At 42.2% G+C, this 72089-nt stretch overlaps 1 long non-coding RNA gene across 2 annotated transcripts; it reads left to right on the forward strand.

Annotated features, from left to right (window-relative positions):
* LOC110394286 lies at window positions 20200-54503 on the forward strand. Of its 2 annotated transcripts, XR_002435522.1 has the most exons (7): window positions 20200-20335; window positions 21348-21437; window positions 45615-45804; window positions 49757-49874; window positions 50324-50504; window positions 50733-50772; window positions 52166-54503. It is a non-coding gene; the product is annotated as an uncharacterized LOC110394286 (long non-coding RNA). The 2 variants fall into 2 exon arrangements; XR_002435521.1 differs by having other exon boundaries at window positions 50733-54503.

Here is a 72089-nt window from a genome sequence, read left to right on the forward strand (position 1 = left end):
CCCCGCTGGGTATTAGAAACAACTTAGCACCCAGCTCAGCAACTTCAGTAGGCTGCAGTGATCTGGTGGAGGGGACGGCATTCCTCTTAGCCAGCCATGGGAAGTGCCATAAAAAGTAGGGAGAGTTTGAAATGAAAGTCTGTGATTGATGGTGCTCATGAGGGCCATATACCTAGAATTACTCCAGTGTTCATAAACTTAGGACATTCCACTCAGCAGCTCGGAGGAAAGGTGTCCCTTTGACACCTTGGCTGTCCTCCAGCTTAAACTCCAGAAAGACCTCACACAGGGCCACAAAGAAGGCAAATGAACACGAAATAACCTGAGTTTGAAGCCACGGCATGTCAAGACCCAAAGGAATGAGAGAATAGTTATTAGTCTGGGAGAACTACTTATTTCCATGAATGTTGTGTACAGTGTGCGTTTTTGAGTTTAATCTCACATTATGTACAGCATCATAGTCCAGGATTGAAGGCCTGAGGAATTTAAACCCTCTGATTAACCACAAGACTAATTGACCATAGCAACAGCAAAGAAGCTCTCCTCTATTTTCCCACATTGTGGATGCCCTGCTGCAAGGGGACCTGAACCACAGGCAAAAATATTGTTATTCTTAGTTTCTTCTACCATTGCCTATCAACGTGGATTCTCTGGCAGAGCCCTGTCAGAGTTACTACTAATTGGGCTAGTAATAAATAAAAAGTTACTACTTATCTACTGGGAGCAGAAGTTTGCTCTGTGTATTTTGTTCCACTAGGTTCTGGATTTAAATTAAGACAGCTATGCGATACTGACTGCTTTTCTCCTTGGGAATTTGCTCACTTATATGATGGCATGCACTGAATATACATAAAAATAACTCAGCTGTGGTGGACAAAGGTGGCTTTCCAGATGAAGGAGACTTGGCAGGTTAATGATAGTTCTGTGCACCTGTTCACACTTCTCTGCTCATCTTTTGCTTAGCATGAGCCTAACAAGCCAAGCAGTCTTTTCTTCTGATGCTGTACCTTGGGTAGGATACAGTATTAGGATTCTGCAAATGGATCAGAACAGTGGGAGAAAGGAAAAAAGAGAAGACATCATGTTGCATCCCAGCATCCTGAAGGAACTGGCTGATGTGGTTGCCAAGCCACTCTCCATCACATTCAAAAAACTGTGGTTGTCAGGTGAAGTCCCCAGTGACTGGAAAAAGGGAAACATCACTCCCATTTTTAAGAAAGGTAGAAATGAAAACACAGAGAACTACAGGCTGGTGAGCCTCACCTCTATGCCTGGGAAGATCATGGAGCAGATCTTCCTGGAAGTCATGTTAAGGCACATGCAAGATGAGAAGGTAACCTGTGACAGCCAGCACGGCTTCACCAAAGGCAGATTGTACCTGACCAATCTGATGGAGTCGTGGTATCTGTAGACAAAAGAAAAGCAACAGAAGTCATCTAACTGGATTCTGCAAGACCTTTGATATGGTGCCACATCACATCCTTATCTCTAAAATGGAAGGACAGGGATTTGAGAGGTGGACTATTCGGTGGATAAGGAATTGGTTGAATGGTTGCAAACAGAGTGTTGTGGTCAAAGTCTCTATGTCGAGGTGGAGGCAGATGATGAGTCATGTCCCCTAGGTGTCTGTCTTGAAGCCAGTGCTCTTTAACATGAAAATGATAGGGGGCTGGAGCACCTCTCCTATGAAGAAAGGCTGAGGGAGCCGGGCTTGTTCAACATGGAGAAGAGAAAGTTCTGGGGAGACTTCATTGCAGTCTTCTAGTACTTGAGGTGAGCTTATGAAAAAGAAGACCGACTTTTTATGTGGTCTGATAGTGATAGGACAAGGGGGAATGGTTTTAAACTAAAAGAAGGGAGATTTAGATTAGATATTAGGATGACTTTTTTCACTCAGAGGTTGGTGAGGTGCTAGCATTGCTGCCTAGAGAAGCTGTAGGTGCCCCATCCCTGGATGTGCTCAAGGCCAAGTTGAATGGGGCCCTGGGAAGCCTGATCTGGTGGGGGGCAACCAGCCCATAGCAGTGGGGTTGGAACTAGGTAATCTCTGAAGTCACTTCCCACCCAAGACAGTCTATGATTCTATGTTGTGCCTTCAGAAAAAAAGACATTTTTTTTCCTGAACTTTCCAGATAATGTTCATCCATTTTTGGGATATTAGGAAATCTTGAATTGATTCCCTTAAAACTGCTGCATAATAGGAATCATATAGGACCGTTCAGGAGTTGAGTGGTTATACTAAATGTGTTAGGAGAACAACAAGAGAAAACTGTAGGAGAGGCTGATTTTGTGCAGCACATCCTGGTGATGATGAGTAGGATTTGTCTCGGATGTTTTTAGGCATGGAAAGATTTTAAATCAAGATGGAAAGAAGGGTCAAAATAAAGTATCCGAGAATGTGAGTAGAAATGGCTCATCATGCACAGCTTCCGTCAAGAGTCTCTTCTGTTTCTACATTCTCTAGATCAGTTCCAGGCTCGGTTTATCTTTGCTGTTACTGCAGCTTCAAAAATGCAGCTGAGTACATCTGCACACTGAGCACAAAGCAACTGAACGAAGGTCAGCAATTTATGTCCCACTGTTGACATGCAGACCCTCCAATCTAAGAAAATCTGAGACAATCCACTTGGCCTATAGAAAATGTAATATAGAGCATCTTTCTCTTGTGATTCTATCTCTATGATTCTATGATTCTGTTTCTTCTGGGTGGATAGTTTGAGAGTAGTCTATTTTGGCTGTGATGGTCAAAGGCTTTAGTGTGCTAGTGGTGAGTGACGTGAGATGGATTTGTGGTCTCATTCTTTTTCTCAGTACGCACAGGGGCTGTGTCATCCTTAATAGCTGGCACTGATTGTCAGGATATTCAGCAGAGAAGGCCAACTCTGGTCTGGGTAAGGGGTTAATTAATGGTCTTTGCAAAGGAAGATGCAGTGGTTGGGAAGCGGGAAGAGGTAAGATGCTCTGACCCTGATTAAGTGTGGGTTTGTGGATGAAGACATCTCCATTTCTGAACCTCTAGGAAAACCAGAGCAAACCAAATAATAAAAAAGCAAAGAAAAGCCACAGGGAAAGCCACTGCTTAAAAAACAATAGAAATGTGTAGAATGCAGGATTTACCATCAGTTTGAAAATGCATCCCCAGATAAGGCAATTGCTAACCCAGAATCACTAGAAACTGAACTTCTGTTTGCCCATTATGCTCAGCCTTTGTGTTACATTCATTGATACCCATGGACACTCAGTACTTTTAGTCTTAGGTGAAGCTCACTGAAGTCAATGAACAGTTCTCCTGTGACTTCAAAAGCCACAGATGTAGACAGACATATGTACTTAGGATCCCTGTGCAAGAAACCTCCTGTGTAAGGCTCTGAGACTTGAGTGTCAGCACAGAGAGAATGGGAAAAGATCTGTACTGTCTTGTGCTGTCTTTTTCTTACCTACGTCAATGACTAGCTACCTTTCCTTTCACTCTCCCTCATACCTCCTTACCAGACATATGACATTTTTTTCACAACTTTGACCACTGACTGGAGCAAGAGAGAAAAACATCTGCCCTTGGAAAAAATGCTTCCAAATGCCCATCTCATCTAGGAGCTGAAGGCAGATCTGGTGTAAGTGCTATGGGCTGAAATAAATTCTCTACAAGGAGCTCTCTGCTCCATCCTATCGACCTGGAACAGCGAATGACCTCAGGCCGCTTTCAGGTTGTGGTTGGTTATTAAGGCAACTACAAGACTTAGATGACCTGTCTGCATTGCACTGCATTGTAAGAGCCTTAAGAGGAACAAGGGAGGCTCAAATGGGATATTAGGAAAAAATTCTTCTCAGAAGAGTGGCAATACAATGGCAGAGGCTGCTCAGGGAGGTGATGGAGTCACCGTCCCCGAGGTTTTCAAGAAAAGGGTCAATGTGGCACTGAGGGATGTGGTTTGGTGGGAATGGAGGGGATGGGTTGACTGGACAAGGTGACTGTAGTGGTCTTCTCCAACCTTAATGATTCTATGATTCTGTGATCTTGAAGGGCTTGGAGGGATTGACTGCCTTGTAAAGGCAGAGATTGACAGTATCTTTTCTCTGGCTCAGATTTTTTCCTGGGGGCTGTCCCAGTGATGAAATAAAAAGAGGCAGATGTTAGTAATATTCCCCCTCATTCATTTCATCATTTGATCTATAATAAAGATGGAGAATGTGTTGCAGAGATTTTTAGTTTCTCAACTGGCATCGTGCCTATCTGATAAATCAGTTGTCTTGCCTCGGTTTCCCCAACACGCACATAGTTTTATATGGTTCCAAAGGTCTTTATTAAAGGCCATCACCTTGCATGTTGTGGCAGAGAGTGCTCTGACACCTCTGCAGTACACCAGTTCTCCACTTCATGGGGACAAACACATCTAGCAACTTGGGTAAGAGCACTGAAATGCCAGAACTTGCATTGACTCCTTTCCCAGCATTTCAGAGTTCAGGAATTATTAGTCTGCTGCTTGCACGTTTATTACGAGCCTGCCGCACTGGGTGCCAAAAGCTTCCAGTTAGTGATTTCCAGTGGAAGGCAAGGAGACGGCTTGACTCGAAAGATCAAAACCAAATCTGGGACTTGGTCCAATATAGAATCATATCTATTTTGAGAATTTGATTTCTAGTTTTAATTAAGGAAATCTTTGGAGCATCGAACGGCCCTGTGGCTTTGTGGCAAGCACAGGAGGCTCTTGATTAACGGGTCGGAGACCTGACCCCCAGCTCTCTGGTGCGGTGGTGATGGGGATTCTTTTGGAGAGCAGTCATCTGCGTGTCCCGAGGGAGCTGGTCTTACAGGCTGGCTCTGAACACCAGTGGTTACTGGGGGAAAATGGGTTTCTGCAATGATGTTGGAGGAAGGAGGTTGTCAAGGCTGTTGAGACTTGCATGGGAACAGGACGGCGATTTATCTGAGCTTTAGGGGAAGGAATAGTTGATAGGGATCCTTTGTGTGGTTAAATGCCAGCTGGGCTTTGCCTCAAAGGGGGTGGTATTCCACTTGGGAGGGAACCCAACAGCATTAGTAATGTCGTATGACCGTATGCACAAATTATCTGCTGCTGGTATGAACAGCCCTGCGATCGCTGATGGCAGCGTGCTGCTGTATCTGGAAACGAACTTACCCACGCCTCCTGGCTCCCCCTCACCCCCTGTCCTTACACTGCGTAGGGCCAGAGGCCAGGGTCGTGCCACTGCCATGTGGGGACAGTCTAAGTGACAAGCAGCTTGCAGAGCAGCTGAGGATGTGAGGCGAGAGCAATAGCACTTGGAAGGGGTGCCGACGGAGGGAGGGGGGCAGAAGTGTTGCGGCAGCGATGCTGTCTGTGTGCCAGCTGTGCCTGGGGTGGATGCTCGGGGCAGCCAGCTGTTGCTCTGCTCGGGAACGCACCCTCCTTCCCCTCCAGATGTTCCTGCTCACCAGCACGGACAAACCCATTCCCTCCTAATGGATTGGTATGCCCCCGTGGCAGCACCCAGTCCCCAGGGCCCCTTTTCCAGGGTAGCAGTAGGGAAATGAACCGGGTGCATGTTTTATTGGATAATTTACATCTGTATAATAATATGATCAGGTCTCAAATAATGAGCTCAGATTTTTTCCCCCTTATTCCTGCTTTCCAGGGAATGCTGGCAGGTTTGGCTCTGTGGGTCATACCACAAAAATCTCACTCCTCCAGAAGATGGCTAATGCACGAAGGAGCTTTCCACCAGGCTGATGTATCGCACATGCTTAATATATCAGCATGGCTTTCTTTAGTCGAGACAAAAGGATCAAAGACATAGGGAGGGGTTGTGGGTTCCAGGGAGTTTTAATTCTTGCAGACATGGAGAGAAGGGAGCCGTATCGTAACTAGAAAGGCCCAGACACAGCCAAATGTATGAAATTGTATTTATGAGCTGTGCTTAAAAACTGCCTCTTAAGCTCGTAGAGCAGTTGGTGTCACTTTCAGCTGACATTTGTACAACTGAAATGCTTACAGCATGGGCAGGAACAGGAAATACAAATTACAGATAAAGGGCTGGTGGATGCAGGACCAGGAAATCTGTGCTGTGTGGTCCAGGTCCCCTGCTTACAGATTTATGTCATTTTATCTACTGGATGTTGAGGTGGGTATTAATCCCAGGGCTGAAATGCTGCTGAGGATGGGAGTAGAATGAAATGTCTTCAGCTAAACTGTTCCACAAAAAGGCCTGGGCTGAAGGTTTCCATCTTTCAACAGGTGAGCATCTGAGATTTGACATCATTTTACTATCTGAGGGTGTCCTGCCAGTGGTGTGTCCTCCAAAGCAATAGAGAGAAGCACATCTGTAGGAGCAGCTAGCCAATAGCGGTCATTTCAAAATTAACTGTAAGTCTCAAACATATATATTTTTCCAAACATGACATACAAGGCTTTGCATGCTTGTTAAATTCTTGTTAGGAAGCTGCAAGGTGCCTTATCTTTGAGTATTTACCAGGAATTATTAACACCTACTCAGTAAGGTTTCTCATACTAAGCCCTGGATTTTAAGTTGGTCTAATATACTCAGTATAGTCTGAGAAAGAACAGACCTATAGCCCGCTGTCAGCTAAACTGGTGGCAAATTGTTCCACTTACACACATGCCCACCTCTGCAACTGTCCTCCAGTGAAGAAAGGCTTCTGCATGGCCTCTCAGAAAACTGAATGAACAGCTTTTTTATTTTTAAATGATGGAATATGAGGTGGGGATGAAAGACCCAGCAGTGCACATGGTGACTCTCAAGTCAGCAATGATGTCAACAGGATTTGGAACAAGATGCTTCATTTCCGTTCAGTGTGGTTGCTTAGTAGCATCCAACCTCACTACAAAGTGGCTTTTAGATGAGAGTCCATACCTTTGCATACCTTTGCATAGCAAAGGGAAGGATTGGATGGGTGTACCAACCCAGTGACGGCTAATGACCTTCTGGACTGTTCTTCCCTAGATGACGAAGGCATTGCCACCTCCAAAACTGCCACCAAAATCAATCATGACTGAGTTCCCTAAGGGAACAGAGCCTGGGCTAAGCCACAGCCAGCCCTCAGGGCAGCTCACCCTTCCTTACCTTTGGCACTACTGAAGGGCACCTTCCAGTGGTCACAGGGTCGCTTTCACTGGGGACATGAGGCTTTTTGGAGCCCGAAGTGCTTTGCCAAGGCCAAGAAGACAAAGTCAGAGCTGTGTTAACGCTGTTGGAAAGAGGGGCGGGAGGTCCTGTTTCCACCTCATCCCCATCAACCCAACACAAATTTTACTGTTCCTTGATGATCTATTTTCACTGCAGGAATTGCTGGAGAGTGCAGCGCACACTTTTATTTGCTCTACCACCGCCCGGATTGGTAGGAGATGTTGCTAGGCAGTCATTGTGAGTGTTTGTGTACACTCGGCACTGCATTACGAGGAAGATTTGGGAAAGACCCATCCCGGAGGTGACGTTCTCACCACCACACGATGACTCCTCGGGCATTTTTCCATGGGTGGAAATTGTCTCTCTTTGCAATCACTGATCTGATATTTTTAAAAAGTGCCAAGATTTTTCTTGTTCTTATAGCCTACCGTATAGGGGAAAGCTGATGTGATGTCAGCAAGGGAAAGTGACAGCCCTGCTTGGAGTGAAGGAGCCTTGCCATCAAGCGCTGCATCAACCTAATGAATGCGTTTACATCACCTAGGGACAGGGAGTGGGCATGGGTTAAACTTATTCCTGTTATTTGCATCAAAATCAGGAGAGGATGCAAATGTAGCATCCCTCTTGGGTGCTCTCAAGCTGGGAGAAACTGAGCCCTCCCCAAACCTGAGTCAACCATGGCTTTGCGGGGGTATCTCACCAGGTGATGAAAACCATCACATTGCTGCCTTTAGAGGTCTACTGAGGTTGGGTCTGCGGGATCTCACAGTGGGAAGGGATTCTTAAAACAGAGGCTCCTGGGCCTGCAGCAGAACGACTGAGTGTGGGAGAGGTTCAAGGGAAGTCTTAACCAGCGGGAGGGCAGAACAACAGGCCTGGTGCTGTATCCTGATCTCGCTTCAATAGATTTACAGCTGGTTCCTTTCCTGGAATGAAAAGATTAGAATCGCTGGAGCTGCGTGTGCGTCGTCCAGCGAGGAGAACTAGGTATGCAGCAGCTGTAAAAATAAAAAGCCCTCTCAGGCTGTCGTAGTAAAAATGTTTGGAAACCGTTGAAAGTGGGGTGGGGTGGGAAAATCCTCAGATTTCCTCCCCTCTACCCCCCCCCCCCTTTTTTTTTTTCCTAAATTTCAGCATGTCAGTTTGGAACCTGATTTGAAAGAAATGAAAGAGATTTACGTGTCATTATTTTTAGAGGGGAAGCCTTAGGAGAAAAAAGTCTCAAAACCTCCTTGAAGTGTTCAAAAAGTTGTGATTGATTCCTTCTAGTTTGTCCAGTTGTTGCCTTTCCCAAGAGCACGACTGAGTTTGGAGCTCCTGGCTGCAAGAAATCACGGACACAAGATCTGATGAGAGGAATTTCAGAGCAATTTGACAGGTGCTCTGACAGCTCAGTGTATCTTTTTGCTTTAGGACTTCAGCTGAAAACTTATATGGCTGCAGGTGACTGGAGATTGTCTTGTGATGCTAAACTTGTACTTTTCACTTCAGCATCACTGAAGCATCGCAGAATGGTTGAGCTTGGAAGGGACCTCTGGAGATCATCTGGTCTGAGCTCCTGCTCAAGCAAGTTCCATAGAGCTTGTTATCCAGGATTGTGTCCAGGCAGCTTTTGAATATCTCCAGGGAAGGAGACTCTACAATCTCTTTGTTCCAGTGCTCCATCACCCTCACAGTATTTTTTCCTCATGTTCAGTCAGATCTTCCTATGTTTCATTTTGTGCTGCTTGCTTCTCTGGGCATCACTGAGAAGAATCTGGCCCCATCCTCTTTACACCCTCCCTTCAGGTGCTTCTATACGTGGATCAGATCCACTCCATCCTTCTCTCCTCCAGGCTGAACATGCCCAGTTCCACCAGCCTCTCTTTGTAGGAGGGATGCTCCAGGCCCTTAGTTCTGTAGCTCTTCATTGGACTCTCCACTGGTTCCATGTCTCTGTTGCACCGGGGAGCCCAGAACTGGACCCAGTGCTTCAGATGAGGCCCCCCCAGGGCAGAGCAGAGGGTGAAGATCACCTCCCTTGATCTGCTAGCAATGCTCTTCCTAAGGCATCCCAGGGTACCATTGGCTTTCTTGGCTACAAGGACATCTTCCTGGCTCATGGTCACCTCGTTGTCCAGCAGGACCCCCAGGTTCTTCCCCACAAAGCTGCTTTCCAGCAGGTCAGCCCCCAGTCTGTACTGGTCTACATGGCCATTCCTCCCCAAAGAGCCTATTTTGGGGCTCCTTGGCTTTTACTTTGTTCTTCTCTTTGTTTACCTCTAGGCATGTCTTTTACTTTGAGTGGCCATGGTGTGTCCTTCCAGAAAGATGCTCTTTGCTTCTGAGCTCTGTGAGGCTCCATGTGAGCAGGAGGGCATCACGCCATGTTTCTCATTTTGTTTCTCTCCTCTCTATTCTGTTTGAATTCTGGTCACAGAGACTGCTATTCTGGCTCAGACCAATGATCCAGAATTGTTCTGAATCTCAAGCAGTGGCAAGTGTCTTCTGCTCCAGAAAAAAAGCAAAAAAAACTTCTAATCAACAATTAAGAAAAGCTGTCTTTGAAAAGCTTCTTCTTGACTTGCATCAGTAAGAGTTCAGTTTAGTCTCCGAAGCATGAGAAGTTTCCGTGCTCTCCCAAAAGTGCATTATAAAATTCCATATTAAGCCCATTACAAGATCATTATTGATCAACATATATTTTAATTACATAAGGATGACATTAGGCTTTGCAGAATTATTTGTTGTGGAATGACATTTTTTCCCCTTAATATCTTTCCACAGCCCCTCAAAGAATTTGTTGAGCAACCCTCGAGATTAGAGGCTGTTCTGGACTTGGTCCTAGAAAACAGGCCAAATATGATAAATAAAATAAAACATCTGGAGGTCTAGGCATCAGAATATCATCAGATATCCACTGGTTCTGAGGGAATGTTATGTATGAAAGGTAATAATCTGAAGTATTGGGCTTTTCATAAAACATAACTCTCTGAAAGAATGTAGAACGAGACAAAAAGTAATGCTGATCAGAGTTGATTGTCTAGAAAATTTACTGTGGAAAATCATGAGGCCTGTAATGAATAGTTGGATCGCTTTAACAAGCGCCTGTGCCAATGAAATCTAAACATATATTTAAAAAACAAAGATAACAGAAGTCAATCTTGCTAAGCAGAGATGCAAGGAACAATGTGAAGGATAAACACTGTTTAAAAGGGAAAAAAGGCAAATAAGGTTCTAATTAGTGGGAGGGACCGAAACGATTACACAAAGAAGATAAAAGCAAAGAAACCTAATTGGAAACATAGCAATGTAGTGTCAAACAATCCAAAGTATGTTATCTAACATAAATGAGTTTTCAGCTCTTTTCGTAGGCAAGTCGTGAGTAAAAAGGTTGATACTCTTGAGGCCATGAGACAGGAAGAAAGAAAATAAAAAATATTAGTCACGACTAAAATGGCCATTCCCAAATCGAGTAAAAGTCATCTGCAATCTATCCACCATGGTGAAGACTGAGTTTCACTCTCAGCCCTCATGGAAACACACGAACATGCACTGATGTCAAACGTTTGAGTTCACCAAATTCCTGCTGTCTCTTCATGTGTTTCAGGGCTGGTGGAAGCAGAGACCTAAGCTCTGCCTGACCATTGCTACCGTGTCATATCACTGCCATGTTCATGTAGAAAGAGTATTTATAAGAGTATTTCTCTGAATTTGGCCCACTCACTGTAGATATCCACTGTGGACTTTTTATTTTGGGTTCAGAAAGCGTTGGTGGGTCCTCTCACTCCCTAGGAAGAAAATGGAGAGGTAGGTGCTTCTTACTGGTTTACAGTGGTTGAAGAAAGACCGTATGTTCCCCTAGTCATGGTGTCTCTTAATGGACATCTAATCAAAACTTTTGACATTTTTGCGGGTAATCAAATCTAAATCCAAACTCAGGAATGATGGAGGAAAAAAAGAGCAGGAAATCACTCTCTCAGGTTTGTGATGCCTATGTCTACCATATATGCTGCAGCCAGTGACTCGTGTATGAACTTTTGGTTTTGATGTGGAAACATCCTCACTGAAGAAAAGCTCAGTCTTCAGCTCTGTGTGGAATTGCCCTCCTTGGTGTCCTTGTTGTCAGCCTCATAACTAAATGCACTAGAAAAGTGACACTTTTTTTTTTCTTTTTCCCAAAACCTACCTCTTTATACTTAAAGAAGGGCTTCCAGGCTGCCAGTGCACACTGCTGGCTCACGTGCAGCTTTTCGTCCTACAGAACCCCAAAATCCTTCTCCATGGGGCTGCTCTCAAGGAGTTCTTCTCCAAGTCTGTAGTCATATCCGGGATTGCCACAGCCCAGGTGTAACACCCCGCACTTGGCAATGTTGAACCTCATTTGGTTCTCACAGGTCCACTTTTCAAGCCTGTTCAGGTCCCTCTGGATAGCATCCCTTTCCTCTGCTGTATCAACTGCACCACTCAGCTTGGTGTCATCAGCAAACTTGCTGAGGGTGCATTCGATCCCTCTGGATCTGCCTATCCCACAATCTGTCTTTCATCACTTTCTCTCTTCCTGGGTTATGATTTTCTTGAATTGATACTCTGTGATTCTCAGCACAGTTCTGTGAACACATTAGTGAGGGGTTGGTTATATGGGGTTCAGCAATCTTGGCAGGAGAGCTGCTTTGGTTGGGTGCCTGGGTCAGGCAGCAGCAGTCTGTGCTCTTTGAAGTGAATGCACACCATTTGAAAGTCACTTTCTACCAGGCAGATCACATTTACAAATGATTTCCTGCAATATTGCCTTCGATGCAGGGCATTGGTTACCAAATTCACCCCTTTACAGAGAGAACAGTGGTGCCTCACTGCAACTGTATAAATTTGGCATCTCTCTTCCAACCAGCAGAAAACCAGGCAGTGCCAACCCATCTAGAATTTAAAATGCAGATGTATTTGTGGTCATTTTTACTTTATATTTTGTAGGGGTTTGCTCAGCAATGTTGGCCTCGTTAATTTCTGGCAGAGTGTGACAGTGCTGTGATCCTTCCTGTGAGTAAAATGTCTATCTGTCTGTTCCTCCTGTAGTTTGAACCTGCAAGCAAGTTCACTGTTAACCATAACAGTGAACCCAGGGAATTCTTTATTGGTGGCAAAGGGAAACTGTCTGCAAGGCCGCATCACATTTGTAGAAATGACAATGGAATATTCTGCCAAGAAAACCCCAAGAAACATGCTGGGGACAAAGGAAAGAAGTTCCCTTAAGTGAGCCCTTCATGGGTGAGGCAAAGGAGCTTTGGACAGAGTAAAACCTTTACCAAGGAGTGAAGAAAGGATATTTAGTGAGAACTAGTGCTTTGAGAAGGTATGTCTGGTATCTGTATTGTCTATAAAGAACTGAGATACTGCTGAGGCTGCTGTAAATGGCAGAAATGAGCCTTCAAGGGGAGTTTTTGTGGGACCCTCAACTGGCCAGAGATTTGATCTCTAGGGTTTTGATTTCCAGAGCTTGTTGGGCTTTAAACTGGAACAATGAGATTGTTTCAGATCTTTCAGATCTGCTGATAAAGACTTTTCTACCCAGACAAATGGGGAAACAGAATGCTCTCCTCTCCACCATGTCCTTGCAGGAAACCTTTTTCTCCTCTGAGTTATTCTCAGTCCAAGAACTTCTATAGAGTATTCAGGTAGCAATAACCTCTATACAGTGCAATATTCACTGCACCTTTGTTTCTGTAAAGAGATCAAGCACCTCAAGGTGCAGGCAAAATGTTGCAGCCATGGGAAATGCATGGGCTCTTGACTGCCTGCAGCACAAGCCTGACAACATCAGTGACCTGATCACTCAAGCATCGACCAAGAAAGCAAAAAGCCAGTGGTAAAATACAGATCTCTCTAAATAAGGACAGGAGAGATGGCTTCAGAAAAATGAATGCTGTCTCATGTTAGCATGTGGTAAAGTTTTGAGGTTATTGCTGGTGGCCAAATATTTTTTTAAAATGGTCTACCATATGTTCTCCTTATAAATTTTAAGCAGAGGATCATGCTGTGGTTGAGGTTTGCATTTCAGATATGTTGTGATAGAGTAGGAGAAAAATCTGGAGCGGCAAAGGTCAGAAATTGTGATGCAGACATAGCTGGAAGGTTTTGAGGCTGAACTAAGGTTATGAAGGTAGAGATGGGATTGGACAATTGCAGCAGCACAGCTCTAGCGCAGTGAGTGGAGTGACTCATCCATGCACAGTTGTTCCTTGCAGGAATTGAGATGAGGTTTGTCCCACTGGGGTTCAACCTAGCCAAGATGAGTTTTACTGGAGTGACCATGGGAGCCCGCTTGGTTTGTTGGGCTCCCTGCCCAAATTGTTGTATGTGTGGGACTCTGACTCCTGTGGTGGCGTAAATGTGCTGTTCTCCTTTCCTCCCTATTTCCAAGACAACATTTTCCCTGAAAGCCAAAGCTTAGGAAAGCCAAAGCCATAGGAAAATTCAGGTCAGGACAGCAGATCATCTTGTCCGTCCTTATGGTCAAAGCAGGGTCAGAGATGAGGACAACTCACTGCTAACAAGAAGCCTGAGAAGAGCTCTCACCTCAATCTCTATAGTTGAGAAGGGACAACGAAGCTTCTTTAGCATCTCACATGAAGGACAATGAATCAGCAAGGATGACCTTTAGGCTTCCTTCCCCAACCCTGAGACAACTGATGACGTCAATCTGACAACATTCCTCTTCTGGCCAGTAGACCCAGACCCTTTCAACCACTGAAACAGCCACTAGTTTCGAAATGACCCAAATGCTGTACAGAACAGCCCTTGTTTCTCTGATTTCAAGCATTCATCTGTATTGAGTATCATTCCCTGTGTACAGAGAACAAAATAAAAGGATGGGTCCCTGCAAGCAGGGCGATCTAGAGCTAAATCAGGCTTACAGGTCAAAGAATGAGCACTGAAGACAAGGCTGCTTAAGACTAGCTGCTGTAAAATTGTTTTTTTCAAGGTGTCCGTTGGCACTGCATTATTTTTACAGCTTGTATACTTTCAGTACACCATGTGCTCGAGATCCTCATTTTGCAAATACTGAAATTGGATGGGATAGAAAGGAAAGGTTGGATATTGGGAACAATCTCTCCAGAAGAGTGGTGATGTGTTGGCACAGGCTGCCCAGGGAGGTTCCTTCACTGGAGTTGTTCCAGAGCTATGGAGATGTGGCACTGAAGGACATGGTCAGTGGGCACGGTGGGATGGGTTGGGTTGGACTTGGTGATCTCAGAGGTGCTTTACAACCTTCATGATGCTATGATTCAATGATTCTGTGAAAAAGTAGGGCTCATTTCAGCTGACATTGGCAATCTGAAGTCTGATATGTTGTCAAAGCTGGATAAATTATTTTATTAATCTTTGGACATTCTGGATTTTAAGATGTTCAACATCTGATCTAGCTTTTTTGTTGTTGTTATTATTATTTTTCCACTCTGATTTTGTTTAGATGTGGAAAATCAATAAATATCCCAGCAAAAAGCATTTCTGGAAGGTTAGGGTGCATGGAGCCACATTATCCATTAAAAATGTCTGCAGGGCACTCTTCCCAGTCAGTAGACGAAGGGGTGGGATTTCTCTCATCTTCATAGCAGATGTCTGAAAATTATTTAAGTCTGTGCTAGTCAGTCAGTTTTCCCTTTGTAGTGAAGGGAGCCTCCAGACGGTCGTTCACTCCTTGGCCTCCAGGATCAATTTCATTAAATTCTTCAAAAAAAAAAAAAAAAAAAAGGGGGTAAAACAAATAAAAAACAGGCAAATGGGTCCTCCAGTGCATCAGGACAGGTAGGATTTGAAGACTCCCAGCTGCTATTGTCCCTGAGGATGTCAGGTATTTTCTAAGTCCATTTTACCTCTCTCTTCTCACCAGAAACTCTCTTAACCCCAGCCCTTTGCAGCTGATTTACAGACCCTGCAAGTCAAAATGCAAAGCCAGGTGCTTTAAGTGCACTCTGCAAGAGAGGGTTAAGTTACAATAACTGACTTACTAGCACTGGCGTTAGCTCACATAGGAGAAAAAATATGCTGATCCAATTCTATACATCTTGGCAAGAGATGGGAAGAGCAATGCAGGGTTTCTAGGAAAGCACAAGGAAAGTCACTGTTTAGAAAGCTGATCTGACAAATTTTACTTTTTTTTTTTCTCTCTCTCTCTCTCGCATTATTTTTTTCCTGGATTCACACAAAACCACAGAGGCCAGGAGGTATTTACTTCAGTATCTGCCACAGCGCACAGAAATGAACCCTGGTCCAAAAAAGAAGCTCTTTGCAGATGAGCTTATATACGCTGAGCATTTCTGTGGCCTTCTTCAATTCAATGAGTCCTGAAGTGCAGTGAGCACAAGACATGTTTTTCTGAAGGATCAACCTTGCAGAAAGCTAGACTGCAGATCCATACATCTCTCTGCTATGACCTGAAAATCGGTGTCAAGCCCCTACATTACCCTTGTAAATTTAGTCAGACTGGAAGAGCTCTGATTGACTGGGAGGTGGGAGCCCCACTCCCACCTGCCTCTGCCTCTCAGTTTCTTCTCTTCCTACAATATATCTGGACCTCATCCAGGCATGCATGGCCTTAGTCATAGAATCATAGAGTCATGAAGGTTGGAAAAGACCTCTAAGATCCCCAAGTCCAACCCCAAGCCACCCCACCATGCCCAGTGACCATGTCCCTCAGTGCCACATCTCCACAGCCCTTGAACACCTCCAGGGATGGTGACCACACCACATCCCTGGGCTGCCTGTGCCAGTGCATCATTGCTCTTTCTGAGAAGAAAGTCCTGGCTAGTCCTGGCTATACAGCAGCACTTATCCCATTCTCCTGTTTCCCAAAGTGTTTGGCTGCACACCAGTAAAGAAGGCTGGGATCCTGGTTGAGTGTAAATGAGGAAAGCTTTAGCTCTGCTTTTCTGCATGCTGGATGCTTCTGCTGAGACATTTCCTCTGGTACGTGCAGCTGCAAACTGTCATTTTCTGGAGTATGTGAAAGCAAAGGGAACAAGGATTTCTTAAAGCTTTGTTTCCTTCCATCATCAAAATGGAAACTAGTGGATAATTCTTTTACTGACATTTGATAATGAATATACAAGTAAATGTTGATGTTCAAAATTGAAGGAAAAGGTAGAAGTGACCAATGTCTTAAGGATGTGAAGTCTTTTATAACTTTGCTTCAGTGCAAATAAAGCTCTGGGGAGTCTGTAGATGAAAGTCCAGCATGGGCACAAGTTTAGGAACACTGTGGTGGAATGGAGACTCTCTGTCTCATTACCTGCACAGAATGCTTGGATGTGATTACTACTAACTTATCTAATTTGTATAAGATAAGCAGGCATATCTACTGCTGAAACAACATTCTCTTGTTTAATATAAAACAATAGCTCTTCGCTGCTTTGAACAACCTGGCTTTCTGATTTCTGAAATACTCCATGTTTTCGCCAGAGATATATTTTTGGGGCAATTATTTAGTTTATTTGATTTAAATTTTATCTATTTTATTTTATTTAACAGTTTTATCTAATGTCTCCTACCATCGTACCTAAAGTAAAGCTTAGCATGCATGTCTGTTATTTTCATTCATGTTCTGTTACATCACTGCTTACACTGATTTCTTACATAATTTTAATGATATGTTAATATACAGTCTTCCTAAATTAAGATTAACGGACACATCTGCAGTCTTCTCTGACAAATTCGGCAGAGAGTTGAAGGTATAATCTATTTCTAAGACCTTTAAGAACAAAAATCAATATTATATTTTTATCATCAAATAGAGATCACAGAATCACAGAGAGCTGTAGGGTTTGGAAGGGATCTCTAGAGATCATCGAGTCCAACCCCAACTGAAATGATCCAGCTCTTCCTGTGATGGAGCCCTCTCATGAGTTCAGCATTGAGAATAGTTATTGGATGGGAAAATTGGTGGCAAATCACAGCTCTGAGCACTCATTAGTCTGAACACTCTGGGAGATACTGTAACACTACATGAACAAAAGTCTGTATTGGGCAGGGCTTGGGAAGAACACCTTGAGTTCTGCAAGCATGAGAATGTGACTTTTCCCCACTGTCGTTCTTCTGCTGAGAATGTTATGATTTAAGTAATTCTCTAACACAAGAGAGAATTCTCTAACACTATGTTGGCAGCAGCAGAGGAAATCTCCTTGATCTGTCTGAAGGGGCTTGGAAATGTTTTCACAAAATAAGAGACACATCTTTTCTGTTTCAATATATGAAAGAGAGGAAGATAGATCTGCTGCAGAAGTTTCAGATGTAAATAAGAGTTCATTGTTTGGCAAAAAACCCTGCTCAAGTGACCTCATTTGCCTGGGGACGCTGGACAAAGGATTGTGAATGGTTTACTGAGTTGCCTTGCTGTCACCTAGACAGCCGTGACTTGACCTCAAACCCATTGTAATGAGAAGTACAAGTTTATTTAGCCAGCTTAAGGTCTGTTTCACTGACCTCACTACAGTGGAGAAAGGGCAGACTCTTCCCTGAGCACAGGTGTTTAGTACCTTCCAAGGCTCTTGGGAGGCTGAGACATCCCCACAAGGCTGGTGGAAAACAGAAAGGTCTAGTAGAAGACTCATGGTCCTCCCAGTGCAGGAGACCAGCTGGAATACCTGAAAACATCTCAGATAGCATTGGATGCCTATATTTAAGCAAATGAATTAAGGCCCGTAATCACCACGGCCAGCTTAGGTAGAAGGGGGATGACTCTCCATCTGGAATTCAAATTGCCCCAGCTTACCCTCATGAGGTTATGAGCATGCCCTTTGTCCAACTGCCATCCCAGCTGGGAAAAGGAAGCAGTAATCACTGCATTTACTTACTTGCATTTTCCAAATAAGTGGACAAAGTCCGAGCGGGTACAACCAAAATGTGCAAATCCAAACAGTGTATGAGATTTTCTCTCACACTTTATTGTACATGGAGTTTTGTTTTTTTAATGCATCCCACTCACTGAAAGACCAGTAATTAAGAGGAAATCTCAGGTTTGTTTTTAAAAAGAAAATAAAGTAATAATCCTCAGAAGGAACCTTCAAAAGTCAAAATGGAAAAATTTCCAGTACGAGAAGGCAAAAGAGCCTACATTTATTTTTGTAAAAGTCTGATGAATTTTAAGTTGATAATATACTTGGGATGGGAGGTAGAAAGCAGAGAGAGGGCTGACTCATGTTTTTTAAATGCTCGGGGTTAGCACCAGTGTGTTTGGCAAATTCTTATGTGTACTTAATATGTGTGAAGGAAATTATAATTGGTCCATAGATGATTTGTTAACTAAAAATAGGGCTAAAGCTGTAAAAATATTTGTAACATAAAATTTAACCAACTCTTCATCATTCTTTAGTGCTTTTCTCAAAACACAGCGCTAACTATGGGGTCTCTAAACACCTCTCCATGGTAATTTATTTGAGGGTTGATGGCAAAGCTGAAGATGCATTTCAGCACATTGGGCGAGATCTGTAGAGGCAGTTAAACTATACAAGGACCTACCAAGCTAATAGGGCAACTCCTTCTCAATCAGAACACTGAACTGCCTCACTGATTTCAATGTCCTTCGCACCATATTTTCTTTCCAGCTCTAATTTATGTAATCTTCCTGCCAGTGAGATTCTCTTGGCTACTTTTTTTTCTGAGACAACAGCAAAAGCCTGCTTGGACGCACATTGTCTGTGCACCCTACAGGAATGTTCCCAGGTGACTTTGCCATTAAAGAGGAATCCTGTGTGAGCCCATGTGGTGGTCCCTCTCATCACATGTCATGTCATCTTATATGCAGGGAAACTCTCAGTCTGCCTATGAAGCAGACTGAAAGTCCAGTTGAAGTTGATGGAAATAATCCTCTCTTGACCCTCATGAGCTTTGGCTCCTCTCCAGGCTCATGATGTTCACACCTCCTTAATGCAACCTCTGGCACTTGAGTAATGTAAAGCTGGGCTGGGGGAAAATGGCAGGTAACGCAGCGTAACAGCCACCCTGGAGGAGACGAGGTGGTTGGATTTTCCCAGCTCTGCTGCTCCCTGGTTGAGAGCAGAGTTTATGAAGTGCTCCTCCTCTGAATGCATCCAAACTGATGCTGTGCCTGTGACCAGAACTTGAGCTGCTGCTGACACTTCGCCGGTGACCTCAGCGTTGCTCTCCTCTCTCCTCTCCACAAGCTCTGCTCCCTCCCACTCACCCCCTCTTGCTCCTCTCCCCACCCCCATGACAGCACCGTGGCTGGTTCCAAAAATCTGTCAGTTCCTACCCCTGAAATTATAGGCAACGTTTTGCAAAATGGTGGAGGCCTGCTCAGTGTTATTTCCCCATCACTCCTCACTTGCCCTTCAGTAATACGTGAAAGAACTTGGACAAATCCCACAAATTCCTCTGCTCCCCTCTTTTTGCCTTCCCATCTTATCTCTCTTATTCTGCACTGCACCATCGTGCTCCCAACCTCCCTCCCTCCCAGTCCTTGTCAAACAGCAAGAGCAAAATCAATGGCCATTAACTGTATAATCATATAGTCATATCATTTTATAAGTCATATAATCTTAATTTTTTTTCAGTCCACATCTAGAAATGGAATGCACATATATGTGAAAATGTTACTTTCACATTGAGATTTGCGTCATGTTGCACAAGATATGGAGAGCCTTAGAGGAAAGCCATCAGGGAATGGGAGCGAACTGTAAGCTTTCCAAAAAAAAATTAAAAATTAAAAATTTAATTAATGGAAACTTACGGTTCCTTAAGGAGAAAATGCACAGTTGAATGAAAAAGGCTGTAGTTTGAACCTATTTTCTCCTTAAGGAACTGAGTTCTGCTCTTGACAAGCACTGGATGGAATTACGGGCCACTACTTTACTTGATATGAAATCAACAGTCACCTATAAAAACAGAGATCATGGCCTGAACAGGCAACCAGCCCAAGAGAAAGAGCTTGTGTTCACTTGGGAACACAAACAGACTGTCTCAGCCTCTGTACATAGCTAGAAAAATTTGTTTGTGAGAAATTTCTCTGTAGCTGTAACCAAGTCTCCTTGCTTTCTATGAATGGCCTTGCTTATCCTGACACATGATGCTTTCTTGTATCCCTCTTCCCTCCTTTATATATATGGCCATGGTACTAAGGGGTCATGTGGACATCTTCTGGCTGGCCACCGTTGGTACTGAAGACTTGGTGGAGACTCTACTGGCCTGACACCATTTTAATGTGAGTACCTCTCTATTAAACTCATGAATCTGAGCTCACCTCCACATCTGCTCTTCAGGATCTGTAAACCTTAAGCGGAACCACTGGCACTTTTGCATTACGCATAGGTCCATGAAAACTTACACTTATTTAGCTAATCACATGCCCCTACCCTACCCATGCCTAGCATGGTCTAGTTTGAATAGGCCTAGATCACTCTTGTCAAAAATGCTGTGATAATTCCTCCATGGGGCAACTGGCATATGATTCAACTATGATCCCATCTCCTCTCCTCCAAATTGTTCATTTCATTTTTGACCTACGCGTAATGCAAAAGTGCCAGCGGTTCTGCTTAAGGTTTACAGATCCTGAAGAACAGATGTGGAGTTGTTCTTAGATGGACCCATTAGGTGCTTTGTTATGATCATTAATTTTTCTATGCTATCATAAAGATAAACTATGATAAACTTCTGCATATATCACTAAGGTCTCTTTCCTTTCGAAACTGATTGTTGCATGGAAACTAACTCCTGGAAATTTTCCCTTTCTGTGCTGACTCAAATAGCATCCAAACACGACTTGAGAGTCTGTCAGCTCATCTAGACTAATATCAGATAAATTGGCCCAGTATATCCAATAGTGCATGAAGTGTGGGCTGATATTGGTCCATATTCCCTGGACAACACTGAAAAATAAGTAGCATAGACAATCAAGTCTCTGCCTCTAAAAACAGCCCTATGAATCTTAATTTTGCTTGTAGTGGAATTTTGAGGTACTGGTAAGTGAAAGTAAAGCTCTGTGGAAATGGCAGTTCCCTCCATGAAAGTTGTGCCTTCTTAACATTCAGTGCTAACTAAACAGACTTGAATTTAAGGCTTTAAACCGAGAACCAACGGTCAGTTTACTAAAAAAATGTCCACATGACAATGAAGTCTAACATTTGGCCCATTTATTTTCAAGAAGCAAGGTCACCATTAGCTCCTCTGTGTGCATTTGACATCCACAAAACAAAGATTTTGTCTTTTTTCTTTAGGAAGGAAACATCACTCAGCCATCAGTATCAACAATTTCAAGTGCGTTTCAGCAAATGGACGTCGATGGTCTATATTCCTCTACTTAACAGGTAGGCAGAGATGGACATCTTTTGCTATACCACTGAGATTAGAGCTAAAAGGACAACCTGTACTGGAGGTTATAAGGGCTGTTCTTTGTGTTTCTTATCGGTGCTGCATTGCCTCCCAGTATGACAGCGAGATTCACCCAGACTTTGGCTATCAAGATTCTCCTGGATGGTTGGGCAGCTGGTGGAGTCCAGTTGAATTAAAAATAAATATTGTGCTGGTGTTTTGGAGGGAGACCCACCATTCCTAGGAGATTAGTAGATGAGCTACTGTCAGCTATACTGCTGGAATGCAGGAGCGATGCCTTTCTCTGGAAAGAAAACATACAGCAAACACCCTGGATACATGCATTATTTCTCTTTCCTCCCAACTTTGTCAGTGTGTGAGTGCCAAATTGGTGCCAATTCAGGTCACTGCACACAGCAGCTCAGAAAAGAAACAGAACAAAAACCTTGGGGAATTCAGCAGAGTGGAGCAGTCCAGGCTTCTGTAGCTGCAGCAGCAGGTGGGCAGCGTTAACGGGGCTTGGCTGTCTTCAGCTGTTTTGAACATTTGCTACTAGAAAGAGATGTTCAGAGGTCATGTCTGTGTTATGAGGGAGCGCTGTTTCTGGTCTGGGATATTAGTCATTAATTAAGAGCAGGTGTTGGTTGTCTAGACAACTATGTGGGATAGCCGGAAAGAAGTGGATTTTCAGGTGATTACTAGCAAAGGGTTGGAAATTAACCACTTAACAATCTTCATTCTGTTCTACTTTGTTTTAATTTACTATGTTTAACCATGAAATATCACTTTTTCTCTGGAAGTCAATTGTTCTATACATACAGGACATCATCTGCAGGACATGCCATGATTCTTCATCATGAAGTGCAAATCAGGCCAGAACCTTGTAAGATCTCACTCTGTTTGTGTTTTCAGAGAAAAATGTCCCCCAATCATCAGTATCAATAATTTCAAGTGTGTCTCAGTGGATGCAGTCTGGATAAGTATATACAAACGTGCATATGTATACCCACAATTTGCCCTGCAATATTCTGAGTTTGCAACTATTAGAGAGGAAGAGACTTCATGGCCTAATGTTTTGACCAGTGTATAGTAATTTTTGAGTTCCTGCATTTTATTTTGTTGAACCTCTTCACCCCTCTGGTTCCTGACGACAGATTTGTTTGGCATCTGGTCCCATAACCCCTTAGTAGGTAACTTAGGTTAAAAAGTAAGGAAGGTAATAAAAGTGTTACAAGCAAAAGAGGCAAAAATTGCACACAAAACAATCCTGCAAAGGATATATTCAATCTTGGAAATATGGTAGGAGTGATGTGACTCTCTGAACTTCCTTCAGTTCCTGCACTGCACCAAGGAATGGATCATATTGCTCCAGATCATTTTCTGATGTAGAAATAAGTTGAAAGACGCACTTACCGATGGGTTACATTAATGACAGTGCTCTGTTTTAATTGTGTCTCAAGTTTTCCACTTGTAGTATTCACATATTCCTTTAATTAATTCATAAAAGACATAAGAATCCTTTGGTAGGAGAGGTGGTTTATCGCCTGTTACTTGGTTCTGACATTTTGTTGCCTTTACTTAGCCAGAGATCCCATCCCATCAAGTGATATCACCAGATGGGTGATACCACCCATCTATGGAGGAAGGGGGAAATTTGGGCTGTAAGAGTTTATCATCTTGTTGGCATAAATCTGAGCTCAACAGAAGTGCAACTGAGAGCACCCGGAAATCTATTTGATACTCATTGTTCAATTTAGGACAGGTGAGTAACTCACCTTGGTAGAAGCCAAATCTTACCATGGTTTAATGACATTGCTTTTGATTTGTGTCTTCTAATCTGAGATGTGTGAAAGGCAACAACAGATCCCTTCTGCTGCCTAGCTAGAAGACACTTCTGACTGTGCAATAATACACATAAGAGCTACTAACAAAGACCAGGAGCTACAACAATGACATGGTTGTGAGAGCAAGAGGAAACACCAATATCCTGTGACACTCTACAAAGACCAGGTTGGGTTCTCCATGGAAGAGGATGAGGCTTCTGATTCAGTTTGCTAGGTGTAAATTGCCTTTAGTGTGGGCATCCTGGCAGACAGTCTCAGAGCTCTCAAAACCTTGGAGTTACCAATCTCTGTGTAGCAGGAGAACGTTTCTGAGATGCACTACTCAAAGTTGCTGGCCTCTGTAGAAGATGAGATATCAGGGAAAACAGGTATTTGAGCTGGGCAGGTATGGCTGTTCCTTAGTCATATTCCTATTTATTTTTTCTACTTCATTATATCTTAAAGCCATGTAACTGTACCTCATTTATCTGGATGTTCAGACACCTGTTAGCTTACATGGAAGCTGGTGGAAGGAAAATAAAAAGAAAGAAAAAGAACAATTTTCTTAATTAATACTAGCTAGTATTTCTGATCTTTTGCAGTAAATGTGAAATTTTGTTCTGTAATTAAGGATCATACTTGACTTTAGTAATTTTTTGCCAGGACTTAAGCATATGCTTAACATACAGTACATGTTCAGATTCTGCGCTGAGCAAAGGCTTTGATTTCAGATTTTTTTTTCTTTCACCCTTTCTCATCCCTTTTCTCATCTGCTATTTCTAATCTAGGCTTGCCTTGTATAAATAAATCCCAAATTGACGTCATTTGTCTGTGGTATGGAACACTGTTTATGTTGAATCAGGTTTACTGTTTTGTTAGCATGGAAAGCAACCTGAATGGTCCAGGTGCAGAAGCCTGAAGCTTAGTGGCTTGAAACAAACATGTGGATTGATCCAGTCAACTTCTTACATTAATTAACTGTACTTCTTAACTGTTCTCCTTTTCTGTTCACCTCCCTCACCTCCAGCTCCTTTGGTAAATGAAAACATAATCTTGATTGATGCAGTATAGCTCTGCTTTTGGTCTGACACAGAACTGAAGAGTGGGTTTTGCTTGGCAAAGCAAAGTATTGCTAAGGTTGTTGAAAACGGTGTGTAATTGCTACGTGATTTTTTCCCTCTTTTGTTTCTTGCCCTCACTGATGAAATCAACATAGATCTGTAAATGAGGTGTGTCTAATTTGAACTACTGAGTGCTTTATTGGTGATAGATTTGCTGTAACTATTTCCTGAAGATATTTGTTTTCTTTTCCCCACTTACGCTGAGAGTTGGGCCATGATTCTTCAATAGAAAGGCCATTTAAAAAGTCTATTTCCAGCTGAAACAGCTCTAGTCTTTACTAACATATATATTTGTTTAAGGGACTTACAGAGAAGAAAAATACCAAAAATAACCTCTGAAACTACAAGTCTTCAATCAGAACTTGGTTGTTTGGGCTCCATTAACAGCTTTGCCACAAGTTTCCTCAGTTTACTTGTGGAATGGTGCAAAACATAAAATCACTCCCTTTGTCTTATTTCTCAGTGCTGGCCATTCTGCATAGCAGATTTAAATTACAATGCATAATAACTGTCTGTAATTGAGTGTCATTTAAGGGTCCTTCTGAAATGCCAGAACGGTTATACATTTATATATATATATATGTACAATAATCAAACCTTTAATCTCTCAGTGCCTTGATCTGTAAGGCCCACGATAATGCTTGCTTTGTCTCTAAGCTCTTTGATGCAGCCTGGTTCCAAACCCATTGTTTTGGGGAGGGCTTTGCTGAGAGAGGACCTTGTTCTTTGTGGGACCTTCTTCCACTCTTGACTCAAACACAGCATATGCCGAAACTGTAAGTGACATTGCAAAACGATGCACTTGCCTATTAGGTAGGGCTAAAACAACTGCTGTCCCATTCAGTGTCCAAAAATGAATGGGTTTCTCTTAGAAACTGGCTATTCAATACTATATATTATTGGTGAAGTTTGGGTTTTTGCCCCTGGCTAATCTTCTGAAAGCTGTTCAACCCCTGATCTGACAGTAGAACAATGACCGTCGCCTTTGACTTCTCTGTGACACTCATATTTCACTACAGCAAAGCAGTTCCTTTCAACCCTTTCTCATTTGTGGACATAGTGAGAATTTCTAATGCTGAAATATACCCTGAGCTGAAAATTTCTCCCTGATAATTTGGATCTTTTTGTCAACATGGATCAGAAGCAGAAACTGCATTTGATTTTCTACAGAACTTATGGGAAGAGGAATCCCCAGTGGCGAGACAAAGGGCTGGTTCTTAGAGGTTGTCACTCTATAGCATTAAAAAAAACAAGAGTAAAAATAATAGTAACTAAAACGTTCCACCCTCATCTCTTGCAAATAAGACTAATGGGGTAGAACTCATCTCTCGTTAGAGAGGTGAAGACCTGGTATCTTTTGTGGTTCTAGATGCCTTCCACTTTCAGTGAGGCTGCTAGGAGTGGCTGGGTACAGGGACGGGCCGATGCATTTTGAACTCTAACAGAATTTGATGAATTAAATTCTCTTCTAATATGTAATTCCCTGAGGTGCCTTTGAAATGACCAGAAATCTGCCCTCCTCAGGGTGGTTTGAGCCTCAAAGGACCTCACATGTTTTCTAAACTGGGTTTTCTTCCCCATTCCCTGTTCCCCACTTAATTTTAGGGGTTGGTTCACCAGCCAACTTGCTGTCTTCCTCCCCACCATTATTCAGTGAAGATCTTTGCAGGGACCTCCATCTTAGGGTATGTCCTAACTGCAAATTCAAGGAAAGACAGTGTTCATACAGAAGGTGTAGAGCACCATGACTGGATCCTGGAGCTGGCTCAGTGTTGGGAATGATGACGGCACCACAGTGCTGCTGAAATGAACAGGAATTGGTCACTCAAGGACGGAAAAATTACAAGCTTTTCCTTTTCCTGTATTTTTTCCTTTCTACCTAAATATCAGAATATGAAATAATAACGAAAATATGTTAAATTAAAGAAGAGAAAAGCAGGTAAATAGAAATTGTATTTTAGTTTCCTATGCCTTTTGATGCAGAAACTATGATTCCATTTTGAGGGAGAAGGGAAGGAAGGAGATAAATTTTTCAGTGAGCTTTCACCAACACAAGCTCAAGTTTGTTTTTTTTTGCAGTACTTGGGACCCTGTGGCACACTGAAAGTCGTGGAGGCAAGGAAGATGCTAAACATCACTTTGTGATGCAGATGATAGAAGTTTGGCCTGTGGGCATGAGTAGAATTCTAGTAGCCTGATGCAAACCCCAAATGAGTCTGCTACAGCAGACTCAAAAACTATTTGACCCCAGACAAATTTATATCTCCCTGGGTTAATGACTCAAGGGAACAGCCTTGTCTGTTGCTCCAGCTTTCTAACTCCTTGTGATTTACCTTCCTCACTGGGATGTTCCCAAGCCAGCTCTAACTCCTCCCAGATTCCTGCTGACCGTGATCCCTTTTCTTGTGGTGCTTAGCAGTTTTTCTGGAGAGAGTCTCAGTAGGGACAGTCTTTGCACTGTAAGCTGATCCAGCCGTCAGGTTGGAAGGTTGAGCCTGCCTGAAGAATTTGGAAGAGGGGTTTCTAAACTTCTCGATGCATAAACCATGTGAGCATATGGTCATAAATCCTGTAAGCTTGAGCACTTAGTGGTGATACGATAGCAGTTGATGGACTCTCTGGATAATGCTGCTGTAATGTAAGGTGAATGCAGCAGGGAGAGACTGGAGCCTCAGGGTCAGCTCCACAGGCTTTGCTCTCTTAGGCAATGTGGCACATGTCCACTGTACACACAGACAGCTCCAGAATTCAGCAATACCTCTAGGCAACTGCTTATTGAACTCCCCAGCAGAGTGCCTGCAAAGAGGAGTTTCTGGGAGAGGAGCCCTCGTTTTCTTGCAACACAGCTGAAAGATTCCCCCTTGCTTTCCCCTTCCATAGAGCATCTGTTAAGACATCTCATCCCTTCCCTGAAGCACAACTTGTGTTAAAGTTCTGGCATTCGTGTCAGGCACTGTGTATTCCCCGTGAACATCAGGGCCCAGAATACCAGCCCGTGTGCCAACAAGAAGATATTAATGAGGATTTTTCTGATTTGCTTCCCTCTGATTACAAGCTGATTGTGGTGTTTCCTACTGGGGCTTACTGAGTAGCGCCGCCCCCTGCCTCCCCTCTCATATGTCCTGGGGATGAAGAGGCTAATCCTTTACATTAACCAGCCCATTAACTATTGTGCCTGTAAAAACACCCAGCCTGTCACAATTACTCCTGGCCCTGTTCCCTCCTGCCCATCAACTTGATCGAAGATAATGTGTAACGGGATAGCGTGGTGCTGCGTGCTGTTGACACTAGGAAGAAAGATCCCAGGGCTGAAGTGCCACTCAGGTTACAGATGAGCTGGAAAATCCACCCACTCATGAGGGTGGTGACAGCTTTGTATACAAACTCTTGCTGCCCGCGATACTGAGATTGTGGAGGCTGAAAGACTGCAAGTGCTTGACGGGCAGGACTTTGACGAGAGCCAACAGGGAGCAGGATTGGGTGGATGTCTCTGGAGGTCAGCTGGGTCATCTCTTTTTTAAACTTTCATGCTATAGCATAAGTGGAATAAGTTATCAGCTTAAGATAAATCAAATGAGGAACCTGCTTACTGTGCAGCTCTAATTTTTGTCATTCAGACCAAAGAGCAGACCGAGAAATTGAATGTACAACTACGCTGTTGTGGCCATGGGTTGCTCTTGCATACTTGCACTCATCAGGATGGGATTGGTTGAATTTCTGCAAACCTTGACTGAGATGCCTGGCAGTGTGCTGCAGTAGCTGAGGCATTGAACCCAAACCATGTGGCATCAGCAGAGCCAGACCCAGGAACCTGGTTTTGTCCTCTTGATTCTGATACCAGCATTACCCACATCATTGTGTCATCTCTTATAGGTAGTTTTAGAAGTGCTTCAAGGCAGGACTTAAACATTGGCCTCTCTTCTGTTTTCTTCTCTCTCCTCTCTTCTCTTTTCTTCTCTTTTCTCTTTTCTCTCTTCTCCCTTTTCCTCTTTCTTTTCCTCTTCCTTTTCCTCTTCCTCTTCCTTTTTTTTTTCTTTTTCCTTTATGCCAAGAAGTGTATTTTTTTTTTTAATGGAAAAAGGTTAAAATGTCAACTTCCAGCCAGAGGTGGCTCACTCCAAAGCAGAACATTTCAATTTGATCAGCTGGCACAGAGAGTTCTGTTTCAAATCATTTTTGACAGCAAGTTAAACCACATTTCTACCTCAGCTTGAAGCTGGTCTCCCCATTGGCCCATTCCATTTCTCTTGAAAGCAACATGCTTTTCTCTACCTGAAAACCAAATAAAACAGGTGAGTGCATGAATCACTGGGGCATGAACTTGACTCAGAGGAGAGAAGTAGGTATTAGGATTTTCAGAATATACCAACAAAGGAAAAGTTTGAGTCTCACTTGATCTGAAAGCTGCTGTTGCAGCTAGCTTTGTTGAACTGAAATGCAATATTGCATTTTCAGTAGTAATAAAATATTTTGTTTCCAGTAAAAACAAGCAAGTGTTTTAGAATTAATGTTCTGTGAAAAGGTTTGAAATATCCCCTATTTCAGTTTGGGATGACAACAACTGTAGGAAAGCCAGGACTGTCTTGAAGGACAGAAATACTGTGGTGCACTTTAACGTTCATATGACAGCTGACAAAGCACAACTTTAATGTTGGCTGGGATTTTCCATGAAATTGTAGCAGTAATATAAAATAAAGGCTTCTGAAGTACTCAGAGCCGAGCTTGCTTTCCTGGGAGGGATGAAATATGCTGGAATGTGGAGCAGTTTTTAGAATATAAACTCAGAAAAAGATTATCGATATTTAGATGGAAGAAGACCACACAAACTGTCTTTATTTTTTCTTGTGCATGGCTGTTTGTAATTGATGTTGTGCAATGCAGCTCCTCTTGCTAACACAGAGAGAATGGAGCAACAGAAGATAGCACGCCACAGGGTTTCTGGGGACTCAGCACCATCTTTGAAGGGTCATTCTATGATCTGGGCACTACCATTCCTTCCTGGGGGTTCCTCAAACACTTGAAACGTTTTTCTTATTGCAGCTATCCTTTTGAACTCAAAATCTTCTGATATTAAAGGAAGTCCAGCAAACATATAATACCAGCACAGAAGATGCTACTGGTTTCACTATGAATAAGCAGTTGTAGTAATAACTGTTGGACTGAAGGAGGATGAAAGGTAGAGTTCAGCAGGCCAGAGTGAGTTTATGGTGTCAGGAATGCTGCTTGGCCTCAGAGAGAGCATTCTGCTGGAAACAGCTGATGTCAGCTTAGGAGGGATATAAAATTCAGAGAACACTTTGAAAAGAACTGCTCCTCATTACGCGTTCAGGTCAGTAGTTCCTTACCCAACAAAGACAGGGCCATGTGTTCAGGATTGTGGAATCTAAATAGATTCTGTTTCCTATGCCTAAACAAGCTGAATACTCAACAATCCTGGATTTCAGGTGATATCTTTTCTGCTCTTATCTTTGTTTGCAATGGCAGTTACGTTGCAAATGAAAACATTAAGGAACACTTGCAAACAAAGCAACAAAAACAAAGAGAAAGCCTAATAACACAACGTGGGTAAGCACTTCTGTGGATAAGAAGAATATATAAAATATATAGGAAAATTAAATTATATGGCCTCAATTTATAATTGACATTTCAGAAGCAATGACTCTGGGCTATCTTTTATTCAGTTAGCACACCTAGACTTCCATAAAGAAATGCTGGGACTGTTGGGACCCTGAGATACAAGAGACAGCTGCAGAATTTGTATTAAGATCTAATGACTTTTTATATCCCGAGTAAGAACTATTTTCATTTTAAATTTTTTTTTAAACGATGCATTTGCAAATAAAAGGGAATGACAGTGGAGGTATAATTATTTAAATATGTCTCAGTTTAGTTACTTCTAACTTAACGTCAAGAGCAAGAGCTCTGTTTTCTTGCTCCTGCCCCATCACCCATGAACAGCTAATGGTTCATGACACAATGCCAAACACTTCTTTTCAGCATTTTAGATGCCAACCAGCTGCTCAAGTGAAGCACAATTTCATACCCAAACACAAAATTACTGGTCCTATTTTTTGTTCAAAAAAAAAAAAAAAGGGGCCTGCCTACCAAGGAACTTGTCTTATTTATTTTCTGCATTTGTCTTTTTCCCCGGCTCCATGTCTCCAATCTAATAAAAAAACACTGACTTGCCCTACTATCTTTGCTGACTGTCCTATTTCAGTGAGGTTGCATTTCCACAAATAGGCACAGGTGTTGCAATTCCCCATGATGAAATATCTGGAAGTCAGTCAGCAACTACTGTAAGCGAGATGCACCTTGCTTCCTCTGTGTTGGGTGTGGGGGAATTAAGCTCCTAGAACGAACTTCAGAATGCCAGAACCACAGGTGATAACGACTCTAATCACTAACTCTAAATGGAATGATGCTGGGAGGTCAGAGCTGTTTCAGGGCTATAATTATGCATGTTGGTGAAAAACACGTTCAGATAAAGAAACATTTTCCTCCTCTAAGCAGATTTTGGGGAAGCTTTCTGAGTATTTATATCTTATTTCAGGTATCAAAAACCTTGACAAGAGGCTACTATTTACTGAATTACACAGCTAAACTCTGCTTACCTCTGTTCTTCAAGCCCAATAATCTTGCAAGATTGATGCAACATTAGCAGGAGAGAAGAGAAGCGTTCATTTCCAAACTATTGTTTAATTATTTAGGGTGCTTTTTGAGCTTCTTCAGGGATTAGTTAAAAGTCTTGGTGTTACTTATGGGAGCTTGATGACAACAAGGTTTCAGGTTTTACATTAGGAAAAATTTCTTTTCCAAAAGAGTGGTCAGCAGCTGGAAGGAAGCACCCAGGGAAGTGGGGAAGTCACCATCCCTGGAGGTGTTCAAGAAACATCTAGATGTTGTACTGAGGGACATGGTTTAGTGGGGACATATTGGTGGTAGATGGGTGGTTGGACTGGATGATCTCAGGGGTCTTTTCCAACCTTGGTGAATCTATGATTCTGTGACAGTGGTGGTCTTTGAAATCAGTTTGATCTAAGTGTGCTGGATGCTATCTGTATGTATGTGTGTATATTACTGCAGAAATAAGTGCCAATATATCTCTTTTCTTGCCATAAGGAGGAAAATAGGTGTGGATCACTCTGCCAATATTTGCTTTTATCACTTGCTATTTGCAAATCTGGTGAACTAAGGAACATCAAGCAGTGCAGGCATAGATAATAAACCTAATTTAGATTCAGAGACCTCAGTGGCCAAAGGCAGGAAAGGTATGTCTGTATGTGTTTGTGTGATAGAGGAATGAATTTGGAAAATAGAAGTAGCTATAGTGTGGTGATACAAGACCTCCAACCTGGAGCCTATAGGAACATAGACACTTTTGCTTCTCAGCTGCTGGAGTCTTACTTTATTGTTGTTCATTTCTATTCCTTTAATAAGGAATCCTGAATTGAACTCCTTACATGCTTAGTGCACTCTGCCTTTGGCTGCCTTACTGAGGCTTTCCCTTGTAAACTCTGGAGTGAATTGTTCAGTCTGCTGGACTGGAGTTAGAAAAACCCTGGAGCAGCTCTTATACTCACTGGCGAGGCTGCAATTCTGCACTGCCATGGCCAGGATAGCCTGCTTTTGCTTCTTGACTCACCAAGCTATCCGTTTCACTGGCTGGTTCGAGCCACGTGCTCCCTGCATTCTTTTGGTCACAGGGGCGTAGGAAACGGCCTTACCACTCAACTTATATAATGAAATACCACGGCAAAAGCCAACTGCGATTTTGTCGTTAAACTTCGATGCCTCCTCGCTCAGCCCTCCCTTCCTCCTCGCTTTCCTGCCTTGAGTCTACGCTTGTAAAACCGGCAGTGAGTCTGCCGCAGAAATCATTAATCCAGCACGGGAGGGAGGTCTGTGCGCGTACATTGCTGACATGGGCTTTCATCAGTGTGTTTGCACGGCTTTGCTAGCCTGGGCTTTCCCCTTAAGGGCTTGGGAATGCGTGGTGGTGGACCCAGGCGAAGACTTGGCCCGCCAAAACGGAGGGCTTTGTGGTTCCAGTAACCACTGGCTCCAACTGAAGACAGAGAGCCAGGGGGGAGGCACGTGGGTGAAGAAGGAATTTCCACCGCAGAATGATGTTGGTTTTGTGATTCAATACAATCGAGCGGCTTTTTTTTATTATTATTATTTTTTTTTCCTGTCTAGAGAGAAATTGGAAGTGATTCTCCTACAATGGAGAGAGGCATTGGAGAGGGGCATTGCTGTGCGCTGAGGCTCCAACCTGCCACAGCATGGAAAGAAGCAATTCAAAGACTTAGAGCTCAGGATTGCTCAAAAAAAATGTGTCCCATTTTTATAGCAGAGCCAAGAAAAGCATGGGCCTAGGGAACAGGTGGGCTCCCTTTTCTCTAAAGCCGAGGTGCTGGTGATGGATCTGCATAGAAAAGCTATGGCAAAGCGGTTGTCTCACACATTGCTTTAATCCTCCATAGTTGCTCAACAGCAACTTTAGTTTTGGGGTAGTTTATGCCATTTAGAACATTACCTTATGGTATGCTGTCTCTACAGAGCAATCAGACTTGCTGCTCCATCAGTGCACCCACTTGTGTCTGGAAGCTTTCTGAACAGATTGTTTCTGTGTTGAAAATACCTTTTTTTTTTTTTTTTTTTTTTTCCCCACGAATAAAACTTTTGGGAAAAAAACCCCACAAAAACGTGGCTTTTAGCAGGCTGCAATATGCAAACATATGTGTGAATCTGGGCATATGCAAATGTAGCATTTTGTAGGATGGAAGTGTTGTTCTGTCTTCATTTTCTCGGGAAAGAGAACTAACAGTTTTCACACTGTCATGACTTTTTATTTTGAAGGTTTTTGATGTGTTGTAATAGTCATAACGTTTTAAACGATGATAATAAGTTAAGTCAATTTTTTTCTTTTGAAAACTTTTGATTTTAATCCAAAGGGTTAGGTCCTCTCCCCTGAAGAAGTACCTTTCAGGTTATTTGATATTATTGACAGTGATTTTTCTCTTCAAATATTATGAACTACTTTAGGAAGCAAAAGTTCGTATTTTCACGCAGGCCTATAAACATCTCAGATGCAGACAAGATATATGCCACTTTTCTTCTTATGGTGACCATCAAGACCTCATTAACAGTTGAGTGGAAATTACACCGCATGACTGAAGAATGTGCACTTCTGCCATGTGTGCATAATAAAAGTCTTATGTAAATACCGCTGATATCAAACCTGTGAGCTGTGAGTTCTTTCTAACTCTCAGCAGCAAGAAGCAGTAGAGTCACGGGCTAGCAACCACTCTATTCTACACACAAAATGTGCAATAGGAATTAAGATTTTACTTAATGCTACAGCATTACCCAGAGAATCTACAGAGTAAGGTCGAAGGGTATGGAGAAGGATCAGAGTCATACAAGTTTGGTCATATAGAAATCCTGGTCTACTTAAGGGACTAGAAGCATGATGATTATCCAAACACGGCTTTCTGCCTAGATGGGCTTCTTCTGCACTGTGTCATGAAGGCATATCCCTGTTTTCGTGCTGAAAAACAGCAAAATAAGGATTTGGGCTCAATGAAGGACAGCGTGAATGAAGGAACTGAAAAACTAACTTATATGTGATCATGTCTGAATACTGTTTTGTGCCTTTTGGGACATTCCATGCTGAGAAAGAAAAGGGTCAGTGTCTGATGACTCTGGAGTGCTGAATCATATATCTTAAGGAAGAGAAATTACCACAGACCTCACAAGTGTGATGCTGCAGTAGGAGATGTCTTGAGGACACGGCTGAATAGTAAGTAGAGCATAAGGAACATGGTGGGCAGGGAGAAAAAGACTGAGAACAGTGCATAAGGATGCCTGTAAGGAGGAGAAGATCATTTATAATGTACATGGGCATGTCTGAGGCAGATATGCCAAGGTCTCTTTATAATGAACAGGGAGCTAGTCAATATAGCAAGTAGCGTCTAGAGTGCAATTTATCCCTAAAAATATATCATCTGACTCATGGCATGAAAGTACTGTATTCTCTCCAATACTCTGAAAACAGTTGAGGGAGGCGAATTCAGATGGAGAAGTAAACACTGAAAGTTAAGGGAGACAAGCTTTGGTTCTCATACTACTTATAGAGGGAAAAAAAATAATTAAAAAAAAAAGGAAGATAATTAAGTAGCAATAGACAAAGGAAAAACTAATGCAAAGTAAGTGAGAGCAGAGGTGACTCTTTGGAAAGGTAGAAAGATATGAGAGATAAGAAACCAAGGCATCAGAATGAAGTTGTTTATAGGCCTCTAGAAGGAAAGGAATTAAAATAACCACACGTATTCCAGCTTCAGCAATTGGTGAAGTGCAACTTTAGCTGAAGTACTGAAAATTCACAGAGCTTCTTACACAGCTGATAAAGACTAAAAAGGACATGGAAGTTGGGGCTTAAGTCTGCCGTGTATTTGATAACATCTCAGTGGTATAATTCAAGCCACTGCTTGTGAACTGCCAGCTGCAAAGCTGAACTCAGGCTCCTTAAGGTTCTCAAGGAGAGTTTAAATATCCATTATGATCTCCTAGGACACTATAGAAACTCTGCCTTTTTTTTTTTGCTAGAAGATACAGGAGAACTCCTCAGTAACAACTCAGATGAACGATGGTTACTCCTTTTACTGGCAATTTCTGCCCAAGACACAAATAAAGAGGCTTTGCAAGCAAATAGAATCCCATCCAACATGCTCTATTAATGCTCGTGGTACATTACTACTTACAAGAAGAGACTTTGACCATGAATGGTCCCATAAAAAAGCTCCATTATGGGACAGATTAGTGACTGGTAAAAAACAAAATCTCCAGAGATGCTGATTCACTCGAGTTGAGGATATATCCCCTGTTTTCTGCTTGGAAAATTAGACAAATGGCAACGTACGTGAAGGCTCAGCCTTGTCTGGAAATACCATCTGGTGAAGGTACAGTGGTGCACCTGGCAATGGTTGAGTGGGTAATCACAACCACATGATGATTACCAAAGGGAATAAGGTGTCCTTCCCTTTGCAAGGATCTTCTGTTGGGTTTGAAACGGCTCCCTCTCTTATGCGTCTCAAGAGGAAAATGAATGTGAAAGAAGACATTCATGTGTATGTCTGTCGTTCTTTTCAGGTAAACAAGGATCTCCAAATTTTTCATCTGTAGCATTTTTCCAAGTAATTTAACAGCAGTCAAGCCTGTTTATTGAAACTGCTCTTTTTTTTTTCTTCTTTCTTACTTTTTTTTTCCCCTACAATTTCTCTCCAGAAGCACTCACAAAAGCCCCAATCCTGATTTCCCGAACTACTGCAGCCGTGATCCTGACTTGCAGCACTAAGCCTCCTGTTCATAACAGCACCTGACCAGGAGCCTGGGCAGCCAGGAGCTTTCCTCTGGCTGCAGACTTGAGCTCATGATGGGTATGGACTCAGCAGTGACAGGGTCCTCCAAGCATCCCCCTTCCTATCCCTTTGCCACCACTGTTCCAGGATTTGCCTCCTTTCTTCCTAGTAGCAACGTACAGGGTTGCACCATCCTGCTGCTCCATAAACAACAACAAAATGAGCTTATAACTTTAAGCCTCCAAATGAAATAAGAAGCTAATTTGCCCCATTGCAGTGCTTGCCATCTGTAAGAATTAGTCCCAGGGGGAAATGAATAGAGCCATTATTCCTACTGTGCTCTTGGCTGTGTAATTCCTACAGTGGTGAAACAGTAGACAGCGAGAGGAAAAACATAATACTTGTGTGACCGGCCTGCCATTGGCTGAGCGAGGTTGTGTATATCTTGTTCATGAAATGAAGAGTCGGGCAGACAGCTTAAGGGGTGACAGACTTCAATGTCCAAAATGCTTCTTAGGCACCAAGTAATTAAAGCACTGTGTGGAACGGATAACAGAGCTAGGAGGCAAGTTAAAGGTTCATTTATTGATGTCTGAGGCTTGTGAATGTCTCTGCTGCAAACCATGGAAAATATCGGCCTGTGACTGCAATTATATTTATGCTCCCTCAGAAAATCTCTTGCTCCCTTTCTATGTCTCCTGTGTTCTCCTTTTGTTGGAGATGATGTTAAAAGTGAAGCATGACAGCCTGTTAACCCCCGCTGGTCTATCCGAGAGGCATCGTTCTTGCCAGAAGAGCCTGGATTCTCCTCTGGTGGAAACTGGCCCCATTCCCATTTTATACTACGTGAGGATATGGCCTCTAATTTTTCAGCTGAGCCAAGCCCAAGCCATGAAGTAAAAGGTTCATAAAGTAAGATTTTCCAGTCTTAAGTAAATGTTACTTTATCTGAGAGGAATGAACAAGAATGAGCGAAAGCACAAGGAGGAGAGCAGTGAGATGTCTCTGCTGGGTGCCTGTCCCGAGCATAAAATGGGTTGCTGTCTCTGATCGCAACCAAGTAAATATTGCCCCTTGGAAAGGAAGAAGTTACATCCAAGAGGGGAAGTCGGCTGCAATCAAAGCTTGCACATAGAAATGCAAGTACCACTTACATATAAGGAGTGAGACACAGGGAAAATCATTTTTTGTGGTATAAACCCTCTGGTATAATACCAGGACTCCCAGTTCAGGAACTTTGCACTCCAACCTCTTGATTTCCCTTCTCCTGTTTGTCTTGATTCTTTTAAGACTTTGGTGGTGAAGAACTAAGTGAGTCTACTCATGACAGGAACTCCCTAATCTGGGCTAGGTGCACCAGTTCTACATTTGAAATGGAGAATCAAAGAGCTGGGGAGAGGGAGGAAATATCTTGGGAATGTCACCCCTGCAGCAGGAAGGCTGCTAGGACTGAGGGAGTCAAATCTGAGGGCTGAGTAAGTGATAAGCAGCATGATAAGCAGCTTTCCTTGTGCGACCTAGCACCACTCCATGCAGGCACCAGTTACTGCCAGCTTTTTGCAGCTGACACGACTTCTATCATTTATGATTTTGTTTTTGTTTTATCTGGATACACCATTCAAAGACAATAACTTCTCCACCTGTGCTGCTGACCTGTCCTATTACTTCTGTTTATCCCTTTTCTTTCCTATATCCTTGGATGGAGTCCTGGGTAACTCAACCTTGTGCCTGAAAGTGGTTGGCAGCCATACATACCAATGCTGGGGGGTTGGAACTGGATGATCCTTGAGGTCCCTTCCAATTCAAGCCACTTTATGATTCTATGATTCCTTGCTGTTCCCTTTGACTTTATAACTTACTCCCTACTGTAACTGGAATTGTCCATCTCTCCTCCCTTTCCATTACCCTAAATCAAAGACTTTCAGCATCATAAATCTATCAACATCATTCCTTCCCCATTCAAACCCTGAACGTGTTTGCACCAGACACTTAGTATTTGCTCCGATGTTGGGTTTTTGTTCCTTTAATTCCAAAAAAAGCACTGGGAATAGCAAATTATCAAGAGCAAGAAGAAACAACAGAGACTAGGTGTCCTTAAACAAATCATTCCACTCTTCTTACAATCTATCTACTTGCATTGTCTTTGGAAACGTCTCATTTTTGAGACCGTATTTTATTAGCAACTTTTTTTTTTTTCAAGTGGGACCTCCTTTTACACAGGACTCCTCTGTCCTTCAGTTCTACAAGTCATGATACAAGCTGAGGGACTGCAAAAGATTAGAAAGAATATGTCTTAATGAAGGCATGCCAGCCACCAAGACCACAGTGGCCTTCTGGTGGAAAAAACAGATGGGTTGAGCATTAATATGTTCTGAATCTACAGTGGAGTATGAATATTTGTTTGAGACCAAATACCTTGTATTCTGAAATAAAGAGGAACCCAGCATTTTCATGAAGAATATGGAATAGGAGCACTGGAAAAGAAATTAGCAACTCCTGATGTGTTTTACTGAGTCACAGCATATTTGGCGCTTTCATTTTAGCCAGTGGCAAGAAAGGGGGTTTGAATGGCAATGGAAATGGGTCCGCAGCACTGTGGTTCTTCAGAAAAAGGTCTAAAAGGTCCAAACCATCTGTCTACCCCAACCTTTTCCTGCTCTAAAGATCAGCAGAGGAATGGCCTTCAATGCAGAAAACATTTATTGGGCACAGTAGGCAGGTCAACAGGACATGTGGGCCCAACAGCTGACCTTACATCACTTAGGTCTTAACATCCAAGAAGCGAGGTAGTGATGTTTTGCATGAATGGTCTGTTAGGGTAGAGCCACATTTTACATCTCTTCCAAGACCAACAACAGCTTTAGCTTCTAAAGGAACTTTAGCCAAATTAGTTGCTTATCACATTGGAAGCTGGTATGGGGTGTTTGAAGAGTACAAGTGTATATTGGATGTCTGGAGAAAGGAAAAGTATTGTGTTACTGACTGCAGAAAAATCCTTTGCAGCCAATTCGCACAGCTTGAGCTGGTTGCCATGGTGTTCCTGCAGGAGTGGGTGTAGATAGGAACTTGCTGTGGGATTTGCAAGTGCTGACGCCCTGAGGTCTCTTTCTCCATCCACCCCACACAGTTGTCCAGCTATAAATTGTGCAGGAGAAGCTTACCAGATCCACTAATGGTGAGCCAATAGTTTACTGGGAAGGGACCAAGACAGAGCACGGATTTTCTAAAAAGCAACACCAGCCCTATTGATTCCGTACTTGCAGCCGAAACCACATGGATGCACATATATGCACACGCAGTGGAAAAGCGAAGGCTGGATTGCTCCAAGCTGCCATTACGTTAACAAGATGGCTACCCGCAAACCTGTGACCCAAAGTCATATGTTCCTACTGGGAATATCAGAGCACAGAACATTACGTCAGCCCCACACTGTTCTTTAGGAACAGCACTGCCTTTCCGCTCAGCGCTATATATTCCTCCCTTTCGTCTCTTGGAGAATTACCAGAACCGCTAGTTCTAGGCATGGAAATCTGCTTCCAGATCCTAAAGCCAGCTAATACATCCCACAGAACACTTGAGTTCAGATGGGTGGACAACATCATAGGTCATGGAAGTCCAGAATTGCCTCCTCTGTGCCAGCCAGGAATGGTGACGGCAACCTTCTCAGCATGAAGCACGTTAATGGGAAGACGTGGAGGTGGAGGCAAATGCAAGCTAGGAGTCAGTGAAGCTGCCTGCAAGAAAGAAAAGGTTCAGCTAAAATGGAAGAGATGGAATGCATGCAGAGCTATATTGACTGGGTTATTGTTTAAAAAAATTCTGTTTGCAGTGTGCAGGACAATAAGATTGGTGGCATCAATGAAAGAGGACCTTGTGCCAGAACTTTGGAGAGGCGAGATCTATTCCTGTTGAAGAAAACCTTAACCAGGTCCATACAATGTGCCCAAGTGGATGGTGTGGGACCATCAAACCTGTATGCGTTTCAGTATCTTTTTTCTGGACTGAGCTGCTGCGAAGTCACAGCACATTTTCTTGTCTCAGGACTGTTTTTGACAAACCACTGCCAAGCATGTTTACGGCTCAGTCAGCCAGATTCAAAATCTGTTATAAAACACACTGCTGAATCAAGATCTGAATCTTCTACTCAACATCCACACGCTGCTTGCCATTGCCATTAGATCTGGATGCAGACATTGTGAACCCATGTTTACAATTAATGCCCCTGACAACACCCTGACTACCTCTGCTGAGGACTGAAGGACATTGGAAGCGTCCACTTCAGCTCCCTGGGAGAAAGCTTTCTTTCCCATGGCAGTCTTCTATACACCATGCCTGAAGAATGGATTATACCCTGATCATCAGTTATGGTAGATGAGGATGTCCCAGATGGTATTCCATTACATGAAAGTGATGAAAAATTCAGACCACTCACTCTCAAGACTCCCAGGTAGACCTATGGAATAAAAAAGACAAAACAAAAGAATTAGGCTCTGTAAAGAGGTGATTGAAAGATTGTGCCATCTTCTTCTCATTCATTAGAAGACGATGCAGTCTTTGGTAGCCTTGTCTGCTAGATAGTTTGGGTTATCATCACAATTTCCATTATCATTATGGAGCAGGAATCTAGGAAGGGCACTACAGTGAGCTGACAGAGTATTGCTCTTGGAAGAAGCTTCTCTGACACCACTGATGAAGGTGGTAAAGCTTGTCAGCCAGCACAGATAGCAAACCAGCCATTAGACACCCCATGATTGCAACTCCACTCATTATTCCAATTTTGGTTTTGCAACGAGACAATCTGGCAGCTATGCGCTGTGCTTGGCTCTGCCGAATAGTTTAATAATCACCTAATAAAACTTTTCATCTGGCTTCCCACATCCCCTCCCTGTCCCAAATCCCTGCCCTTCCCTGAAGTCTATCAAGGATGCAGGGTCTTGCAAAAAATACATTACTGCTGTAGCAGCTTTTCTCTCACTTGCTGCTGCTGTAACAATTCAGGTCTTGGCAAATTTCATCATTTCTCTCTTTCTAATCCAACTGCAGCCAAAGGAATCATTCGTGGTCTGCCTTCTTGTGTTTCTCTGTACCAGTTTTATGGGGTTCCTGGTTGTGTCCATGAGTAAAGTAGAATCTGGACCTTGATTTTATGTTTGTTAGGTCTACAGCACTGTGTAGTATTTCAGTATGAGTTATGCTCATAATAGGATGGTTTGAGCTGACTTCATAGACTTGACAGTTCCTGGTAGTGATGCTCCAATGAAACTCTAAACTTTGCAGATGGTGTTCTTCCAAGGAAGGCATAAAAACAAGATGTCAGACATGACATATTAAAGAGTGCCTACCTGAGGAAATCACCCTCCTCAAAAAGGATTTTGGATCTTGTCTGTAAAATATTTTCAGCTCTCAATGTTCTGCTTGAAATTAGTGTACATTCTGCCTTGAACAAAATCACAAATCTGTAGCCTGGAATACAGATCAACTACAGGATGGGCTGAACCATACCAAGGAACCTGCAAACATATGTCCTATCAACTAAAGATTCTCTTCTCTTTCTTGTGCAGTTAATTGCAGACAACATCCTAAGGATAAGTACATTTAATAAAACAGGCTAGATGAATAATTAACTTAGAAATAACTTTAAAAAAATAAAGAAGAAATTGAACTATAGATATGCTATAACTTATGCTCTTTACAAAAACTGCAGGAGACAAGAGTACTTGTGCATGTAGCATCAGATGCTACCCCTCGGGCCAAGTAGAGGATACCAAAAATTTAGCCCTTCTGACAGTGGTAAGGCCCCCCTACAATAAAGGCATTTATGAAAGGCTGGGAGGGAGTGAAATCCAGGCAGGGACAGTATACAAGACTGCAGAAAGAGCTGAGAACTGGATGAGAAAAGCTGTGAGGAGTGCAGATTTCTAGCTTGATGAATACAGATTCCTGAGAGTGTCAAAGGGGACAATGTGGACATGTTTGCCATCCAGGATTCCACTGAGACTTACTGGACTGAAAGAAAGCCCATGGGTAGGAACTAATTAGGGAAGTGGAGCCAGAAAGGGCAGGTGGAGATACTTGTTTACGATCATTTTTATTTCTAATCTCACCAAGCCTGAGTTTTCCTTGTTTAAAACTAAAATGAGTAGTTAATTCTTTTTCAAGTTCTGGAAAAAAACCCTTACTTTTGGGATGGTGAGTCCTTCCGGTGTCCTTTTGGAGCCAAAGAATAGCATGGGACGGGGTGAATGAGACTGATTCCTTTGTGCAGATTAAAAGCATTAAACAATCCAAAGCCTGATGCCACTGCTGAAGAGAAGCTGAAACTGTCTTCAGGGCTCCTAGCAGTTGGCAAAAAAGTGGTATGGCTTACTGACCCCCAAAACCAATTTGACATGAATTTACTGAATTCTTTCAAATACTTTGTGACGTTTTACTCGTCTTAAAGTGAATGTAATTATTTGATTATATGGAACATGTCCTAAAAAGACCCTTTTCCATTGAGATCTGGGGAGAGCTGAGGATTACAACATCGGGGAGATTTCTACAGTGCAGACACTTATATTTAGGTGAATTGAAGCCAACTGAATACTACTTAAGTTCTGTAATGCTTGTATGGAGATTTCCACAAATGCCCTGTTGAAGTTCTGCTGTGGAATTTGTGCACATTACTTTTGTGCTGAAAGCATGCAAGACTTCTGCTGGCCAGGGCACACTCTTGATGCTGTGTCTCCTCCCTGGCAGAGGGAACAGTGAGATGGATGCTGGGTGTAGCATGCAATTTATGAAGGGCATTGTAGAGTGGTGGTAAGTGACTTAAAAATAACTCTGGCCAAGCCATTTGTTTTGAATACTTCCAGTGTTGTCCCACAGCGTACTGAGTCTTTAACAGACAGGCAGTCAGAAGGCCATGGATTTTGACCCATTGCTCAGACGAACACCTCCAGCTGTTCCCAGCACCACAGTAATCTTTGGCAGAAAAAGAAGTTCATTGCCAGTTGAAGGAATAGCAAAATTTTTTGATGGACGGTGGGGGTTTCACTAAGAGGAATCCTATCCAACCTCTGCTCTAGGCTGACCTTGCTTGGTTTGTGAAATCAGAGAGGATCCCAGGCCTAGGTGGCCCAGCATGTGTTCAAGTGCACTTGAGGAATGCCAGCAGGCAGATAAGCTGGGTAAATGTCTAATAAGGCATAGTTTCCTGCTCTGTTATTGTTTAAAACTTATCTATAGGATCCTTTTTTTTTTTTTTTTTAAGAGGTCATTTTGATTTGTTTCCCATGTGCTTTTTTTAAAGTCAGTGTTTGGCATCTGATACCTTGTGCAATGTATAATCCCCATGGTCCGAAGATCTTTAGAGCGCCAGGAAATCCAGAATCTTGGCATGAATCTGGGGCCAGCTCCCATAACACATGGCTGCATGACTTTTCTCTGTTTGTGGTATCTTTGTGACACCATGGTACGTGGTGTACTCAGAAATCAGCTGTGGGTTTGCCTCAGAGACCCTGTGAGAGAATCCCCCCACCCCTCCCATCCACTGCAGCTCCTAGGAGCCCCACACAAAGAAGGATTGTTCTTTCAAAAGAAATAAATGATGACTGGAAAGAATAAAGCCCAGAACATTTCCCCCTGAGGGACAGAGAAGAGAGGTGGTGGCCAAAAGAGTGATTGATTGATCGCAACCCCTTGACACCTGAATGCATTATCTACAGCAGTATGTGCACACATTGATGCACTGTGTGGAAAGACGGGCAGTCCTGCAGCGTCAACCCCCTGCAAATTGTAGATCTGCTGACAAATTGCATTTATTAAACAACTTCACTTACGTGAGCTCACTAACCCATCTTCTCTAGGTGGACAGACCAGCTAACACCTCAGATTCTGAACTGCACATCAGCTAGGGAAATGCTTAAGATACTTCTCTTCCCTCTCACCTTTCCCAAATAAAGCCCTCTCCATCTTTGCTCCCAAGAGTGACCTGAAGCTCAGGACAGGATCCAGAGTCTTTGCTCAAACAATAGCTGAACACACAGGTAGCACCACGAGGGATTACTTTCGGCTTAGGGGATGAATCTCTTTTGAAAGGAAGGTAAAACATTGCAATTATTTAAACAAATGCTATCTCCTGTTCTAAATCTGTAATAAATTTAACTGTAATAACATTAATAACACTGATACTCTGTGATCTGGTAGGACTAGGCAATGGAAACTAAGCTTTGGGCAGGCGGCAGGACTTCTGGTTTCCAACAGCTGACGATCTGATCTCTGGGAGTTTGTACTGAGTGTTGTCTGTGAGGGGCTCCACCTCAGAAGTACACAGTCCGTGTGGATGCTGCTATGAGTCTGCACATGTATGACTAACTGGACTTAGAAAGTCTATAAATACTAAAGAGCAGCACACTGGTTTCCATTTCATAGAATCATAGAATCACCAAGGTTGGAAAAGACCTCCAAGATCATCCAGTCCAACCATCCACCTACCACCAATATTTCCACTGAACCATGTCACTCAGTACAACATCTAAACACTTCTTGAACACCCTCAGGGACAGTGACTCTCCCACCTCCCTGGGCAGCCCATTCCAGTGCCTGACCACTCTTCTGGAGAAAAAAATGTTCCTAACATCCAACCTGAATCTCCCCTGGCACAATGTGAGGCCCTACATATAATAGCAAACATATAATAGCAAACATGTAATAGCATTTCTCAAAAGTAACACAAAAATGTCATTAGCTTTCATCTGTATTTCAAATCCCTATTCTTCTTACTCTAAAAATGTCATTAACTTCTACATATTTTTTCTTCTCCCTCCATGAGATTTACAGAGCTGGAATCTCTGTATGGAGGAATTTTATTTTCCCAGCATAGTAACAGCAGTACAAAAATCTCACAGATTATTAACTCCTTCCTCTAAAAATACTATTTTTTAACTATGGCATATGAAGATCACTCAAAGAAGAAAACGATTGAAAAAAAAAGGTGATGAGCACTATCAGTTCTCAGCTTAATGCTTCTCTGAGAAATAAGCTCTAAGGAGAATAAGCTCTATTCTCAGATAATCTTTCTCACGCTGTATATGTCTCTAATCAGAATTAGAGAGAGGCAGCTTTCCTAGGCCTGGCATTAAGTAGAGGTGAGACTGTCAGCTGTCAATCCTGACAAGAAACTTGTAAGAAAGCAAATCAATGAGAAGCTGTTACTCTTCGCTGTTAAGTTAAAACTGGTAACTTGGGAAAATGTAGAAGTCTAAAACTTTCCCCATTCCGGATGATTTAAGTTATTGTAGGAGAATGATGAAAAACACCTTTTGTTTAAGCTACAAAATGGTCAAAAGCCAGTATTTCCACAAATACTCATCTTAATATGTGGATACCATTTAAAATTAAACACATCCCCAGTTTCTCCGGGGACTTGGATTCTAAATGTGAGATTCATCTCTTCTGACTTAGCAATTCATTTTAGCTGCGCTGTAGGTTCATTTCATAGTCTATGTATTGGAGGATACATCTCTAAAGGGTGTTCCCTCCTTTCTGGCAATGCTTATTGCTTTCCAAAGATTAAGAAAAAAGCCAAGCGTGACTAGCTAAAACGTAAATGATTACAGATTAATATCCAAAGTGACTTCCATTAGAAACGGCAGTGCAGTAGTATTTCTCTGCTCAAACAGCAGAGATAATGTGGCATGCAGGAAAACGAGTGTCTGGCATGCAGTTCCAAGTAATCAAGATATAGTAGCAAAGCAAGTCAACGCTCGTACCAACAGTATTCATGCTTCCAGGACATGCTGATGACAAAATATTGGTGGTTACATGCTATGACTTAACTAAAGTACCAAAAAAAGTGTGTAAAGTCGTGTTTCTCTGTTCAGCAGCTCACATACAAGTGTTTCACATCTACTAAGATGTCCTGAAGTGTTCTAGACATGGCATAGGATGACTGGAAGATCTGAGGCTTCTGGAGTGACAATTACGTGTTGGTTGGGATGATGTGCCATAGCCAGAACAACATGAAGTGCCCGTGTTGTGCCAACTAAACCACCTTCCTGCAGTGACATGTGTAAGGTATGTTCCGAGTCCTTTTGTTCTGTAATGTTGCCAGGGACATTCTGTATCATGCAATGAGATGTGGAGAAGCCATATGCTGAAGAAGATCCCTGAGCATACCAAACAAAATAATCAGGAAACACATTTGATTAAGCAGGTAAATTTGAAGCGAGCTCTCTGACAAAGTTTTGAGGACTACCTTAACTGTTATTAATTATCTGGTATCCTGTGCTTTGTAACAGGACAAACGAAATCAGCTGAGTGAGGAGTAATCAACAAAATTATGAAAGGAAATTTCTCATCTTGTACTTTAGCAAGGAGCCCAGATTACTCAATTTCTATGAACACCACCTGCTCCAAACTCTTACCTGCCTTAATTCTGTAGGGCTGCCATAAAAATGACTCTTTAGCAAGCCCCTTGCTCCCTGTTACCGTTCTTTCCCCTAATTTTTCACATCACATTTTAATTAGAAGTGCACCTGTGGTCAGAGACCACCCAATTGCAACAGCCACATTTTGCAAGGCGTGAAGTGAGCCCTCAGAGAGGCCTTACAGTGCACCCTGAAGAACCAGATGTAATTATAAGCCCTCCAGATGTGCCTGCTGCATCGCTAAGGTAAGACTTGTGTATGGCAACCAACCCACGGCACACCTGATTTGTGTTTGTTGGGGAATGAACTTTAGGCAATGGTGAGGTCTCGTTCCTCCCATAGCACGGCTATGAGTTGCTTTATCTTGCTGATGTTCAGAAATATTCAGTTCAAGCCCTCGGCCCTGAAATCCAAAGGAACCCCAAAGAATCCACCAAAGCTCATTTCTCTCTCCCTCGAGGACAGACATTGTGGTTTGCAGAACTTTATACCACATTCGAAGCCAAACTGTATACTGTGTTGAAACTCTTCTTGTCATGCTGAGTGTCTGTACCCCTATGGAGGACTTGGTTACAGGTTCCTCACTCCCAGGCAGCATCTGTTCCAGCCCCAACCTCCATGCTTTTCCTGTTCTCAAATGTCTGAATGCTCTCACTAGTAGCAGTTGCAGTGAGTTTCTATTAGCACAGGAGTGGGATACGAACATTTTTAGTGTCAAGTTCAGAAGTCCCAGTGTCAGATTCCAGCTTCCTGCTCCATGTCCATTGTTTGCAGGATGTGGCCTTGTTATAGACTGTGAAAGGAAATGCAGAAGCAAAAATACCTTGGGAAAGGCCATCCCAACAATGCTTCCTGCATCCTGTGAAGCAGTGACATATCTTCCTAGGTTCTTCACTTGGTGACAGTAGCCACTGTGGAAGATTCTTAGATCATTTCCAGGTAATTGTATTTTCATGGTATTCCAAGTTTTTGCAAATCTATGAGTTCTGTTTGGACCACTAAATTCTCTGGAGATGAGAAGGATAGCAGCCTTTGCTTTCCCATGGTGGACCATTACTGCTAGCAGTATGAGGCTTGTGACATTTCCCAACCAGCAAGCACCCTAATTCCAACAGCTGGGACAACTTCTTCAGGCAGTCCCAAGCTAAATATATTCCTTACTTTTGTTGCCCAGATATTACTAGCTACATTTTCTAAGTGCATCCAGTCTTTGTAGGACTATCTAACTTTGTGCTATCTTTGAGCTTTCACCAAGGGAACAAAAAGAAAATGTGGAAGACAAGAGGTGCAAATTTCACCTCAATGTGAAAGAACCAGAGCCTGTCCTTTTAATTCCAGTTCAACCCATTCATGATGAGTCAGATTCTGTGCATATGCAAGTCATCTGCAGAACATATGTACCATGAAACCACCACATCCAGGCTGCATTAACCTTCCCTCTCCAATGCAGCAAAGTGGGGATTTGACCTGGGATTGGACATTCTGAAGCTGCTGTTCTGGTGGAAAATCCTAACAAAATGGTCAAAATTTCCCTTTCCCCTCTGGATGATATCTCAGAGCAGCAGAAGAAGACACCTGCATGGAAAGTAGAGCTGTCATAATGTTACAGAATTGTCTTGGTTGTTAGGGATCAAGGGGTGGAATAAACAAGATAGAGGATTGCCTCCTCTCCAACTGTAAAGCTGCTACATGGGATGAAGGTTATATGTCTTCTGACACACCCTGATGGCTTGCAAGTTTCAGGATATGTCTTACCCATGTCTTTGGATCATGAGGCAAAAACGCACCAGAACTCCCAGCAATGCAAATCCTCTGTTAGCCAAGGCATGGCAGCACAGTGTCTAAGGGGTCTGCAACATATAATGCTCTCTGTGGCTGCAGCTTTAACTCTGACAGCAGAAAAATCAGTCCATCTTGACCCAATCAGTTCAGGAATGAACTGAAACATTTTTTGCAATATAGCTCTCCCTCTGTGCTATGATTCATGCGACTATGAATCTCCTTATGCATGCTAGGATGAGGCAGCTCTGTCAGCAATGTCAGAATTAGTAGCAGTTGCAGGAAGAAGGGATAAATGTGCATTAGCTCAACCACAAGTCATTGGTAACATTCCTCCAGAGGAACACAGGAACTGGTCCACGACATCCAGTGCTCTGCTATCACAGCAACACGATACCTATAATCAGTTTATTAAGCTGCATCTTAGAAATGTACTCACATAGTGGGGATAATTCCTCCCATTCCAGGAATCACTGGGTAAAGTTTCTAGACTGAGTTAAGAAAGGTCAGGTTAGATTATCACAGAGTGTCTGCTGGCTTCAACGTCTCAAAATCTCCGCAGGGATTTAGAAGGAGCCAACACATTTTCACTTGTAAGTGAGGATTTAAATAGAGGTTTGTTAATGCACTCCTCTCTCTTTCTCTCTCTCTTTCATCTGCATGTCAGTTGATCAACATTAGTACAGAAATATTTCTCTTCTTTCCCTTCCTTTCCTTCTCACTGCTTGCTCGCTATCTCTTCCTCCTTTGTCTTCAGAACTGTAATGACAACGCAGGGAATAAAAATAAGGAGCCACAATAGGGAAAGAAATACAATTCCACTGCCTCCTTGCCTGCCCTCCTACCCCAAATTCCAATTCTAACAGAAGATTAAATATTTCATTATGAACCAAAGAGCAGAAAAATGGCAGGTCTGATATGTAGTGCTTACTAGTACTTTCCTGAGTAGTCATTGCTCTCCTATGGAGCCAGCAGTCCTGGGGAGGTGTGAAAGCATGGCAAGGCTGGGTTTTGATGTGTGTATCAAAGAGCAACAACACTGCTAAGGTGCCTTGAAGGTGCTAAGCTATACGTATGGATACCATTTCCCCTCTCTGTTGGAAATAACGTCTGGGTATGGAAAGTCATAGATGGATACGGACAAATTTTCCATTAGATCAAATTAATGAAGATCTGGAGGGCTCACAGGTGCCTTCACAATCAGCTGCTGAGGACTGACAGAAGGCAAAGCTGCACCAACATCATCTGTGTGGTGCAGTAACATTGTGAAGCATATTTTTGGGCCATAAATATGGGATACTGATAAGACATGCGCAGTTCTCATTGATGAGTGCTAAGCTGTCTCTGCTGAAAACCAGGTACCTTAAAATGAATGGGATTTTATGATCTGAAATGAGCTAAATTTCTAACTCAGGCTCTCATTGAGAAAAACTTCATATCTTCAGTCTGATGCCAGTGACAGTATTGAGCAACCTGACAAAGGCTCACGGGAGAAAGCCAAAGCCTTCAAAAATAATAACGACGACAATAATAATGCAAGCTTCCACATCAATTATGGTGCCACTGATAGACAGTAAGCACTGGCCATGGGACACTGTGATTTTGTGAGGCGCCTGGTTGATCTCATCTGATTTGTTCAGCAGAGAAGCCACAGTCACTCTATGACTGAACACCAAGACCTTCTTTGCTTGCCCTTGAGTTAAGTTATTATTGAGGTCAACTGATTCAGGCCAAGTGAGAATCTGCAAAAGTGATGCCTTGTACTTGTGCAGCTACATTTTCCATGATTTCCCTTTTTCTTTTTTTTTGGTTTTCAACAGAGACTGCAAGTTTCAAAAGAGAAGAAAAAGTTGCTTTCCATGAGAAACTAAAGATTCGGCATCTTGCAGGCAGTCAGAGGGACAGAAAACATGGCTGAAAGAAGACGCACCAGCTTTGGTAGATATCTATCAAAACTTTTCTCTGTCCTTAATCTATCTATTTTTGGTCATATGACACATGTACATGACAAGCTGACTCTGATGAACTGTTTCCCATGGAAGCCAAAGGAAGACAAATCCTCATTGCAGATTTTCAGGTGAATCCTCTAAACATCAGGCTACAGCTTCAGCCTCTTTTTTACTGCTCCAGGTAAACCTTTCCTTCTTTTCCCTGCACAGAAGTACCTGATGTGAAGGCACGGAGAAAGGATTTCTTTTCTTTCCTTTTATCCTTGTGCTTGTACTGCACTTCTTAATCTTCCATGTTGGTTTGGGAACTGAAACCAGCTCTCTTGCTTTTCCAGTGACAGACCCAAAGACTACAGTTTGACATATCAGGATTACTTCCCCTTCACTGCCTCTGGTCACCTTCTAGAAGGCAACAGTATTTTCTGCTTAACTTCATAGATACCGACGAAAGTATGGGCACATCCTTTGGACCAAGTTCTCCAAGGGATTTGTACCATGCAGACATCAGGTGGACCATGATAGGACTTCCGAGTCAGCAAGAAAGATGCTTGTTGAAGATGGAAGCATCAGAAAGACTTGACCCACTCAAGGGGAAACTCTCCACTGGGGAGAGGATCGTGTAAGTATTATGCAGGACCATGTACTGCTCTTGTATGTGAAGTGCAATTAAATTGTGACATCGGCTCCCTTCTGCTCTGTTACGAGAAAAGAGGTGAAGTTGGAATCTTTGCTTTTATTGGGGGTTTTGGAATGGAGGAACAGAAGATGATCAAAGTCCTGTGTTTGGGTTTACACTTTTTTCTTTTTTTTTTTCATATCTCTCCATAATGGGATTTATCCACACTAGACCTGCACAACCAGTGGAGAGAAATGAGCAGCCATGGGGGGTGAGTCACACAAAATTTGAAGCCTGTTTCATGCCAGTTTCTCTGTACCAACTATTACATTGGCTGAGGTTGACTAGTTCAGATTCAGATGTCTAACTTTTAGTTGTATAAAAATAGGGCAGATGAATGTCAGCCTATGTCTGATATGTGTGTGGGGATTAGCAAGGTTATGAAATCTGCCATCTGCTTTTTGTCTTCCTCCTTGATGGCAGCTTGAATGGAGCATTCTTATCCCAGTTGTCAAGTTGATTTCATAGCAAATACGTGTAGCTATTGGCAGAAGGAAGGTGTTTAAGGGATTGCAGGTAAAAGCTTTTAATAAAAATGTTATAATATTATTAGTATTATTATTCAAAACGTTTCTGCAAGTAGTTATCAAGGTATTTAGCTTCCTGAAATTTGGATTTATTGAGATTCTGCTGCAAAAACAATTTTAAAAAGTGAAATTAATCTCCATGTTTGTTTTAAAGAAATGAAGGGGAGGAATATCTGAAAATTTAGAAAAGAAGAAAAAATAATCTATACTGAGACCTGGGAAGTGAAAACAATGGGGATATGTCAGTATTGCTTCAAGAATCCTTTAGCAAACCACCATAGAACATAAACAAGATTTTGTTAAAGGTTTAACTAAATCACCTTTTGATTTCTGACTTCTTAAAACCTTCACCGGTGCAGGTTTTCTGGGAGATCTGGAAACAGGACAATTCTGCAGGAGGGGCTGTTTTTATAGTATATTGAGGCTTGGGAAATTGAAATCTCCAAATAATCTGAGCTCATATGGATTTCTCATGTGGATTCCTGACCCACCTTTCAGTGCAGCTAAGCCAAACTCTCATCTGGTCTATATCAATGTCATGAGGGTACCTCCAACTTATACCCACTGAGGACCTGAATCAAAATATTCTCACTCTAAACAGCAGATTCATCATCCAGAGGTGCATTAGTTGGCTACTGATATTTCCCAAGAAGTTCAGTAAATTTAAATGTTGAACAAGAAGATATATTTCCTTAAGTTCCAAGTCCTCTCTCTTTCCATTATCTCAGTGTGTCACCCATGTGACCCTCTGATGGTAATACACATAAATACATCAGAGAAGTGCCCAGTTCGTGATTAAATACCCTGATAATGTTGAGGCCATCCAACATATAGTATTTCACTCTATCGCAAACACTGATGCAGTCAACCAGTAGCCACAATCAATTACTCAGAGCGGCTGCACTCATGTTCCTTCTCCAAAGTTTCTTGACTAGGTGCCAACTGCTTTAAAGGACTATCACTTTCCAAAGCAAGAAAAAAGGAACAGTCCCGCAGCTATATCCTCCAAAACTGATAGAAGCACACTGGCTGCCCTACTAGCTATGAAACTGCCTCACACCATGCTTTTGTGTCCAGGACTGCTAACAAACAGTTAACCCTCTAACCCACCCCCTATCCCACTGAAAGATGGAGAGAACAAACTTGGATAAAGCAACCAAGTGACTGGGAGCCACAACCAGTTCCAAGAACACTCCGGGACCAGAAAGCTCTGGCTGGGTAAGATTTCAAGGTCTTGTCCACAAGGATCCACAATTAAAATTTCTCGTGCTAAAGTTTCATGGTGAAATAAAACCCCCAAGATTCCAATACTTCCCCACTACCCCCCCTCTAAACACCACTCACAATGCAGCACGATGGAAGGAACAGAAAACCTCTAGCATTCTGGCAATCAGCACTGCCCTATTTTACATATTTCAATTCCATCTTTTGGAAGAGCTGTAAATCTTTGCCCTTATTTTTTTCTCTTTTTCTGTCTTCAGCTAGCTTGGTGATATAATTACAGAGGTCATGTTACTTGTATGCGTAGGAAATGATGCTTAAAGGGAACTTAAGGCTTTTCTCTTTTCTCTCCACAGCCTTAGGGGTGTATTTATATAGAGAGCAAAATGAAAATGTAATATGGTTTGTTCCCTTACCTGCACCCAAAAATCTAAATCAGATATTTCATTGTGGCCTTCAGCTGTCATGGAGTGTTATCTGACAGGCAAGAATGGGTGATACTGCATGCTGTGAATTCAGGCATCACTTCCAGCTGGACATCCTATGCCTGCTCCAAAGATCATTGTCTGTTCAGCACCCCAAATAAAGAAAGCAGGAGGAGAAACTTGGTGTCATCCTTTCCAACTCTTCCTTGAGTAAGAGTGACATGGTTTCTGGAGGAGGTCTGTCATTCCCATGGTGGCCATCTTAGTGAACAGAAAGGTCACTGTTATTGAGCTTTCTTCAACATAAACATTAAAGTTGCAGAAGTAAGAGTAACATTCAGGGAGCAACACCACTACTGGAGTAGGCAATAGAGACTCACTACTCTGGGAACGAGGGAATCAAATTTAGGATAAATGATCAAGCTGTGAATGGCTCATGTGTGGTGATCCAGAAGGACATGAGGACAGGGAAGCACTGGCACTGCTGCTCAGAGAAGCTGTGGATGCCTCATCCCTGGAGGTGCCCAAGGCCAGGTTGGATGGAGCCCTGGGCAATCTGATCCTGTGGTTGGCAACAAGCCCATGGCACAGGGGTTGGAACTAGATGATCTTTAAGATATCTTCTTCCAGCCTAAGCTATTCTGTGATTCTATGACACCAGAGGGTGCAGGTCAGTCTCCCAGGCAGGATAATCTCAGAATGTTTCCCTTATTTCCTGTTGTATTTGACATCACTTTCAAGAAGCTCCACATATGATCTCTGCAGTCAAACCCTATGCAGGTAGGATTGAGCAATCAAAAAATGTTTTTAAAGATTTGTAGCTACTAACATTCAGGGTCCATGGACAGAAGAAAAAAAACAAAAATGACAACAAGAACAAAAAAAAAACACTCTGAACTCTTAGGAATAAAATATTTTTTTTCCTTCCCAGTAATAAAATGAACAAACTTGAATCCTCTCAAAATGTAATGAGATTTAATGCTGATTTTGGCTTTGCATTTGTGCTCATGCACGACAGCTTGACAGGAACTGTTGGTGAAGTTTCTCATTTGATTTCATTTAAATGTCAAAAAGCAGAAGGTTTTTCCCCCCTGAAATGTTCCAGTCCCTCTGAAGTTTTCAATGGGAAACACTTTTGCAGTACAAGATGAAGTGGCTGAAGAGAGAGAATGAGTCATGTCCCCTCCAGTTTGGAGAGTGGGGTCAGGTTAATCGCCTGTGATGTTGAAGAATGTATTTAAAGTCCCTCATTGGCACGGCGTGGACTTGTGTCCCCGAGACTTGGTTTCTGCACCCATGCAGCAGTCAGTTCCTGGGCGTTATAGTTTAAGTGCTCCCCAAATGCTTCTCAGCCTGTTGTGATGACACTGTGTGTTTTGAGGAAGGTAGAAGCACGGTGTCCTTTTGAAAGCAGACGGTTTTACTCCCACGTTAGCAGTCCGTGGGAAGCTCATTCCATAGCCTCATTCCTCTTTGGCAAGATCCAGAATGTTTCTGGCCAGCTCACTTACTAAGTGGTGGATCCAAGGTGTTTGGATTTGCCGTTGGCCTTCACTTCACTCTGACGTTCTCTCTGCCTCCCTTATTAGCTGTGTAATTAGGGAGGGCGAGAATGCCTACAGCTGCAAGTGTCTTTTGAGATGTGATGATAATTATTTTAAAGAAAATCATGACAACCCAGAGCTGGAAACTGTCCTTGATGGAAAGAAAATCATTGCAGCCGTTTTCATTGAACATGTAAACATGTGCTTTGCTGATGCCCTGGAGGACTGTCCTAATTTTAACTTTGTTTAGCCTTGAAACTTGCTTTTGACTCTATTTGGGACAGAAGCCTGTAGTGCAACACGGGACACCGTGCCAATATGTTTTATTGAAGGAAACATTAAATAATGCTGAGGAGGAAGCAAGGAGGTAGGAGAAATCAGACATCACAAATTCTTGGGCTGTGATTACACAAGATATTGTCTGTGGCAATTAGAGTGTTCCTCTGCTGGGGAAATAAATGGGGCTGTGCTTCTGCCAGAAGAAAAGAAAAGGGTTTTTTTTGAGTGCAGCACTGCAGTAACTCCCCATTCATAACATGGTCCACTGAGCTTCAGAAACAGACTCATCCTGAGCCTGTTTTTCAGAAGAACTGAATAGGCATACTGGATGCCAAATATTCTAATAGGCAATTGTCTCTCCCCTCCTCTTGAATCAAAAGGTCAGTAATACCTTTGTTTAATAGAGGGTTAGAAAAGATGATAGTATAATGTACATACAAGCTTGATGAAATTAGGCAGCTCAGCACAGGAGGGAGTTTTCCTATTAATATCTTCATTGCTAGAAAGGCTGCAGTTTTATTAGACCTCGAATGGGTTGGCAGGAGGGCAGACAGACAGACAGCCTTTGAGTCCCACACAAAGCCAGCAGCCTTTCAGGCTCAGCATCACCCAACCTGGTATTGCACACCTGGAGTTATGGGTGGGATTCATCTGACTTCTGCATCTGAGCTCGTCACTTCAAATTCCCTTTAAAGGCAATGTCACTAGTGGAGTCTAGCACAAAACGTATCTCATCTTTGGGCAGAATCCTGCAGTCTGAGAAATTATGCTCTAAACCTCATGTCTCTCCACTGGATATAAAGGGAACAGGAAGGGAGCTGGTGGTATAACATTTAATTTATAAATGCAAACATTTAATGTGAGGTGAGACTCGTTTAATCTTGTGCTGAAGAACATCCCTTCCATTTCAACACTCACATCCTCCAACCAGGGTATCTATATATAGCTGGAGCTTCAAAAGCAAGGGAAGAGGTGATGTTACCAGCCTTATTCTTGGTAGCAGAGGATACTTCCACACCAGTCATAGCGGAGCTTTACCTAATCTGGCTCCCTCTCACATCAGACACATCTGCCACAGCTGGTGTTTTCCATCCTGCTTCCCTCTGGGTGGGGTTTATTCCCAGAAGAGGATAATCAAGACTTTCCAGCCTCTTTTCCCAGCTGCATTTAGGCCTTTCAGTTTATAATGACTCAAAACTCTCACCAGGTCTTTATCAGAGTGTCCCCTCATCCATAGCTACCGTTTAAAGTAGCAGGTCTTTTGAGCCATCCCAGAAAACATTCTGCTTCCCAAATTTATGCTGCCTTTCCTCGAATCTCTCTTAGCTCCCAGGAATCATTTGGATGGAATTTGTAGACATGCCTTCATATGACTCACGTCAAATATAGAGATGGCTCACCACCCCTACATGGGAAAACCATGCATCCCCCTGTGTAACCAGAGCATGCACATGCAGTTATCTCACTGCCTTAATGATTTGTTTGCCTTAGTTTTTATAACTCCTCAGCAAACCACTGATGAACTGTCTGGATGTTCTTGTAAAATAAAGAGATTAAAGATGCTATGCATATTCTCTATTTTCAAAATCAAACATGCATAGGCATACAAAAACTAGACTGTAATCTTATTGTGGAGGATGTATTCCTCTGGAGAGCTGGGCAGGGAGGAATCTGATGAGGTTTAACAAGAACAAGTGTAGAGTCTTTCATCTGGGGAGGAATAATGGTATGCATCAGTACAGGTTAGGAGATGACCTGCTGGAGAGGAGCTCTGCGGAGAAGGACCTGGGGGTCCTAGTGGACAACAGGTTGGCCATGAGCCAGCAGTGTGCCCCTGTGGCCAAGAAGGCCAATGGGATCCTGGAGTGCATTAAAAAGATCATGGCCAGCAGGTTGAGGGAGGTGATCCTCCCCTCTACTCCACTCTGGTGAGGCCACATTTAGACTACTGCATCCAGTTCTGGGCTCCCCAGTTCAAAAAGGACCAGGATCTCCTAAAAGGCATCAAGTGGTGGGCCACAAAGATGGTAAAGAGCCTGGAGCATCTCCCATGTGAGGAAAGGCTGAGAGACCTGGGTCTGTTCAGCCTGGGGAAAAAAAAGACTGAGAGGGGATCTGATAAATATTTATAAATATCTAAAGGGAGGTGGGAGGCAAATGGATGAGGCCAGGCTCTTCATGGTGCATAGCAACAGGACAAGGAGTAATGGCCTAAAACTTCAACACAGGAAGTTCCATACTCACATACCAAAGATCTTCTTTATGGTAAGCGTGATGGAGTGCTGGAACAGGTTGTTCAGAGAGGTTGTGGAGTCTCCTTCTATGGAGATATTCAAGACCCATCTGATGCTGACCTGTGTGACCTATTATATGGTACCTGCTTTAGCAGGGGGGTTGGGCTCAATGATCTCTTGAGGTCCCTCCCAACTCCTGCAATTCTGTGATTCTCTGAGTAGAATTAGATTTTCTGCAATCATTTTTACTCATTTCACTTCATTTTCTCCTATATCCAGAACTGGGTGAGGGATCATGGCATTTGCAGGTATCGTGACTGTCTGCACAAAATAAAATGGCAGAGGGTATACGCCTGCATTCATCTCACATGAAATAAGCACTGCAAGGAAAGATTTCTGCTCAGGATTTGAGTCTTGGCTGCATTTCAGTCCATGCAGTGCTACGGGGAATCCTAAGTGCTGGGCTTAGGTGTCAGCCCAAGCATCCTGAACTCAAGCACTGCACTCAGGTTTACAGAGAAACGCTTATGTGTGGTCACTATTGTGTGGTTCTGGAGGCTGTGGAAAGCTAAGCCGCCGTGTGGGCATCAGCTGTATTCCCACAGGCCTGATTTCTTAATCGCCTTCTCCAGTTATGTGACTCCAGCACTCCTTTGCTTTACCCGTGAAGACAGCTACACCTGAGCCAGGTCTACCTGTGCTGCAAGCTCCTCAAAGAGCAAGCTCAGTGCAAGACAGCAATCACACCTCTCTTCTAAGGTTACGGGCTTTGTATCGCTGGCAGGGAGAGCCTATTAGGAACGTAGCCAATTGTAGTATTACATGTGCTATTTGTCGACCAAGAATTTTCTTTGCTTTCTCTTGTTTCTCTAGGAAGTAGCCACAAATGTCCAGTGTAAGGTTACTGGGCCCACACAAAATTTTATCAGATTTTAGCAGCTATTCCAGGAATTACATTTTTAGGGGTCTTTTTTGAACTGCAGTGACAGCAGCTCAGGTGTCAATTTTCATATCGGGGTTACTTTTTCCCTAGGGCTCCTGAAGGGAATTTATATTGTACTTAGATGCCAAAATTAGAAATGAAGTGTTGGGGAGTTGGTGTTCATGAATGGGGACAGAGGCCTCATTTTTTTCTCTTGGTGATAGACCAGCATGACTTTATTCTAAAGTTCAAAGTGGAGTAATGATCGGTTCGTGATTTCGGATTGGCATTGATGGGCAGTCAGGTGCGTTCCTCTCTCCTCTCTCGTGACTTGCAATGACAGCATTTTCATCCATTCTGTAGGAGTCAATTTTACACTATTTATTGGAGAGCTCTGTGAAACTACGCTATTTCTTGGAGAGTTCTGAACTTGGGAAAACCAATTGGTCCTGCTGACTCTTTCCTAGAAATGTAGAAGTGTCTGCTGAGCCGATCTATTCGCCTATATGAGAAGCTACATTTCTTTGCTCCCTCGGTCTGCAAGTCCCTTAGGCTTTCTCATGGCTCAGAAGAAAATACTGTCTGTTATGTCTGTGCTATGGTCCTGGCTCCAAGAGCTCCACTTTTCTGGGAGACATTAGTATGCTTAAGAATTTGAGGCCAGAGTTGCCTTCTGCATTGCTTTCCCTTTTTCTGACTTTTTCCCTATTGACTCACCTCTTCTGGGAGCTGCTGGGGCTTGGTCTGTTTTCATTCCTGCTGAGACAGAGCATTTCTAGTTCTTTAGATGATACTCATTTCATAGCTGAACAGTCGAGAGTGGAACTCACCTCAAGTAATTTTGGACATTTAGCCATTAAGTCCTAGTCTCAGACAGACCATCTAAACACCCAGGCTTTAGCTAAACTAAGTTAAATTTAGCTAAACTAATCTATCTCATTAGAAACATGATTAATCACTCTCTGGAAGTGTTTGTTTCCATAGATAAAGGGAGATTATGGAGGACTTTGTACAGAGCAAGCAACTGCTTTCAGATGACTGAGATGTATCCCACTGCAGTGCTAGTTCATGTCTTGCATCAGACGTAATATTTTTAGTATTTACCTTGGAGAAGTGATAACAATGTACACAAATTCCAGCTCTTGTGAAACACCTGAGGGATATTTCTGTGATGAAGTTCATGCTCTTGGCCTAATCATTCCAATTCCCAAATTTTCACCAAAATAATAATAATAATAATAATAATAATAGATCATTGATTTCTAAGAGATTTTCTGTTAGGGCATAAATGATGTTTATGATAGTGTAAGTTTTGGTAAGTAGCAGTCATGTTCAGACAAATTAGATATCTTGTTTGCTAGGTACACTTTTACACACAGGTATGACTGGAGTTCACCAACCGCTGGCACAAGGCTGGGATGTGCTGACAAGGAGCCTGTTAGCTTTGACTTTCTATTTAGCAGAAACAACAAGAGAACCATAGCATCATAGAACTATTACGGTTGGAAAAGGCCACTAGGGTCATCTTGTCCAACCATCAATTTATCACCCATATCCTCTAAGCCCCATTCCTCGGTGCCATGTCTACTCTCAGCTGGAAGAAACACTTCCAACTCTGTTAAGGTGGGATTTGCCTCTGCAGGGTCCTCTTTCTCTTCAGTGAGATGAGAGCTGAACACGAAAATACTCATACTCCTAATGGATAACTCTCAGTTTAAAGCAGGATGAAGCCAGACCATTTGCCATGCAGCAACCTGCACTTTGGGAGATGTGGGTGAGCACTGGGAAGAAAGAACACCATTTAGCTTAGCGAAAAAACTGATTGCTTTAGAGCTGGGATGGACTCCAACAATTTGATCCGTCTTGGTTTGTTGATTGCTGGTTTCATTTTTTTTTTTTTCTCTTTAACATCTTTTTTCTTCTTTTTGTTCCCCTCCTCAAAGCGAATCTCAGCAAATTTGACAACGCCCCCTCCCAACACACGCAGACATGATTTAAATGCCTGCCACTGCTGCTAGTACCAGCGCTGTAAAAAGAACTGGCTCCTGTTCAAGTCCTTCGCCTCTCCAAATGTTTAGGGATTTGGAGCCCATACATACAATTACTGCATGTTTCTCAGGAAGAGAAAATAGCCAGCAGCTGTTCAGTGCTCTGATCAATTAGGAGTTGAGGAAGAGGAGTAAAAGAGAGGGGGGGTATTGGTTAGAAATCTGCACGCAATTAGGAAGCAATGCTAAGAATGGACATTTGGGAGGTGTGTACCTCCCAATGTGTACCTCCCAGTAGTGTACCGTTACTCCAACAGGTCTGCAATGGTGTCCCCAGTAAGGAGATTAAAATTGCCCCAGCTGATGTGGGTATATTTCTGAAATTTTGGTGAGCTGAAGGAAGAAGATGATGCAATCCCAGTCTGTGGACGTGAACACATGAGAGGGAGCCTGGTGAGTGTATGTCTTGGAGTAGATCTCTCTGCTCCAGTTAAGCACTCCACTGACTTCGATGGTAGTTTAGACACCCAGCCCACATGCAAACACCTAAATGTAGACATCTCAGTTTACAAGATGGAGCCTGCCTTGTGGGTTCCATTCATTTGTAAACTGCCCCCTCTGCATAGTGATGAGTGCAACCTGAGATGCCCAAGGCTACTCAGGAAAACCAGGCAGTGTTGGCTAGTATTGCAAAATGCTTCAAAATACTTGCCTCTTAAAAGTCTTTGCAAGGGACTTGCACTCTGTTCTTGAGTGAAATCTTGAGACCAGAAGGTTTCAAGAAGTCCACCTTTTCACAAATTATTGGAATCCAAAATCTTCATTGCATTTGGTATAAAGAAAATATTTTTTCCATACTTAGTGTTTTGTCTTGCATACTACCTGAGAAGACTTGAGACGGTAATGGGATGATAGATTTCTTCACCAATTAGCACCATCCAGCACCACATGGAGCCTTTAGTTCATGAGATATGAGTTGTGCAGCCCACACTTACTTACATCATGACTGAATGTTGCTTTGGATGATGCCTGTGTTTATCTTAGGTCCAGGTGACACTCCTTCCCAGATAGTCTATGTTTGGAAAGTACAGGATTTTGAAGGGTGCTTAAGCATCCTCTTGTATCATTGCTTGGAAGTCTGGGATGAAACTGAGAGGAAATGATGAATGAACACATAAACCATTTTTTTTACAGAGAATTAGACTTGATTATATCCAAAATTTTGATGTGTTCTCAAGCTTTTTCCTGTATATTGTCGACTCCAAATGAAGCAGTCTCAGAGAAACCGAATCTGTTTCTCTTCAGAGGCCATACAGTAATCTGTGATTAAATGGATGTAGGGGTTTCCATCCAATTTCTGTGAACAGGAATAAAAGAAAAGTATTGATTTACAATGTACCTTTGGGCAAGAGTAAAAATGTTTTCAAAATTGGTCATTTCTGGTGAAAATTCTTGTTGAAGGCTGACAGTTGAAAATGTGTCAGCTTGTGGTTGCATGGACTGAGATCTTTGGAGCTGATGAGTTTAACCACATCCAGCATCCAGTAATATGATTCTGTAGCCACCACATGAGGCTGCATAAAGACAGTCTGTTGTCTTTTTCTCACAGCAATGCAAGCACTGTTCAACAGTATTATCACCATGGTTACTTTTCCTGTTTCTGGTGACACATGGAATTTTACCTGAAATCTCAGCTCCTGTGCAATTACGTAGGATTATTTATCTACCTCATGTGTAAAGTACTTTTGATCAGGAAAACCCAAAAATATGATGCAAAGTACTTTCCAATTTCAAGGAAAGAGATTTACATTGCCTTAAAATGGATTTATTATTTTACTTATCCACACCCATTTAAATGTTAGACACCTAGTCAGCATTGCTCTCTGTATCACATATATATTCAGGTATCTACTGAAGTATTAATCTGGACCTAAAATATACGGGATGACACTTCTTCTGGATGTCCCCTTCTTTCCACTGACTAGGGAATTGAAGATGATTAGCTGTAACTGGACTTCTTACTCTTAGATGGATAGAGTTGTGTAAAAACCCAGTAGAATGACTGTGTCCAAAGACGTAATTTTTTTACAGGCTCTTTAATGATAGTTTTCATCCATACGATGACAGAGCAAATCTGCTGAAACAGATGTCTCATTTAGCTACGTGATAGCTCAAACGCATTTTCTTCTGGAGCCATCAAGAGATGCTGACCTCAGAGCAATAAAACTACATGTTCTCAGCAGAGTGGTTTTTTAGATTAGAACTGCAATTCAATTAAATCTTTCTTCCAGGAACACTGATAGAGTTCCCTTTGTTCTGCCAAGTTAAATCCAAAGGTCTTGCTCTTCAACTGGCTTGTTGGTGCCATTCGGATTAAACATGCAATGTTCTAACCAGTCAGGTAGCCTCAAAATCTGGAAGTGCTTTGGCCATCTATAGCAATTTAGAATCATAGAATCATAGAATTGCTCAGGTTGGAAAAGACCTTCAAGATCATCAAGTCCAACCACAACCTAACCATACTACTCTAACAACCCACCGCTAAATCACGTCCCTGAGCACCACATCCAAATGGTTTTTAAACACGTTCAGGGATGGTGACTCAACCACCTCCTTGGGGAACCTATTCCAGTGCTTAACAACCCTTTCTGTAAAGTTTTTCCTAACATCCAACCCAAACCTCCCCTGATGAGGGGAAGGTTTAGGTTGAATACCTACTAGTTCATGCTAGTTCTACATGCTAGTTCAGTTGTGATAATGCAACAAGGAAGATGAAGATGGCCCAGATGAGACTCTTCCTCATGCTGTTGCACGTTTTCCACTTCTCCAGCTGACACTACACTATCCATGACAATCCTCTCCTGTGTCTCAGATAACAGGACCCACAAAACTTGTATCTGCAGGTGACCTGGGCCTCTTCCCAGTACTTCTTGCGGGTGTCCTGGACTGCTCTTTCCAACTCCCCTGAGACCCCCCCCATGCCAGCCCCCAGTTCTGCATCCTTGGTCCTTGAGCAAGGCTTTAACTCCACAAGAAGCATGTAGCTCAGAGGAAGACTGTCACATTCCCTTCTCCAGTCCTTGAACTGTGAACATATTTTCAGAGACTCACAGATGTTAACACCTAAAAGTTCCCATGTATGGCTTTTCCTGACCTCCAGGGTAAAGACAGCCTGGAGACACCCAAGCAGTCACTCCTGCAGCAAGCAAAATGACTACTGGTTGAGCTACAATATCTGCTGAGACATTCCTGACAGCTTTTCCCTACATAAGGATTATTTTATCCTGAATTTTTTTCCCAGGTTGCTTTCCTCTTTCTGTTTTCGGTATAAATTTTTTTTTTTTTGGTGTTTTGTGCCTAAATATGATTGTCAGAGATGATTTGGTTCGAAATAAAATTTGTAGAGCGTACAGAGACTGAAACTTTACTAAATTATGAACAATTGTGACTGGAAGTCTGCTGGTAGAGCCAATCAAGGACTTAAAACAGTATTTCCTTTTCACGTTCCTCAGAAAAATTTTCGTGGGAAAGGTAAGTGAGCAAAACTACCTTAAGTTTATGACTGGGACTCTGAACTTGCCCATATAGTATTTGACTAACTTTTTTCAGAGACCTATGATGACCACTTCTTGTGCTGTTTTTACAAAGGGCTGTTCATATAAACTACTTCGAAACATCGAAATATTAGGTATTCAGGCCAAGTTTGTCCTTTATGCTCCCTGGATAGTCAACGTAGAGATAAGTACCTCCAGCATACAAGTCTTCCCAGCTTCCAGTAGGTGTCTAGTATAACTAACATGAAACATCCTTTGGAGGTACAGATTTCTTCACAGTGATTGGCCAGGATGCCTCTATGACTAATTCAGATGACACATTTAAAGGTCGAAGAAAGCCCTTTGAGGTTCATGCTCTAAGGCAGGCATGTCTAACACGCACCCAGCAAGCGGCCTGGTCTGGCCCCAACCAAACATCGGTGCTCTACTAACCCTATCTGGGCTAAAACCAGGGCACAGGGAAGGTGCAGTGCAGTGCTAGCTCAAGTTATGGCAAATAAGTTTATGGATTTTGATACATTGATTAAACATGGTCCTGTGAACAGTGAAAAACATGCAGCTGTGTTTTCCACTGTGATCAAGGAATTTGAGAACAGTTTTCAAGACTGCTGAAAAAATCATCAGTTGTTTGGTTTATTTGAGACACCATTTTCCGTCAACATAAATACACGAGCTGTAAATTTTCAAATGGAAAGTATTGAGTAGAAATAAAAAAACTGATCATGTCTCTTTACCAGACTTTTGTAAGTGCTCTTTTTCCAGAGAAATATCCCTCTCTTCACAGTAACACTTTATTCATGTCATCACTTTTCGGCAGTATGTACATTTAGGAACAATTATTTTCAAGGGTGAAGTATAAGAAGAGTAAAATTTCACTAACAATCTCCAAGGAACACCTTGAGAGCTTACTAAGAACTGCAGCCACTGCCATCGAACCAACCTGATGCGCTAGCTTGACAAAAACAGGGTCACATATCCCACTAGTTTTACGGGTTTGTTGCTCTCCTTTTTTATATATGTTAATAAAAAATATTGAAAATTAAAATAAGTTTTGTTACTCAATGCATTACCTATATTATATACTTTATGAGTGCTGCTCTGAAAGTAATGCCTCCTATTTTATGATGTTGGCCCATGACATCAGAGGTAGATGTTGGTGGTTTGGCAGTGTAGGCTGAACATTCTCATCAATATTTCATTACATTTTGTTGCCATGTGACAGATGACAGCAGAGGGGCAGTCTCTCAGAATGGTGTCTGACATGAAAGTGTGGATAAAGCAAAGGTGTGCGATTGAATTCCTCTATACAGAAAAAAGGTACCCATTGACATTCATTGCTGCTTGTTGAATGTTTATGGAGACTAAAAAGTGGATGTGAGCACAGTGAGGTGGTGAGTGGTGTGTTTCAACAGAGGCAACAGCGACCATGGGTCACCTCCGCTGGTGCAGATTGTTACGAGCATGGCATGCAGGCTTTTGTTCATTGTTGGTGAAAATGCAGAGCTAATGGTGGTGACTGTGTTGAAAAAGAGTGCTTTGTAGCCAAGAATGTGTTCTATCAAATAAGATTATTTTACTCTTTGTATCAGTTGTTGTTTCCATGTGATAATCAGGAGGTATTACTTTTGGAGCAACCTTCTTAGATGTGGCCCCAGACAACTCTTCTTCACTTAACACAGCCCAGGAAAGCCAAAACGTTGGACATCCATGCTTTAAGAGAAGAGTCTTGAGGCTCACTTCTTTAAAGTGAATACCGTATTTTTCTTCCAATGCTTTTGACTTACAAAACACATAACATTCCTGTTAAAATCAACAGCTGTGTGTCTCTGTCTTCAATAAGAACTAGACCAGATCCTTGGGACAAACCCTAGAGGGGAGAACTAGCAACAGTTTAGAAAGCAGAGCTTTCTTGTGAATTGATACCCTTGTATTGCTATGCTTTATGGACATTTCCTCTGTAATGCTGAATATATCATGATTGCTGTTCCCATCTCTCTTATTCTTTACTTATTTGTACATATAAAACAAACCAACCAACCGACCAACAAACAAAAAACAACAAGATACCTTCTTCTCTGATTGGTGGGATTCCAGATCTTCATCCTATTCATCTTCTTGTTAAGTTTCCATTTTCCATGGATACGTGAACCTCTCATTTCTTACGGTTAGTGGACATCTTGTCTCCTTCTGGCTGGAATGTATAGGTGCTTATTAGCCAAGCCAGATGGTGTAGGTCATGAAGAAAATAGCTATTCTTTCAGATTTAGATCTATTCTTTCTTGTCCTGATCTCCTTTTTTTTTTTCTTTCTTTCTTTTTTTTTTTTTCTGCACAAGAAGTTTTGCATGTTTGGCTGGTTTTCTAATCAAAACTATTTATTAAAATTACCTTTTAGCTGAAATTATTTTGCACTGTGCTTCAGGAATTTTCCCATTCCCTTCTCTGTTCTTGTTCTCTCCAGCAGACATTTTCACCAGGTTCTTCATTGTCCTTCGCTCTTTCTATCACCATCAGAGCATTCCTCCACCAGGACAATGAAGCAAAAGGGCAAGAGGAGCTTTCTGTACACAGGATGAAATTATCCAAACTGGAATGAGCCTGGTGTAACTCCTGGTATTGCAGGTAGAGCCAGTCCAAAGGTTTTGATTACTTATTTTAAAGCACTGTAGGTTCATGTTCCTATCTCTTCAGGCTTCCTCTCCATCAACTAAGTCCCATAGTGCATTATTGCACCAAGGCATCTCCCATAGTCTTGTCTCCATTGAACTTTCCTCAGCGCTTTCTGTTAGGAGTGCTGATAATATTTTTGCACGTTTCCACTGAGAGCCATCTCTCTCTTCTAAACAAAATTAAATATCTCGCAAAAATGAATTCAGAATATCATAGGAGGTGGCTAAGTGGGGCCAAATTTCTGTTTCAGTATTTTACGTAAAACTCTTGAAGCAACGAAAGTGAACGTCACAGGAAATCATCTCTGTTTTGAAATATAAACATTTGTCTCAAAATATGATGGGAGAATTGGAGAACAGCAAACACTGACCTGTGTTGCCTGCAATTGAGAAACAACTTCAACTTCTTTTCCCCCAGTAAAAATGTTTTTTCACTTCTCCTTAGTTCACTCTCTCAATGGCATTAATATGAACCTCCCCGTACTAGGGGAACTTCCAATGTAGTTATATCTTCTAGAATAGCTGTGTGAAATTGGTCAGGCCTTGGTGAGAACACTCCATTGGTACTTGGTCTTTCAGAGATCGATATAAGCACTGTTTTGCTAAGGGATCTTTCAGGGGAATAGCTTCAAAATCATCTGTGTGTGATTATGAAATGAAAATGTGCTCCTTGGAGATAAATCCCTTATTAGCTCCTCTGCTCTCACCATATTCTCCATTGGTCACTTGGGGCATTGCAAGAGAGAGCAGAGTAATTGTCGATGCACTGCTAGTCCCATGGAAAAAAAGAAATATGATAGCATTGATTGTGGTCCTTTGACCTTCTTTGGAAAAGATCCCTCATTCCTTCTCCCCACAAGACTACAGGGCGCTTTGATTCTGAGTGACTTCCCAGCTGTGAAGACCTCAACAGTGATGTGTCCAGGCAATAGCAGGGAGCTTGAGGGTAAAAATAAAGCAGCACAGACATAGGCTCTGGAAAAAGCAACACCTCCTGAATTACCACCACCACTTCCCGGAGCAGTAGTGATTGAGCCTGTTAGGGAAAAGACCTAATTCCCAGCCAACTAATGACTCAGCCTGTCCCCATTTTCATGTCCAAGCCCTAATAAGAAATTGCATGCATTAAGGTAGCATATAGATCGCCGTCCACTTAAATCAGTGCACTCTGGATAATCACAACACACCCCATGATGGATGGGTGGTGGTCAAGGCAGACTGCGAGGGAGAAGTGGGCTCAGAGTTGACATGGCATGGTGACAATTACACGGATGGTCATTGCCAGAGCTGGAAATGGGAGAAACGTCTGAGACTCAGTTTCTCCCTTCACATCAGGATCACTAATTTCAGACCAACTGACAAACTTCTCTACATTAATGACATTCACCAAGGAAATGAATCACTACAGAATAAAAAGGACATGGCTGAGCATCAGGAGGGTTTTCAGAATCGTACTCCCCAAAAACAAGAACTCGGGTTTAGTTTTAAACACGTCCATGAGATGTGCTGCCTTTGGTAGAAAGTTTTTGGCTCGCTGTACAGAGTGGCATTTTTATTGGAAACATCCGGAACTTGTGTGAAAACTAAAATTCACCCCCAGAGAGTAACAATCAATTTATATCATAAACGCTAATGAACCAGGGCTGTAGACATCACCTTTGCATTTGAACCGTCTTAGCTGTTGTTCAAATTCTCTCTGAATTGGAATTCAAAGACCTGCATTCAGTTTTAGAGATGCTTCGCATTTCTCCGAGCAAAGCAGTTTTGCTCCTTGTTTCTCTACGGGAAGTAAGATAATATTTTTTTGAGAGCTCCTTGACACTGCTGTAATATTAGTAACAAGGAGGCAATTTTTAGCTTGAGGGAGTTCAATGATGTCCTTTCACGTTCAGACAGAAGAATCAGAAAAAGGCAGAAGAGACGAATACCTGGAGCTTTCTGGTTTGTGTTTTTGAGATAAACTTGAAATTCCAATAGCAAAAGCTCAGAGATTTCTGAGGTATAATTTGAAAAGAAAATGGATGCCTGGAAATCATATTATCGCTGTCTTTCACATGCATATTCTTGCTACTCTTTTATTTAAGAGTTCTTAACTTTTGACCTCACGATGAATTTATCCCTCATTTAATGCTGAAGATGTTTAGGCCATTAGGTAAAAACAGTATTGTTATTTAGGTTACGTGTTGAAAGTCACAGCGCCTGGAAAGAATTTTGCATTGCGGTTTCCAGGCTGACTCCAGAAAATTAGAATTGCAGTGAGGCTATCCATTCAGTTAAACTGAAAATAAAAATCTCAAACCCAAATCCAGACCAAAGGAAATCTTAACAGCACGAAGAATCATCGAAAAGGTTAACAACATTTTTGCCTCACTTCATCAATACGTGCCATTTCCTGAAGGAAACCAGACTGGTTAATCATGTGATATATATACATATATATGCTTAATTTGTATATACACACACAAACACACATTTTATACATACACGTGTATTTAATTGTGTACATGTGCATATGTGCATGAGTATGAATATATTATTAATTTTTTCCTTTCTTCTTCATATCAGACTTCAACATATGGCACTGCACCCATCATTTAATGTGGAATTATGAAGCTAATGGAATGTGGAGAATGAGCTCTTGCTTTCTTATTGGTCACCAGGCTCCTCTTTTAACTGCTGGGGGAAGACCAAACTTATAAACAGAGGTCTGTGACCATAGAAACACCCAGATCAACTTTTAAATTTCATCACATTAATTTAATTGGCTTAATATTTTTTTTTCTATGCATTACACAGGAAAAATGCCTGGCATGTGTGTGTATCACAGCTCAAATATACATATTGCAGTTCAAAATAGTGACTAGTCAGATAGTTCATCCCAGAGAGAGGTGGCATTTTTTTTCTCCATATAGTCATTAATAGCTCATTGAAATGCAAGTATAATGCAGAGTGAAAAGCAGTCCTCCTTGATATCAGTGGAAGTTTTCAGGTAATTCTTGATTTAAGGCTCATTACACAAGGTCAGCAGACTTCTTTCTCACTTTCATTGTGCTTTTCCATTTACTTCTCCAGCTCTCTACAAACATGTGCGTATTCTAATCACTAGGGGTATGCTTTCAGCAAACCTTTTATCCCAATGGACAAATGAATTTGCACCAATCAGAAACCAATTAGAAGCTAATCCTCCAGTGCTGAAGACTGTTTAGCCAGAGGCTTTGAAAGTGCCATTGCTTTCTCATAACGTAATAAAATCACAAATGTTCCTAGTGTAAAAGGGACCTTGAGAGATTCTCAGTTTAATCTTTTGTTCACAAAAAGTCTATAACCAAAGTTAGATTTTGCCCTTGTCCAGTTGAGTTTTGGGCAAATTGTTCCACATACCCAAGAAATGTTCCTTATATGCAATCACACTTCCCTTTCTGCAGCTTGCAACTCTCCTCCTTCTGTGCTACTACGCGCCTGTGCTCCTCTATGGACCCCGGTTATGGAGTGGAAGTTTGCAATTCCTCCTACCCTTTTCCCATGGCCAAATCTCATTGAAAGTGCTGCCAGGGAGAGTAAGAAGAATGGCTGGGGTTGCTTTTTATAGAGTCCTGGGCTTTTTTTCCAGACAAAGTGTTTGAAACTTGTTCACCTTTTAATTTAATTATATATTATTTCTTAGTGTGTTCATTGTCCTTTCCTTAGGTGTGTTTTACCTAAATTCTGGTGTTACCCTCTGCATCTTTTTGCCTGTATTTTTCCTTCAATCTCCAGCATGACCACATCTTCTCCTTCTGTCATCCTATTTTTGCCACTGTGTCATTCTGTCCAAAATCTTCTTCCTTACTGGATTAAAACTAAAATTAGCAAAATCAATCTATTTGGCTTCTCATTATTTCATATAAAAATGTTTATTTTCCTCTTCATATTTCTGTCATAACTACCATAGATCTACCATATACCTTGAAATCCTTGCCTTCAAATGATCCATCTTTTTTGATGCATCACAACTCCTGCAGTAAGAAAAAATGTGAATTCTTTCCACTTCCTTTTCATCATAGAACTGGAATTTGACTTTCCATTACTGTTTCTAGAGTTAATCCTTTCTACCAGCAGTCATCATCTCTGCAGCTTCTGATCATAATCACCCAGTCCTCCATCTTTTCCAAAATCAAGTCCCGACTTCCAAGTCTTGATTAAAATGAGTCTTACTCCCTTACTTGTTCCGTTACTTACGGCCAGAATACAGGCTGCTGATGTTCCATAACATCATCATAAAGCTTGTCATAATTCTGCCTCTGTTTCTTTGCCTGATTTTCATGCTCATTTGTCATGCAGAAATCCCTTTTCTTCCATATTTGGACATTAGCTTTTTCCTTATAGGTTTCTTATACTGAATTCAGCCCTATTTTTAATGCCCACAAATAGACAAATGTGTTGGTGTTGGCTATGCAAGGCCAACTGGAAGATGATCTAAATACTATCAAAAGCTCCCTCATATTTCTACTAATTTCTGTGGATTCTGGGTTAAAGTTCTCATTTAGAACAGTTATGATAGCGTATTAACCAATATTTCTGTAACCTCACTATCATCACAGCCTTGATCAGTTATTTATTATTCTGATTAATGTTTGCTACAGCAATAGTGCTACGTGACAACAGCTGAGATTCAGGTCCTGTTGTATACAAGGACTGATATAAATGAACAATAAGAAACAGACTTTGCACTAAATGAATTATGAATTGAGTAGAGAACACAGGTGAAAAAGTATAGAGACTTCCAAAGCTGGCAATATAATCTTTATGGGTCGTGGACTTGTTTAACTCCCTGTGTATAGAAACATCAGAACATTTACCTGTTTTTCCAATGGAAATGATCATTCACCCATCTCTATTTTTTTTTTCATTGTAAAAAAGAAGTCCCAAAAGAAAATGCAGTAGTTGGAAAACTGATGCCAATAAAAATTCCATGTTCATTTCAAGCACATTTATACTACTACCATGTTGACGTCAGCTAAGAAGCTTGTTTTTGGCTCTGTCATAGAGAGTGGAAAATATGCTTATGCACAGCAGTGTGATTAGGGAACATCAGCTGGCTCGTTTAGTTTTCTGCATTTGAATGGGTTGAATTACGCCCACTACACTACTGATACTTTGGACTAGAACCTGGCTCATTACAAAAGGAGCCCAGGATGGCTAGCTTCAATGGAGATGTCCAAATTGAATGTCAACCCCACGTGATGAACCCCATTCTCCTCTCCTTAACACCTGTCATGTGGTGGCTTCCCACCAGAAATCCAATCACCTACCAACAGAAGCACTGACAGCATGGATGTCTCAGGGAAGAGGCTTTGCTCCGTAGATGACATTTTCTCCCTGTTGACTATTTGCAAACAAACTTTCTCGCAGAGAGTCGGGGCACAGAGGACAAAAAGCGTTTTGAGCAGCTGAGTGGCGGCAGAAGTGCAGTAGAGGGAGGAAGGAATGGGAAAGCACTGGAACAGTTGTAAGTATTTGCAATCTGTAATTGTATTTTTTTTTTCCCTAGAGCTTCATTTTTTTTTTTTTTTTAGCCCAGATTAATTATTCCCCCTACAATGATTTTTCATAAAGGGATCAAGTCCATTGTTTATAGTGTTTGCTAATAACTGCCCCAGTCGCGCTGTCACAGCAGAGTGATTCAATTACAGGACTGGACAATAAAAGCTCAATAAAGAAACCCAAATCCTTATTAAATTTCTTTTTTTTAATTATTGTTAAAAAAAAAAAAAATACCCAGTCAGGCTAGGATTGCCAGATTGGGAATTTACATTGCACAGAAGAATGATATGATCTCTCTGAGTAGCACGGTGCAAATTAAAAGAGGTTTAGCGTTAAGTGTTCATGGCACAAAAGCAATTTTAAGTACCTGCAATCAGCTTAGATTGGCTAAGCCTAAATATGTACAAATCGTGTAATGGGCAATATCCCTGGCAGTACCACGCAGAGCACTGATGGATGGGTTCTCCAAGGTTTACAGCCCTACAACAGCTCACAACGAGTGTGTGCGTGTGGGTGCACGCTGGTGAGTGTATGAGTGTGGTTTGTGGTTTGTGAGCCACCTAGTGTCCTGGTGCCGGCTAGACAGAACGCTCTGCTTCTGATTTCTGGCGGCATAGAGTCGAAGGCAAGAAAATGGTGTTGC

Source organism: Numida meleagris, chromosome 2 (assembly GCF_002078875.1).
Source record: "Numida meleagris isolate 19003 breed g44 Domestic line chromosome 2, NumMel1.0, whole genome shotgun sequence".
Taxonomy (NCBI): domain Eukaryota; kingdom Metazoa; phylum Chordata; class Aves; order Galliformes; family Numididae; genus Numida; species Numida meleagris.